Raw genomic sequence first — 70872 nt, 5'->3', positions numbered from 1 at the left:
GATTTCACACTCAATGTGTTATCCAGTTTTTTTTCCTCTGACAATATGACAGGTAAAACTTAAATCTTGTAGTTTTAATTTGTGTTTTGCATATTATGAGTGAAATTGGGCATATTTTATTTATAGCCAATTGTATGTATTTCTTTCTTGAAACTGTATATTTATTTGTTTGCCGTTTTCCATTTGGTTTATAACCTTGGCTCAACATCTTTCAATGCACTCAAGAACTTGTACATGTTAATAATGGGAGACTTGGATACCAATTCTAGGGAAGGTTCTTTTGAGTCTCTAAATTAAAAGTTTCCTTGATTATCCAGTTTTGGTCTTGCTGAGGGTAGCACATCCTCTTATCCCTTGGGAAGGGTCATTAATATGAGGAACTCTAAAGGAATACCTGGTCTCTAACAAGAGAGGACCTGAGTTTCTATATTTTTTTTCTCCAAATCTCACTGCCCCAAAGAGAGAAAAGCACAGGCGAATGTGGAGAATACTGAGCCCTAAGTCTGTAGTTGCTTCAGTTTCCTAAAATGGGCTAAAGAAGAGCTGATCATAGATAGCCTCCTGCATATGTATTGTAGTTGACTTCTTCAGTTTGAGGGCCCTGGTGTAAAGAGCTCTGCATTGAAGTAGAGTACCTGTGTTTGAGTCTAGTGACTTTGGACAAGTATATTCCCCTTCACTTCAGTTTATCCACCTGTAACCAAAGGTAATATTACCTGTTTTGAAGCTCAAATGTGAAAACAACTTGCAAGGTAAGTTGTACAAATATTTGGTGCTATGATGTTCACCTAAATGGACTGAATATCATGCAAGATCTAATACAGTATATAGAAACTCAGTGGTTCTAAACCATTATTGCCTGCAAGACACCATTATTTCTCTCAACCTGAGATACTAGATATTCTTGCTTAAGCTCTTGTAATGCTACCATGAGTAGTCAAACTTGAGGTTTAAGTGCACAGTCCTCCCGACTGCCATGTGTTTCCAAGTCTTCAGGCATCAGCTGCAATTCAGGGATCCTTTGGTCCACTCTCACTTCAGACTAGTTGGCTAAAAAATAGGGGGCTCCCATGACCACCTTCAGTTCAATAATTTGTTAGAATGAGTCATAGAACTCAGGACTTTTGATTATAGTTTTATTATAATGTAAGGATACAAAAAGAATCGGCCAAAAGAAGAGACACATATGGCAGAATCTAGAACCGAGAGGGTTCCAATTGCAAACATTTGTGTTCTCAAGAATGTGGGTCCCTCTTAGCATCAGTGTGTGGTAATATGCAGGGTTTTGCCAACCCAATAAGCTCATCCATATGCTGTATATATTCCAGAAAGAGCAAAAAGGCCATAGTGGCTGGAGCTGGGGTCAGCAGCAGGAGATGAGGTCAGACAGGCAGCTGGGTGGAAACAGGAAGACCCCTTAAGCAGTCCTTGAAATAATCTAGGCAAGAGAAAATGGTGCCCTGGAACAGCAATAGAAGTGGTAAAAAGTCAGATTTTGAATACATTTTGAAGATAGATCCAACAGGATTGACTGATAGCTTAGACATAGAGTGAGAAAGAGTCAATGACAATACAGTGGTTTTTGGCCTGAGTAACTGGAATGATGATGAAGAGCGGAAGGAACAGGCTCAGAGGGAAGACCAGGAGCTGCTCTGTCGGTAGAGACTGAGAGGTATATTAAGAAACAATGTGCAGCCCTGGCCGGTTGGCTCAGTGGTAGAGCGTCGGCCTGGCGTGCAGAAGTCCCGGGTTTGATTCCCGGCCAGGGCACACAGGAGAAGCGCCCATCTGCTTCTCCACCCCTCCCCTTCTCCTTCTTCTCTGTCTCTCTCTTCCCCTCCCGCAGCAGAGGCTCCATTAGAGCAAAGATGGCCTGGGCGCTGGGGATGGCTCCTTGGCCTCTGCCCCAGGCGCTAGAGTGGCTCTGGTCGCAACAGAGCGACGCCCCGGAGGGGCAGAGCATCGCCCCCTGGTGGGCAGAGCTTCGCCCCTGGTGGGCGTGCCGGGTAGATCCCGGTCGGGCGCATACGGGAGTCTGTCTGACTGTCTCTCCCCGTTTCCAGCTTCAAAAAAGTAAAAAAAAAAAAGAAAGAAAGAAAGAAAAAAGAAACAATGTGCAGATGTCACATAGGCAGTGTAACGTATGAGCGTGCAGTTTGGAAGAGACATCTGGTTTGGAGATACACATTTGAAATCCATCAGCATGTGGATGATTATTGAAAGCCATGAGAGTGGATGAGATCACCAAGGAAGTGAGTGGACTGATTCTGAGCCACCAGCAAAGGAGACTGGGAAGGAGAAGTAAATGTGGTTGGAGGAATACTGGGGACCAGGAGAGAGTAGTGTCCTGAAAGCAAAGTCTTGAAAGCATTTGATGGAGGAAGGTGAGATCAGCTGTGTCAAATACTGCTGCCAGGGCAAATAAGAAGAAAATTAGATTTTTGACTCTAGAATTTAGCAACCTGAAAGGCATTGGTGACCTTGACAATGTAAGTTTCATTGGGTTTGTGGGGGAACAAAACCTGATTGGAGTTGGTTCCAGAAAGAATTTGGCACAGGCTGGGAGGAAGGAGGACAGGAATTGAACATAAAATGCTGACGTTTTAAGAGGTTTTGCTGAAGAGGTAGAAGAAAGAATTACTTCTGGAATGGCAGTATGAGGAGATCTCAGACTCTCTCCAGTAAAACAGCCCTTACTGATGAAAATTATTTTTAAAAAAACCAACAACAGAACAACAACAAAAACAACGTTTAAGTTTCTGCCAATTGTTCTAAGGGCATACAGCAAATGAAGAATTATTTATTTAAGAAAAATCTATAAATCTCAGTTTGAACAGAAAGAATCTGTGGCACTTAAGCCACAGCCCACTCCCTTTCAGGCCCACTTCCCCAGCTCAACATGATAGAAGCTCTGCTCGGGGTAGCAGTGGTCCTCCCCCCACCTCTCAGTTGAGGACTGTTATCTCCCTATGCAGGGCAGACCACCAGCATTTTTTGTACCTCAAACTCTGTGTCACAGAGGCTAAATTCCAGGGAAGTACTGCCCAGAGATTGGGCGCTCTCTTTTTTTCACCAAGCCCTTATTTGTAGGTCAGGGGCTCCACCCAGGCATGACAGGTCTAGACTACTGAGCCTGTTTGCTCTCATCCCAGCTCACTCATTCAGCACAGGTTCCACATGGGGAGAAGCAAGCCAAGAAGACGAGAGGCTTACCACCTCCACCCAGTACCTTCTGAGACACAGGTTACTCTGAGACACGTTGTTCACTGTTCCCGACACCAGCTCTGACGCATTAGAGCAGAGATTTTGCAAAGGAGGAGGGTAGGCCAGAAGCATAGAGGCTTTCCTCAAGGGAACTGCCTTTGTTTGTAACAGAGTGTACGGAAGTTCAAGCCTATAGAGATGCTCTTGAAAATACTGGAGATTTTTGCGGTGAGCAATTAAAAGGAGGCTGGAAGCTCCATGAGGATAATAAGGGAAAGAGACAGCTGAAAACAGCCATCCTAGTGGAAGGATGAACTTCACAGACTGATCTCAAAAACTATCCTGCAAAGAGGACCAGGTTTAACTGTTTTTGACTCTGGAGTAATTTGTGCCCCTTGTCATTGTAGAAAACAACTAGTGGAGCCTAATAGGTGAGTGTGAATATAGATGCAAAAATCCTCAAAACAAAACAACACTAATACACTGAATCCAATAACATATGAAAGGGATTATATCATAAGAAAGTGCAATTCATCTCAAAAATGCAAAGTTGTTTAAATCCAAAAGTCAATATAATTCACTATATCAATAGGACAACAATCACATGATCATTTTAAAAGAGGCTGAAATATAAGGTGACCAATCATCCTCCTCTAGGGAGGACAGTCTTTCTTTTGTAAATTCCATCCTCCCTCAAAAAGTGTCCTCCTACATGTCCTCCTTTTTGATATTGGAAGTCTAATCTGTAAATGTCCATATTCGATCGATGCAGAGTCGATCCATTGCGTGTGATGTGACGTATTTGTATTTGACATGACAGTAAGTCAAGGATCAGTACAGTGCGGCAAGACGCGATTATGAGACGCATGCACTCCGCACAGGAGACCCTGAGTGAGCACGCAATATACCAAGCGTGCACATGGCTTTGTGTACTTCTTACTGAAACACAACACGGCACATACGACAGTGTAGACTCACGATTATTTCTTTCTCAGTGAATATTAAATCATAGACAGGTAAGCACAATTCACGCTTTATTAATTCATTATCTATTTAATAATTTCCAAATACGTATAATTTTATTTACAAGTATTTTCCCAATTTTTGAGTTTTAAAATGGAAATCTAACCTCAAACTATATCTTATTAATAATGCATTTTGATTAAATAGTTGCATAAAACATGTTTTTTAATTAGAAAATGATAAATACACTGAATATCACTCCAAATTAGTGGTTTTGTTTGATATTTAGTTTTACTACATGAGTACTTTTTTCTTACAATTATTATTTAAAATTAATAGGCATGTAAGCATAATTACAATATAAAATATTACAAAATTTTTATTATGCATTTATCATATTATAGTGTATTATTGTTGCAATTAATAAAATGTTTCTTTTATTTATGATATTGTTTTCTTCAATTTATTTTTGTCCTCCTTTTCATTGTAAAAAAAGTTAGTCACCTTATGAAATAGTATTTGACAAAATCCAAACAGTCCAATATCCCTTTAAGAAAAATTTCCTCAACAAACTTGAAATGGTAGAGAATTTCCTCAATCTAATAAAGGACATCTATGAAATACTCACAGCTAATATCATCCTTAATGTGCAAGACTGAATGCTTTACCCCTAAGATAAAGGGTAAAGGATCTGTGTTCTTACCACTTCTAATCAACATTGCATAGGAGGTTCTAGCCAGGGTGCCTAGGGAAGGTAATGAAGTGAAAGTCATCCAGGTTGGAAAGGAAGAAGTAAGAATATCTCTACTTCTAGATGGCATGCTCTTGTATACCAAAAACCATAAAGAATTGACTAAAAATTTTTCAGAACTAATAAAAGTGTTCAACAAGTTTGCATGTTACAAGGTCAGTTACACAATCAGTAGTATTTCTAGACACTAGCAATGAATGATCTCAAAATGAAATTAAGAAAACAATTTCATTTAGAGTAGCATCAAAAAGAATAAAATACCTAGAAATATATTTAAGAAAAGAAATGTAAAACTTATACTCTAAAAACTATAAACATTGTTGAAAGTAATTAAAGAAGATTTCAATAAATGGCAAGATAGTCTATGTTTATTGTTTGGAAGATTTAATATTGTTAAAATGGCAACTGTCCCCAAATTGATCTACAGATCTAATGTAATCCCTGTGAAAATTCTAGATGGATTTTTTTTTTACACAAATTAACAAGCTTATGCTAAAAATCACGTGGAAATACAAAGGACCCAGAATAGCCAAAACAATCTTGTATAAGAATAAACTTGAAGTGAGTCTTCACAATTTCAAAGCTACTATAATGGCACAGTAATGAAGACAGTGTGATAATGGTATAGTGGCAGACATACAGATCAATGGAATAAAATTGAGAGTCTAGAAATAAACCCTCACATTTACAGTCAATTGATATGTGATAATTCAATTGGGAAAGAATAGTCTTTTCTACAAAGAGTGCAGGAGCAACCAGATATCCAGATGTAAAAAGAAAGGGGAAAATTGGACCCCTTTTTCACAATGTAATTTGAGAGGCATATTAAACAAAGGCATAAAATAGTCATACAGGAGAGTAAAAGAGTAAATAAGAGAAATTATATGACTGCTGAACCATATCAAAGTCCCAGTTGAGGTCAGCGTTCACAATTTAATTGCAAGGCAGACCAGTCGGTCTGGTTTTGTGTTCTTTCTCCAACCACCAACAATTGCATGGTATGGATGTGCAGTAGGCAAGCAGTAGGATTTAAACAGGATTGTGAGAGAAAGGAAGTGAGTTGAGAGAAAACAGCCTTCATTAACAAGGGCTGAAGGGGGAACTTGGGGCAGTCAAGACTGAGTAAGAGCAAGGAAGTAGAGAATGGTCAGACAAGAGATTGAGGACATAGGGAGGTTTCCTGATCACCAATCACAAACACTGGAGGACACAGGAGTTTGGAAGGCTGGGTAATGGAATAAGAAAAGAGAATTTACAGAGGTCCATGGGCATTAAATTTCAAGACCTTTAGGATATCCTGGGATCCTGAACTTCTTGTGGTGAAAGGCATAAGCAGGTAAAGGACATGATGAGATTAGTCCTAACGGTCTTAAGTCAGATAGCTGTGGCAGGGTTGCCAAGGTTGGGTAGGGTTAGGGTTTGACAGTAGGAGACCTTTCTGGGCAGCAAGCAGATAGGAAGAAATAGCAACAGCTATCTTTTATTTACACTGTTCACAATCATTAAGGAATATTTTGTCACTTGATATTTATTTTGAAATATCCCCTAATTTTTGTGAGCAGAATACTGTCTAGTAGGTACCAGCCTCTATGCAAACTGTACTTTATCATTATCTTATTTATACTTCATACTCTCCTACAGGGTATGCTTTATGTTTGCATTTGGGAACAACTGACACAGTCTACCTTTAGTGTTACAGTGTTGCAGCAGTGGGAGAGAGGAAAGATTATTCATGATTTCTTTTAAAAAATAATGTTTTTTAATTATTTTAAATATCACAAAAACCATCATTTCTTTCTTCGTAAGAAAAGAAAGATAAACAATAAAAATTAAAAGCAGCCTGATCAGTGGTGGTGCAGTGGACTGAGTGTCGACATGGGACACTGAGGACCCAGGTTCTAAATGAAACCCTGAGGTCGCTGGCTTGAGCTCAGGCTCACCAGCTTGAGTGTGGGGCCACCAGCTTGAAGATGGGATCAGAAATATGATCCCATCGTTGCTGGCTTGAGCCCAAAGGTCGCTGGCTTGAAGCCCAAGGTCACTGGCAAGGGGTCATTGACTCAGCAGGAGCCCTTCAGTCAATGCACATATGAGAAGCAATCAATGAACAACTAAAGTGACACAACGACGAATTGATGCTTCTCATCTCTCTCCTTTCCTGTCTGTCTTTGTTTCTCACTAAAAAAAAAAAAAAAAAAAAAAAAAAAAAAATTAAAACCAACATCAGATATGACCAGTATTAAAATCTGTTGCATATTATTTCAACACTTTTAAAAATTAATAAATGTATGTCAGCCTATTTGTAAAAATTTATCAATAAACTTTTTTTCTTAAAACAGTTTTTGGTTTATAGAAAAATTGAATGGAAAATACAGAGTAGTCCACCCTACCTCCCAAACCCCCCCTGCCCCCCACACCTAGTTTCTTTCCCTATTATTAACATTTTGCTTTCCTGTAGAACTTTTGCTAGAAGTGATGAACTAATATTGATACATTGTTGTTAACTGAAGTCCATAGTTTACATCTATGTTAGCTCTTCCTGTTGTAGAGTTGTGTAGGTTTTGACAAGTGGATATCATGTATACATGTGTGTGTCAGTATCATACAGAATAGTTTCACTGCCTAAAAATCTTCTGTGCTCCACCTATCCGTCCCTTCCTTCCTTCCTGCTGAACCTCCAGCAATCACTATTCTTTTTTACTGTCTTTGTAGTTTTGCCTTTTCCAAAACATCACATAGTTGGAATCATACGTTATTTAGCCTTTTCAGACTGGCCTCTTCCACATAGCAATATGCATTCCCCTGTGTCTCTTTATGGCTTGATAGTTCATTTCCTTTCATTACTAAATAATATTCCATTGTACCACAGTTTGTTTTTCCATTCACCTGTTAAAGAACTTCTTGATTATATCCTGGTTTTTATTGTTTTGGTTTTTTTGTGTGTGTGTTTTTTAAAAACAATTATAAATAAAGCTATTGAAAGCCTTCATGTGCTGGATTTTGTAAAGACATAAGCATGATTCTGGGTAATACAGTAAGACTATGTTTAGGTTTGTAAGTGGCTATACCATTTTGCATTCCCACCAACAATAAATGAGAGCTCCAGTTGCTCCACATCTTCATCAGCATTTGGCATTGTTCATGTTTTGGATTTTAGACAATCTAATAGATGTATGGTGGTATTCATTGTTTCAATTTGCAATTCCCCAATGATACATTACTTTGAGCATCTTTTCATATGTATATTTTCATCTGTATATATTTTATTTAGGGTATATCTTCTTTCTCATCTGTATATTATCTGTTCAGATTTATGCACTGTTGTTAAAATATTTTATTTACTGATTTGAGAGAGAGAGAGAGAGATGGAGAGGAATAAGAAGTATCAACTCATAGTTTCTTCACTTTGGATGTTCATTGATTGCTTGTTGTATGTGCCTTGACCGGGCAAGCCCAGGGCTTGGAACTGGTGGCATCAGCATTCCAGTTTGCCTCTCTATCCACTGCACCACCACAGGCCAGGCTCTTTTGCCCATTTTAAAATTAGATTGCTTGTTTTTTATTGTTTTAAGAGTTCATTGTATATTTTAGATACAATTCCTTAATCAGATATGTGTTTTGCAAATATTTTCTCCCATCTGTGGACTGTCATTTCAATTCTCTTAACAAGCCCATTACTCTTGATTAATATTATAAACATATAAATTAATTCATTTACTGCATCACTTTTCCTGTCAGAATATTTCATGGAATAATATAGTTGTGTTCATTTAACCATTCTTACAACTGGATTTATAGGTCCATTCTAATTGTTGGTATTGTATGCAATGTAGAGGTGAACAATCTTGTAATTAAATCTTTGTGTACTATCTTGTTTTTTTTAAACATACATTTCTAGATGTGAAGTATCTGGATCAAAGGGTTTTTATGTTTTTGAAGCTCATGATATATATTTTTTAATTTAAAAAATTTATTGATTGATTTTTTAGAGAGAAGGAGATAGGGCAAGACAGAGGGTGAGAAGCATTCACTTGTAGTTGCTTCACTTTGATTGTTCATTGACTCTTTCTCACATGTGCCTTGACTGGGCAAGCCCAGGGCCTGGAACCCACCACCTCAGCGTTCCAGGTCAATGCTCTATCCACTGTGCCACCACAGGTCAGGCATTAAAATTTTTTTACAGGCCATGGCCATTTGGCTCAGTAGTAGAGTATCAGCCCTGTGTGTGGAAGTCCCACGTTTGATGCCCGGTCAGGGCACACAGGAGAGGCAACTATCTGTTTCTAACCCCCCCCCACACACACACACACACACTCTCTCTTCCCCTCTGGCAGCCATGGCTCAAATACTGTAAGCAAGTTGGCCCCCGGCACTGAGGATGGCTCTATGGCCTTGCCTCAGGCATTGGAATGGTTCGGTTGCCAAGCAATGGAATAGCAGCCCCAGGTGGGCAGAACATCAGTGCCAGATGAAGGTTGACAGGTGGATCCTGGTTGGGGCACATGCAGGAGTCTGTCTCTCCACCTCCCTGCCTCTTACTTGATTTTTTAAAATAATTTTTTTTACAGATTATTTCTTAGTTTACATTCTTATTTGCAGTGTAGGAGAGAGCACCTATTTCCCCAATCTCTTGTTAAGTACATATTATAAAATGCTTTAGAAATGGACATAGCTCTTTCTTTTTTCTGAATATAAAATAACTCATGCTTATGCTATCATTTAAAGCTACTTAGAAATTGAAAGGTTAGGCCCTGGCCGGTTGGCTCAGCGGTAGAGCGTCGGCCTGGCGTGCGGGGGACCCCGGTTCAATTCCCGGCCAGGGCACATAGGAGAAGCACCCATTTGCTTCTCCACACCCCCCTTCCTCTCTGTCTCTGTCTTCCCCTCCCGCAGCCAAGGCTCCATTGGAGCAAAGATGGCCTGGGCACTGGGGATGGCTCCTTGGCCTCTGCCCCAGGGGCTAGAGTGGCTCTGGTCGTGGCAGAGCGAAGCCCCGGAGGGGCAGAGCATCGCCCCCTGGTGGGAAGAGCTTCGTTCCTGGTGGGCGTGCGGGGTGGATCCCGGTGGGGCGCATGCGGGAGTCTGTCTGACTGTCTCTCCCTGTTTCCAGCTTCAGAAAAATACAAAAAAGAAAAAAAAAGAAAAAAAATTGAAAGGTTAAAAAGTTTTTCATTATTTCAATATGTATTTTTTTCAATTGCTATGAAGTTAAACATTTTGTCAGGGAAAATATGTTACCTCTAGTGTCACTTAAGAGACATTAATCTAATGGATATGTAATAAATGTTTTGTGATAATATTTATAAAATAGCATTTGAATACTTATTCTGACATAGTACATTTCTGGGGATTACATAAACATAAATAGAAAATCAATCCATAACCACCACGAAATTAAGTGTTTGTTTATTGAATACCTACTATTTGCCTGAAACTTTTTTTTAAGTGAGAGGATGGGAGATAATGACACAGACTCCCCATGTGCCCTGATGGGGATTCACCCAGCAACCCATCTGGGGCTGATGCTCTGACCTACCAAGCTATCCTCAGCACTAAGAAGGGCGGATGCTTGAACCAATCAAGCCACTGGTTGTAAGACAGGAAGGGGGGAGGGGAAGACGGATGGGGAGAGAAGCAGATGGTTGCTTCTGATGTGTGCCCTGACCAGGAATCAAACCCAGGACATCCATACACCAGGTCTATGCTCTATCCATTGAGCCAACCAGCCAGGGCTTGAAACTATTTTGATAATGCCTTTATGGAGTTATAATTAACATACAATGAACTGGACGTATTTAAAATGTACAATTTGATAATCTGTATCAGATGCGTGCACCTGTGAAACCCTTGTCACATTCACCTTGTTTTCCATCTCTCAGGGTTTACTGTCTTTCATTGTTTGATGTCCTATATCTTGAAAATCATTGTTTTATATATTTTGTTTGGTTTTTTAGTTATTTAATATAAGAGTATATCCAGTCCCTGTTACTTCATCTTGGTCAATGGTGAAAGCCTGGTCATCTCTATTTTAAGTGCTGGATCTATTAGAAGTGGACGTGGACAAAATCCTTTGCTTCAAATAGCTTACATTCTAAAAGGGTATTGTACATAATAAACACATGAAAAAATGAACATATATAGATAAATTATTTCAGAAAACGTGTGTCAACAAAACAGCAGTATAATAGAGAGGCAGTAAAGAATTCTCTAAAGGGAGGTGACATTTGAGATGAATTATGAGAAGGGGGGGCCACATGAAGAGCTAAGATAGCAGTGTTCTTAGATAAGGATCTACAACATGTCCAAAGGCCCCAATCAGAAATAATTTGACTTGTTTGATAGGACAGATACAAAGCCAGTGTGACTGGAGTGTGTTTAAGGTGGGAGTCGAGGTTGGTGTGGTAGGGACAAAAGGATTGTAGATCATTGTTTCATCCCATGTTATATACCCATCGCTGTATATAACAAAACACCTTAAAAGTTAGCATCATAGAACAATAATTAGTATCTGAGGATGCTCGGCATCAGCGAGGAGCTCTTGCTAAGGGTCTCTCATATGGTTGCAGTCAGATGGTGGCTGGGGCTGGAGTCATCTCAAAGCTTCTTCATTTTGGAGCATGGACTAGAGTGACAACTGGAGGCTAGAAAACATCTGGTTCCTTGGCTATCCTTCTCTCTCTCTGCGATCTCTCCACATGGACTTAGGGTAGCTCAATTTCTTACATGGTTTCTGCAAGTGTTCAGACCAAGTATCTCAAGAGAAACTTGCAGCAGCTTCAGGGTATTTCCAAACCTAGCCTTAAACACCATAGTGTCACTTCTACCACATTGCTTCATCAAGGTAGTCACAAAGATTTATTCAGATCCAAGGAGAGGGAACAGACTTCTTGCTGGTGTCATATCATGTTCAAGCCAACATCCCCAGTGGATGCCTGAAACCTCCTGTAGTACTAAATCCTGTACATACTACTTTTTTCTTATATATACATACGTATGATAAAGTTTAATTTAGAAGTTAGGCACAGTAAGATATTAATAATAACTAATAATAAAATAGATCAATTATAACAATACACTGTGATAAAAATCATGGGCATTTTTCTCTTCCTCTCTTAAAATGCATCATTGTAGACATCCCTTTACTTGTAGTAAACGCTTGGTGTCACTTGTTTCAGGGGATTTCTTGCTGAAGTCTTCTTATTGGCTCATGCTTTCTGGCACAACACATCACCATCAATCAAAAGATATTCTCTGTTTATGTCTTCCACCCACAAATTTAATACTTTTCCATCTTAACTAAGCAGTTACCATGCATTGTGGCCATAACTTTGGCAGTTTGAGGTGCTACAGGCAAAGTAGCAGAAATTCGGTTTTCCTTCTTCACAATATCATGGGTAGAAGGTTCATTTGTACTGTGGATAATAGCAAACTGAGTATACAATTTTTTCCCCTTAAGAATTTTCACTTTTTCTCTTAAAGGAAGTATTTTACGGCCTCTCTTTGGCATATCCAAATTTCCACCCTCACTACTATTAAACTTTGGGGCCATTACTAAGTAAAACAAGGGTGACTTGAACACAAGCATGTGTTCAAGTGATATTGTGACAGTTGATCTGGTAACCCAGAGGGCTCCTAAGTGACTAAGTGGTGGGGATCATCTATAGCATGGAAATGCTGGTTAAAGGGATGAGTCATGTCCCTGTCAGGAAACAGTGGGATGCCATGAAATTTCATCCCAGTACTCAGAACACTGAACAATTTAAAATTTATGCATTATTTATTTCTGAAGTTTTCCATTTAATATTTTCAGACTGCAGTTGACCACGGATAACTGAAACCATGGAGAGTGAAAATGCTGATGAGAGGGAACTACTGTACTAGCAAAAAAACAAATAGAAAGTAACTGTAAAAATGATATCATTTCCAAGTGTTAATAAAATGTCAACTACCTAGGAATAAATCCAACAAAAAAGTATGTAAGAACTTCACGCAGAAAACTATAAAACATTATTGAGAGATTGAGAGAAACAAACAAAAAAGCTAAATATTATAAATGAAGGGTTATATCGTTTTCAAGGATTATAAGACTTTCCTTGCAAGACATCCAATTACTATAGACATTATATTTCTATAGACACCCAATTACTATAGATATTCAATTACTAAAACATCCAATTACTATAAAGATATCAGTTTTTCTTAAATCGGTCCATAAATTCAATAAATAACAGTCTAAACACCACAGCCTTTTCTGTAGAATCTGACAAGCTAATTCTAAAATGTATATAGCAAGCCACTCTTGAAAAAGGAAAGAAGAAGGAGAAAAGGAAGAGGAGAAAGAAGAGGGACTTTCTCTACTTGACATATGACATGAAGCCAGTGTGACACATTATTAGGTCAGTGTGATATTGTCACAAGGAACACAAATAGAAAAGTGGATGGGCAAATAGACCAATGTAATAAAAGAGCCCAGGAACAGACCCATTGATTTATGCCAAAAATGCACTGCCAAAGAAGGAGGGGGGAAAATGGTCTCTTTAGTAAATGGAGTTGGGATAACTGGGTATCCACGTGGAAAGAAGGAAGAAGAAAGGGGAGGGATGAAGGGAGGGAAAAAGGAAAGTCTGCAGAAATACTTGCACATATGCATTGGGAGACACGTACAAGAATGTTTGTAGCAACATTACTCACAATATCCTAAATTAGAGACAATCCAAAAAGTCAACAGAAAAATGAGATATATTCATAAGAGTATTTTACAGCAACAAAAATGAATAAACCACAGCCTCATACAGAATAAATCTTAAAAACATAATATTGAAAGAGGTAAGCCAGACATAGAATACATATAATTTCATTTACAAAACATTCAAAATCAGATAAAACTTTGAGTGATGCATGAGAAAGTAATAAATTATAAAGAGAGGCAAGTCAAGATAGTGATTATCTGTATCAGGTTAACACTGGGAAGGGGTTGGGGGTAGAGCTTCTAGAGTGCTGGCTTTATTCTATTTCTTGACCTGGATAGTAGTTATGAGGTATTTGTTTTATAATAATTTGTGTAGTAGCTGTTCATGTATGTTTTATGTATTTCTCTCTATGCATGTCATTTTTACAAAAAAGTTTAAAAAAACAAAGCTAAGTTCCAGTTTGGTTAGTGTGTAATTAGACAAGTGTGCAAACAGGAAGTCCACTTGTCCAGTAAAGATATGGTAGAAGCTTGGACTAGGGTTGAAAGCAGTCAGATTTAGGAGATATTTTATAGGTAAAGATAACAGAACTTGATGTGAAGTTAAAAAAAAAAGGACAAAGCAACAAAACACAGTAAGAATGTATGCAATAGAATTAGCTAAGTTTTTAAAACAAAATATAAATGTGTAGTGCTAGGTTGTGTGAGTGGATATTAGATGGAGGGCTTCTATCCAACTGATTAGGAGAGGTTTTACAGCAAAGCTGGGAAAATAACACTTGACACAGATTGTGGAGGAAGTGGATGACTGGATAATTCCATTAAAGGAGTAGCTGAGTGTTTACAGGTAGATTAATATGTATTGTTCTGTACTATTTTGTACATTTTTGAGACATTTCACACATAAATTCTCACACATTTTTATCAACTTATGACTATCATTTAGATCCACACTTCTCCAAACACAGTACCATTCCTCAAATTCTGATTAAACTATAGTATGAAGTCTTGAACAAGCTAATTGCATAATCCTAGAATCCAGGATCAGACATGGTAGATCAACATGGAAAATGCATGATCCTGGTTGCCTATATCACAATGACTTTATACTGTGTAATATACATATATATATATATTAATAGCTTTTACATTACTGGCTTAAGTTTTCATTTTAGAATGTTACTGGAAAAATTTGTTTGATATAACTTTTTCTCATTGTGTAGACTGATGGGTCTTGGTAATAAAGGGCGGGTTATATAGGAATGTCTAGAAACAACAGAAGTTTGTGGGAAGTAAGCCTTCTCAGTCAACCCACTTTATCTAGGAAGGCTTCCCTCATGAGTCAGAGCTGATTTGAGAATCACCCAGAATTTACAATAGAAGGCAAGAGGATTTTTTTTTTTTTCAGGCTTATGGGAAAACTGGAACAGGCTAAGTAGTGATTTTAAAACTTTTTGCTGTCTCTGATTTAGTATGATCTAGGCATGACTCTCCCTTTCATACACATGAAATATAACATTAAAAAACTTACTGTTGGACTTAATGAGAATGAATTTGCTTTAATAGATGTCTTGAAATTCCACAAGAGCCCTTAAGAGAACTGAAAATGAGAACACTGAAACCAGTGGTGGAGAGAAAGTGACAAAGGGAAGCTTCTATTAACTAGAGAATAAGCAAAGTGACCATACAATGTTAATGGCTGTGAACAGGCACCATTCTAAGGACTTTACCTGTATTAACACATCTAATTCTCACAAGAATGCTGAGGTCACCTTCATCTTTTTTTTTCTTCTTTTTTTATTTTTCAGAGACAGAGAGAGAGTCAAGAGAGAGGGATAGAGAGACAGGAACGCAGAGATGAGAAGCATCAATCATTAGTTTTTCGTTGCGTGTTGTGATCTTTTTTTTATATATATATAAATTTTTATTTATTTTTTACAGAGACAGTGAGTCAGAGAGAGGGATAGTCAGGGACAGAGAGAGATGAGAAGCATCAATTATTAGTTTTTCATTGCGTGTTGCAACATCTTAGTTGTTCATTGATTGCTTTCTCATATGTGCCTTGACCGCGGGCCTTCAGCAGACCGAGTAACCCCTTGCTTGAGCCAGCGACCTTGGGTCCAAGCTGGTGGGATTTTGCTCAAACCAGATGAGCCCGCGCTCAAGCTGGCGACCTTGGGGTCTCGAACCTGGGTCCTCTGCATCCCAGTCTGACACTCTATCCATTGTGCCACTGCCTGGTCAGGCTGTTGCAATATCTTAGTTGTTCATTAATTGCTTTCTCACATGTGCCTTTGACTGCGGGCCTTCAGCAGACCGAGTACCCCTTGCTTAAGCCAGCAACCTTGGGTCCAAGCTGGTGAGCTTTTACTCAAACCAGATGAGCCCACGCTCAAGCTGGCAACCTCGGGGTCTCGAACCTGGGTCTTTTGCATCCCAGTCCGATGCTCTATCCAAAGCGCCACGGCCTGGTCAGGCTGGGAGTCACCCTCATCTTATAGATGAAGACACCAAGGCACTCAGAGGTTGGCTGACTGAGATTGCAGAACTAGAATTTGAAGCTAGGCATTCTGACTGTAGAATCCATAATCTTTACAAACATATTACACTATACTTTTTCTCAGAAAGACAGTATACTCATGGACACAACAGTGTGGTGATGGCGGGAGGCAGGTGTGATAAATGGTGGTGTACAAAGACTGACTTTGGGGGGAGTGAACACGCAGTGTACAGAGATGTACTGTAGAATTGAGCACCTGAAACCTGTATGTCATCCAATGTCACCCCAATAAAGTTTTTTTTAAAAAGAAAAAGGTGCAGAGATAGCATAAATTCTGAAACTTCTTTATGCTTCTTCATATTGGTAGCTTAGAAACTCTGGTGGCATTTTAATATATTTGAATACAAGGATCTTTATCCCTATTGTTTATTTGTTTGGCTTTCCAATGACAACCTTATCATTCTCTTGGGTGACTGTTAACAATGTAGCTGACCTCAGCTATTTTTTTAACCTAACATGTTGTTATTCTAAAACTGTTGCATAGCTTATTCAAATTTGAAAAAAAAAAAATCCGCCGAGGTTTTTAAGTTAAAGATCCAAGATAAACAATTAGATTTTTGGCTTTCAAGAATATTGAAAAACCTTACAGCTACATAATGGATTTGTGCCAATGTTCCTTAAATTGCAGCGCTTTAAGGAACCTTCTGCAGCGATTAATACACTAATTACCAGAGGTCACTGAGCCGTCATAACTGAAGTCTTCTTTTTAATTTCCTTAAAACAGTGAGGAAAACAGTTCAACTTTTAAATCAGGGAGAATGGAGAATGGTATTGGGAAGTAACTTTTCTGCTGGGCTCCGGTGTTCGAACATAAATGTACGCTATAAATAAACTGTACAAACGCAGTAAGAGGTCTAATTCTGCGGCAAACGGTCCCACCCACCCACCTACACTGACTGGAAAATCTATCATAATTGCTTTCCTTTAAATAATGCACTTGGGTTTCAAGAAAAACTACAGGACTCCTGCTTTTTAAAACCTTCCCAAGAGATGATCGACCTCCAGCTCTGTCACCTCCCTGGACACACGTCCCGAGCTCTCGGCCTCCACTCGGGTGTCGGCCCTGTGACCCGGCCCGGCAGGGGGGAGGGACGGCCGAGCCGAGTCGGAGAGGAGCGCGACGGTCCATTCCCCCTTAACCGCGGCCCCGCGCGGCGCCCTCCCTCGCGGGGGCTGAGGGTGGAGAGGAAGTGGGGAGGCTCCGCTCCGTCCGCACAGTGCGCCCTCATGCCCCCTCCCTTCTCCTCCGCGCGGAGCTCCGGCGCGCCCTCTCCGCAGCCCTCGCCCCAGGAAGGGAGAAACCGGCGCGGGCGGGCGCGCGGAGAGAGACCGCGGCGAGCCGACGGTTTGCACCGGGAAGCCGCGACGCCAAGCCGCGCAACCCCGGCCAAGTCAGGCCCTAGGGCGGCCCGGGAGACCGCGGCGGCCGGAAACGCGGGTGCGTCACTTCCGAGCGCTGCAGTGGCGGCCGCTAGGAAAATGGCTGCGCCCTGTGGTTCCGAGCGGCCCGCCAACTCGCCGCTTAAAATCCCGAAGATGGAGGTGCTCTCCCCTGCCTCTCCTGGTGGCCTGAGCGACGGGAATCCTTCGCTGTCCGACCCCTCTACGCCTCGGGGCGCCTCCCCCCTCGGGCCGGGCAGTGCGGCGGGCTCGGGGACAACGGCGTCTGGGGGTCTCGGGCTGGGGTTGGGGGGCCGCAGTGCCGCCTCGTCTTGGGGAGCCCCCGCCGCCGCGTGTCGCGGCATGTCGTGGACGCCGGCCGAGACCAACGCGCTCATCGCAGTGTGGGGCAACGAGCGGCTGGTGGAGGCGCGGTACCAGCAGCTGGAGGGAGCCGGCACGGTATTCGGCAGCAAGGCGCCCGGGCCGGCCATGTACGAGCGCGTGTCCCGGGCCCTGGCCGAGCTGGGCTACGAGCGGACGCCGTCCCAGTGCCGAGAGCGCATCAAGGTAACCGGCCGGCCGGCCCGGGGCAGCGAACCCGAGGCAAAGAGGAGGCGGGGAGCGGACCTCGGGGGCGGGGCCGGTCCGAGCTCGGGGCTCCCACCGGAGCCCTGTGGGCGACTTGCATCTCTTCGCCTTTTTCTTCTCTCCCTGGGAAGGGGTTTTTCTCCAGATGGCCGCCAGCCCGTAGGTTTCCCGAGTTTGAAGTTGGGCGTGCCTGCCGCCGCCCCTCTTTCTTGCCAATGGAAGACGTTCCTGTGCTCTGAAGTTGGTTGTTTCTGGTTGTGCGCGGCGGGCGTCCCTGGGCCCGGGCGCTCTCAACCCCACCGCCGGGGTCTCGCTTTGTTCCAGGCAGAGGGGGGCCGGTGGACCCCCAGCTTAGGAATCTTCAAATGAGTGCAGAGGCAGAGCCGTACAAACAGCGCCTTCGGATGACTGGCCTTTGTGTCAGTCGCCTTGCTTCTAACTTGAGCTATGAAGGACGAGTAAGACTGGAGATGCTTTGGAGAATTGGAAAGGCTTGATTGGAGCCAGATAGTGCATTGTTATTGTGAAGTTAGGCTGGCAGAGAGTTGGTCTGGAATTTGGAGTGTTGATGCCTCCAGAGTTATTTTGGCTTGAGGTATCTTACTAAATTCCTTCATGAAAACCAGTTTTTCCCTGATTTAGTTATCGTGCCGGATGTGGTGACAAGTAAAGCTCTCAGTGTGCATCTGGCCATCCTTGTATACGTGGATGTTTAAATACAGAGGCTTAATTTGGGCTAGAAATTATACCACCAGCCGGGTTATCGTTTTGATGTTTTTACCGACTTTTAATCTAGGCGTTCAGATTTGTAGCATAAGCTGATGTGGAGTTGTTTTTTAGGTGAGCTAGTTCCCTCATCACTGTCTGCTGAAAGATTCTGGTAGGATTCTTTCTCCCATTTTTCACTGACCTACTTCTCGTTCATAGTCATAGTGTCTGTGAACTTCTTTTCTGAAAGGGATGGCACTTTTTCCGGAACTCCTGGGTAGTGGGGTGGGGATAAAAACCCAGTGAAGACAGTGATTACCACGCTGAAGGAGGAGAGTGCTCCAAAGTTCTAGAGATCTTGGCTCAAGAAGTGTTCGTCTGGGAACACTGTTCCTTCAGAAATTTAGTTCAGAAACTAAGACATTTCAGACTTATTAACTGTTGTTCAAGGAATTTGACGCCCATTTCTCAATTACAAAATTAAGTTGGTTTACTTGATAACATGTCTTATGACTCACCCAACCCCCCTTTTTTTTAAACAGCAAACCCGAGGGATGTCATTCATAGTTTACAGACAGGATTTTGAACTGTGTGGGTCCACTTAGTTTTTATTTTTTAACTAGTTTTAATCTTTATTAATTTGAGAGAGAGAGAAACATCCCTGTATGTGCCCTGACCTGGGATCCAACTTGCATCCTCTGAGGTTCAGGAGGAAGCTCTAACCTATCAAACCACGCGGCTAAGGGTACCCATATTTTTTTTATATGGTGTTTAGCATTCGCGGATTCAACCAACCCTGATCGAAAACGGTATTTTCGCTTTCCCAACCGTGCTTGATTGAATCCTCAGGTGCGAAAGGCCCACTGTAGTTGAGGTTTTGGGGAGTCAAACGTTATGTCCCGGTTTTCCACTGTGTGGAGGTGAGGGGTGGAGTTGGTGCTCCTAATCTCTGCGTTATTCAGAGGTCAACTGTAGTAGCTAATAGTAACCACTGTTCACTAGATCTCATTCTTTCTTCCATTCAAGGTCATTAAGGTTCATGGAGGGGGGCGGGTTGTTTTTGCAATGTGCTGATTAGCTTCTGTCTGTTACTTTTCTTGAGTTTAGAAGTGCACCTTAGGCATTTGTGACTGTTTTAGCTTGATTTTTGTCCATAGAAATTCCCCAATCAAAGGGAAAAAGTGCTTTGCTATCAAAACCTCATTGAATATAAATGTATCTATAAAATTGTTTCTCACTTGACCAGGGAATCTCTAGTTGGGTCTCATCTTTGTCCAGTTATGAGAAATATAACCTAAAGCAAGGAAAGGAGATTGAGCTTCTCTGAAGAATATTTTTAAAAGCATCAAGTTTACCTGTCTCCAAAGAGATAAGACCAAATTGACCTCAAGATCTTAGTATATTTTGAGAATATGTTGAAAATAATGATGAGTTCTCTGATCCCCAGTAGCAATTGATAAGGCGGGCACATATCTTTTTAAGGGCTGTGCTCCTTTAGTGTGATTTAAACCAAGGAACAGATTTCTTTGGTTAATAATGTTGATCTTTCCTGTCAGAATTATAAACTCTGTAAAGACAAGTTCTGGTCTCTTGTTCACTACTGTAGGTCCAGTGCCTAGCACATAGTAGGCTCTGGATCCATATTTATTAAATTCACCAAATAAAGTCTAGAAAATAAATTTTGGAAAGTATAAAAAATCTAGAGCAATGTTATTTAAACTTTAACCCAAAGACATAGACTTTGAAACCCAGTTTGAAAAATACTGCATTGGAAAAAAAGAAGAATACTGCATTGAAAACTAAGCTCTGCCCCTCTAGGAGACTTAGTATGAATGTCATTTTAAGCATACAAGCAAATATGGTGAGTAAAATCATAGCCTTACATAGTTATGAGGTAGATGTCCCAAGTAATTCAGATTATATTTATGAAAATAAAAGTCTTAAAAAAATTCTCAGAGAATCTCAAACCCCTGAAAACAAACCTTTAGATTCCCAGATCCCAAAATGCCAATTAGAACAAGTAATTTAGAAATCTCTTTTGCTGAATTGTTTTGATGAGAACTGCAAAAAGAAATTCAATAACTTTTTTTGCTTTGCATTTTACAAAATAGAAACAAAGTAGATCAGTAAGATGGACCATGGGGAATTCTTGTACAGACTAATATAATGTGCTCACTTAAAAAATGTGAATTCATGTTAGAGGCTCATGGAGAAGATACACTGTCTATCAGTTACATTTCTGGTCTAATGTGTGTTAAATATCTGTCAAACTTCAATTATGAAAACTCTAAATAATTTCTTCTAAGTTTGAAAGGCGGGAAGAGATATATAGTAACTTAAAGTTTTTTTTTCCAGGAAACTTTTCTTAATCATAGTTTCAGCATACTGATCTAGGAGCTTTCATCTCATCATATGAAGGCATCAGAAAGCTGAGTCCTATCCCAGCCTCTTCTCTGACTACCTTCCTGAATAACCTTAAAGCTCATCATTTCTCTTCTCTGGACTGTGCCTCAGTGCTCTTATCTATACAATGGAAGTATTGAAATTGTAAATATTGAAGTTGAATTAATAGCTTTTGGATTTTGCTACCAAAGTACAATTTTTAAATATTACCCAAGTGATTATATTTCTAAGCACACAGAATTTTAACTTAAAGTCAAATAAACATGTGTATTGCTACAAAGAGTTTCATTTTGAAGTCTGATATGCCTGTTATTAATACTTGTTCAGTCATTTGGATAAAATGAGTATGTTTGAGACTGTGTTGCTGCCTAGACTATTGTTTGGCTCTGATGTTTTGTTACTTTTTGTTTGTTTGCCAGAAGAAAATTTGTCTGCTAACAATTCCTGCCTAATTTTGGAGCCAGGTAAACAAATAGGTGATTTTCTGTCTAATCACTACATGATTTTTATCCTTTTGTATAGGGGTTTTCTTCATATCTCTATTTATCAACTACTCGAGTGCTTGCTATGTATAAGGTTGTCTACTAGATGTTAGGGTGAATAAAAGAACTGTAATACGCAGTCTGAGAGCTTATAGTGCAGTTGAAGTCTGTATACATATATCAGAGAGTTAAATGCTCTTCAAGACAACATAAGGGATGGTATACATCATACTAAAACAGATAATAAGTGTGATGACTTCAAAAAAGGGAGAGAGCACATCATAGTTCATATTGTAGTAGTTGAAAAATCTTTCTAGAATTGGAATTCATGAAAACAATCACCTCAAGCCACATACTGTATTCACACTTCTGTCAGTTAATCTGATGTAAACTCATTCTTAAATTCCATATTTTTGGGTTTTCTCCAAAAATTTGCCTCTTCAGAGTTGGCTTTATGTCTTTGAAACAGATGTGTTCTTTCAGCTCTGCCTGAAGATGAAATGCAAGGTGACTGCATGACCTAAAACATTGGTCGTTGCTGGATCAGTGCTGATGCTATCAGATGTATTTCTAAGTGGTAGGCTGTTTTCCCACCAGCATTATTTTTAGGGATATTGCTTAGATTTATTCATCAATAATTGTCATAATCTTTGGAACAAATTTTGTACTTTAGCAGACAAATCACAATATAGTATATTTGGTATGTATTTATTTATTTATTTAAATTAATTGAGAGGAGAGGAGGCAGAAACAGACTCCTACATGCGCCCTGCCCAGGATCTACCTGTCAAGCCCACTAGAGCAGGGGTCCCCAAACTACGGCCCGCGGGCCACATGCAGCCCCCTGAGGCCATTTATCTGGCCCCCGCCGCACTTCTGGAAGGGGCACCTCTTTCATAGGTGGTCAGTGGAGGAGCATAGTTCCCATTGAAATACTGGTCAGGTTGTTGATTTAAATTTACTTGTTTGTTATTTTAAATATTGTATTTGTTCCCGTTTTGTTTTTTTACTTTAAAATAAGATATGTGCAGTGTGCATAGGGATTTGTTCATACTTTTTTTTGTAGTCCAGCCCTCCAACGGTCTGAGGGACGGTGAACTGGCCCCCTGTGTAAAAAGTTTGGGGACCCCTGCACTAGAGCATGATGCTGTGCCCATCTGGAGCATTGCTCTGTTGCTCCAACCAAGCCTTTTTTAGTGCCTGAGGGAGGTGGAGGCCATAGAGCCATCCTCGGCGCCTGGCCCAACTTGTTCCAATCAAGCCATGGCTGCAGGAGAGGAGGAGAGAGAGAGAGAGGGAAAGGGAGGGGGAGAAGTAAGAGGGGGAGGGTTGGAGAAGCAGATGGGCGCTTTTCCTGTGTGCCCTAATGGGGAATTGAATGCAGGACATCTACACGCCAGGCGGATACTCTACCACTGAGCCAACAAGCCAGGGCCTAGTCTTTTCTTTTTGCTGTAAAGCCTAGTCATTGTTTGTAAAGAGCCAATAGGGCAAAGATAACTTGGAGCCAAATGCTTGCCCCTGTGTAAGCATTTTATCAGATTCTGCCCACCTCTGAGGACTTTTCTCTAGTGTTTGCAAACAAGACTTTTCTTTTGTATTATCATTGAAAGATTTCCAAGTAATACAGTACTGTATACTATACTATTCAAATAGTTAATAAGATTGAGTCAGATTTGTTCCCTTCTATTTTTTAGATATTCAGTTTCTGTTGTTTCGATGCCACTGTCACCCAAAAGCTTGTGCATTCTGGTTTGTTTTTCTTCCTGTGAATCTGACAGGGGCTTGATGTGTATCTTAAAAGGATATAGTTATGTACTGTATTAACAACATTTTGGTCAACAATGGACCGTATATGATAGTGTATACCACATAGCCTATATATATGATTAGTAGTAGTAACCTGCAAATGACTATAGATTTAGACTACCAACTATACACTTATATTTAGGCTTTCAGTTTTGGAAGTAAGGATCTAACAAGCACATGTTGAAACTGAATGAATAGGTTACTGAATTTCATTTTAATCAATTTTAAATTATAACCACATGTCATTAGTAGCTACCATACTGAATAGTGTGGGTAAAAAATTGTTATTCAGAGTGTTAAAGAAGTCTTTATATTATGAAAGGATTCTCTTGGCTATGCACTCAGACCTCTGTGGGGAGTTCAAGGTTCCTTCTTCTTAAACTCCTGTTACCTTATCCCTGAGTAGGAGGAACTTTGGTAGAAGTCAAGAAAAACGGAACCTGGCCAGATAACTTGGTTGGTTAGAGCATCATCCCGAAGTACTATAGAGATTGCCAGCTTAATCTTCAGTCAGGGCACATACAGGGACAGATTGATGTTCCTCTCTCTCTTTCCGTTCCTCTCTCTCAAATAAACATTTTAAAAAGAAAACGCCTAACTTGTGGCCCAGTGGATAGAGCATCAACCTGGGATGCTGAGGACTCAGTTTTGAAACCCCAAAATCGCTGGCTTGCGGGTAGGCTCATCAGCTTGAGTGCAGGGTCACTGGCTTGAATGTGGGATCATAGACATGATCCCATGATCACTGGCTTAAGCCCAAAGGTCATTGGCTTGAAGCCCACGGTTGCTGGCTTGAGCAGAGTCCCTGGCTCCGCTGGAGGCCCCCCCCCCCATCAAGGCATATATAAGAAGCAATCAGTGAACAACTAAAGTGACACAACTACGAGTTGATATTACTCATCTGTCTCCCTGTCTGTCTGTCTCTCACTCACCCCCCTAACCCCGAAAAAAAGGCCCACCATTCTAGGGGGACCTCAGTTGGCTGGGGCAAACAGTGGCATACTCTTAGTTGTCTAGAACAGTGCTGTCTAATGGAGCTTTCTGTGGTGATATGAATGTTCAATATCTGCACTGTCCAACACCTGCTGTGTAGTAACCACTAGCCAAAGGTGGCTGTTTAACATTTGAAATGTAGTTAGTATGACTGTGAAACTGAATTTTTAGTTAATTTAAATTTAAATATTTATATGTGGCTAGTAGTTATTATATTAGCCAGAACAACTCTTTTGCTTATATATTCCCAAAAGAGTTTTGAAATCCATGTACTCTCTCGAACATTTTAAAACTGATATAGGAAATATTAAATCTAGTGTGAGATGAGTAAGATGAGGATTGGCTGTAAAATTTATTGAATAATAATATACTCTGAATCTGAAAAAAATTCACGCAAAGTTTTTATCTGTAGGTTCTATCAAATGTATCTTGAAAATGATGATCAGACAATATTCCACTTGCATTTAAATGAAACAATATTAATAACCTATATTGCTTTGGTTGTTCATTAAGAAACCAACCTTCACGCCTAAAATGTACTGGGAATGACAGGAATCCCTAAGGTTTTAAGGTTCCTTGATGAGTCAATCAATAAAGTAAGCATATGACTACCCAGTTGAAGACCACTACTTTAGAACTAGGAGCATTTTTTCAATATCTTTCTTGACTGATTTGATTAGTGGGCTCTTGAATTCCATTGCACTTAGGAAATGGGAAAGGTGTGGAGCTTAACTCTTGGCAAAAATCTAAGCTCCTGGGGGAGGATTTGGAGATCTTGCTCATTCCCTTTTATCACTCAATTGACAGATTAATCTCTGGGTTTCTATAAATACTAAGGACTTTGATTTTTTTATTATTATTATTATTATTATTTAACAATAAACATTTGAGTGCCTCCTGCATTAGGTCCTAGAAATATAGCAGTGTACCATTTAACTGTCATGGTGTCCACCTTCCAGTGGTGGAGTCACAGTATTTGTGAGCAGGTATTGTGTTGACAAGCTCATGGTGCTACAGGTATACACAGGAAGGGCATGGCTTAGGTTTTTTAGGAGGTAGATCCTGAAGATGAAGTGAGACTGAATTGGGCAGAAGGGATTAGAGACAGATGAGCAGTTGGGGTAAAAGCCGGGGAACAGTTCAACTTAAAATGGTGCAAACTATAGACACAGTAAGATATATTTTGTTCGAGAATCCAAAACTGGAAGCATCTAAATAATGTAGTTATTCTAAGTAATTTATAAATAATCAGCTGTTTAAAAAGATACCTTTACTAGAGACAGATTCACACACGTAGAGAGCAGGCTGAAGCTAGCAGGGAGGGGGGGTTGCTGAGTGAGGGAGGTGGAGGGATAAAGCAAAAAAGGACCAAAATAAAACAGACACGGACAACAGTGGGATGATCTGCCAGGAAAGGGGAGGCAGAGGAGGGTATAGGGGCATAAATGGTGATGGATGAAGACTTGATTTGGGAGGTGAATGCACAATATGGTATAGGGAGATGTGTTGTGGAACTGGGCACCTGAAACCTGTATAATTATGTTAACTAGTGTTGCCCTAATAAATCCAATTTCTAAAAAGTCATGCCTTTTCAATTGAAGAAAAATTTGCCATAGTATGCCATTTGGTAAAGGTATAACTTAAAAGCTACAGATGAATGGCTGGTGGTGTCATAAAGAAACATGCAAAAGATTAGGGAAGGTAGTTTTAGCTTAACAGTATAGTATACATACCAATTCCAGATAATTTATGTTTTGATGAATAACTTTTATAGTGTTTAATTGAAGTTATAGCAAATATCCATGATAAAGCACCTTTTTGAGCATAAAATAAGAATATATTTTACTCTTTGGCCTAGCACTCAATATAATATATATGAGTAGCTGAAACAAATATCACAAAATAATAATGAACATAGCTCACACTTGTGTAGAATTTACTGTGTGCACTCTTCTAAGTGCTTTACAAATATTAGCTTATTTAATGACACTATACTTAACTATGTGTGACACATTTTTGTATGTTCTGTTCTATTTGAGCATAGGTAATCTAGCTTCTGAACCACTAGGCTATAGGTCCCCTTATACAGCATGTAAAAGCACCCAACACAGCTTTCTCCACACACCCCCACCTCCTCCCCAGTACTTCTCAGCTCTGCCTCCCCTTTCACCCCAGTCCCTCTGGTACCTCTCACCTCCCCCCTACCCCAGCCACAGTCCCAGCTGTCTCCCGACATCCCTCACCTAAGACTGGTGCAAAGAAAACCTGAGAAGATGGGGGTGGTCGCTCCCACTGGTACTGAGCAGCTGGTTTACTCCTCGGGGACCGGCAGCTCAGGGTCATGTTGGTCCCCACACAGGGCACACTCAGGAGATGGCAAGATGGAGGAGCTGGAGGAACTGAGGGAGGGAAGACAGGTTAACAGCTTACACCCAAGAGACCAGCAGACATACACACACACATACCCTGTGTCACTCTATTGACCCCTCCTCCAATGTTTACACTCAGCCATTTGGGAGAGAGACCTGCCTGACCTTTCATGGTGATGGTGGAGGTATTGGAAAGTGTGTGGTTCTCACTTACCCAACACATCGAGTTCTAAAGTTTTGCTGCTATGGCCCATGTTTACACCATGACGGTCTTGCACATTCACAGAACAGTGGTAGGACCCGGAGTCTTTCTCCTGGAGGCTCTGCAGCCGCAGGGACACATTCCGGGAGGGCATGGAGTAGACCAGGGATACTCCAGGTAGGCTGGATGTGGCCTCATTGATGTATGCCAACACCTGGTGTGGGCGTAACACCTCCCCATTATAACGTGCCTGCACTGTGCCCACAGGTTCAGCCAGTCTCCCTCCCCCAAGCTGTCAAACCTCAAATGCCCTCACCTGCACCATCCCCTCTAACCTGCACCAGCTCCCCATTCACCGTCTCCCTAGCCACCCTCTCACCACCCCAGGTCCTCTTCACCAGAACGCTTCTTGAGCCCCTATATATTGTCTCTTCACCTCCCAGGGTGTTTAGAAAAGTGGTCACAGCCCACTAAAATTGATTTCCTAACCCACTAATGCAGTAGTTCTCAAACTTTTTGAATTCAGGGCGCATTTAAAATCCTACAAATAATTGTAGGAGCACTATATACAAATTTCTGAGAAATATGTTATAATAATTAAGTCAAATATTAAAGCAAAAAAATATAAAGTCCAAGTGTGCTTTTATGGTAATTAAACGAAATAAATACGACAAAACTAAATTTATTCTGACATTAAAAAACGTTTTTATGTTACATTTTTTGAGTTATAATTCTTAGAATTTATAAAAAGGGTTAAAAAAACGACAAAAAAGTTATCTTTTTATATAGTTACATTCTTAGTAAGATTTAGTAAATTCGGTGGGTCCCGGTTTTTTCGTTCTTGTGTTTATGAGAAACATGAGCCTGATGTGTCCTAGTGATTTCTTCAATGTTTGGGCATGTATTTGAAAGGCAACCTCTCATTTCCTTGTCAATATATTGAAGAATTCCTCTCTTTTTACTCTTTTAATTGTGTTGAGGGTAGAAAATAATAATTCACATAAATAGGATGTTGAAAATTATAGTAAAATGTTCAAACCTTTTTTAGATATTGCCACATATTTTTCTTTTATAGAAATCCAAAAGGCTTCAAGAGACAATTTCTTATATTTAATCATCAATCCAAAACCCCCACCATACATATCATCTTAACTTTACACCAAACAAAGGATAGAAGAAACTTGCCTCCAGTCTTTCCGGGGAACATGAAGGGTAGTGTAAACAATTCAGCACAACAGCTTAACAGCCTTTTGCAACCTAAGGTGGGGGGTTGGGCAGACTGTCAGCTTACAGCCAATTCCCCAAACCTCTGTCCCCCAAAAATCTAAACTCCAAAAACCCTGTTGGTTTTTTTGGTCCCCAACAGGCACATATTTCTCTGGAATACCATAGGGCACCCTGGCACACACTTTGAGAACCACTGCACTAATGGGTCATAAACATCAAATAAAAGAGGATTAGAAGATAATGAAATGAGATGAAATCTTAGTGAATCTGGGCCTTTTAGACTTAAGATATCAAAATCCTAGAAACATCATTAATTTGGAACTGGTCATGTCCCAAATATTCTGGTGAAATGAAATGTGTTATATTATAATATGTACTTCTAAACAGCTGAAGTCAGGGTTTGAGGGAGGAGGGTGCAAGGAGGTGCGAAGTTGTAAGAAATGAGACGGGACATAAACAGGAGGTCAGGTGATGTGCCGAGAAGTTTGGACTTTATCCTAATCATCAAAGAATTTTAAGCTGGAGAGTGATGTGGTTAGTCATAGATTCTAGAACTGGCTATAATGTGGAAAATGAATTGGAAAAGGTAAGACTGGAAGCACAAAGACATGTAGGCTTCTTGCAATAAGTTAGACAAGCAGTCAAATAGAACAAACAGTGATAATATAAAGGAGAACTGATTTCAAATATATCATCACTGAATCTGAATATTCTAATTTATAGGATTTATTAGATCTTAACCTGTCACAAAACTCACTCTTTACTGCAGTACCAACTTACACAGAGGATTCTTTGTGGTATCATCAAAGGTTATCACAGTACTTCATAACTTAAGTTTTTACAGTTGATCCTAGAACCCAACGAGATCCAACTAAAACCCCATTTTAGGTTAGGACAGTCCTATTACCTCGGGCATTTACTCTATACACAGTCTTTTGGATTCCAATTTATTACTCAGTCTTCAGAAGTGATCCTTTTGCCTTTTTTTTTTCTTTTTCTTTTTTAACATAACTGAGGATAAGCACTAACATTCAGATCTAAAATTTCAAAAGTTAATTGTCATAGGGCACTATGAAATATATGCTCATGTCTAGCTTAAGATAGAAGTCATCTCCCCCCTTCCTCTGCTCCTTTGGAAGGTTAAAATGTGTAATTGTTTAAAAGTGTTTTTAAAAATGAGAGGAAAAAACTTGAGTTTCAAACACAAAGACACTGGAAGCACATGCTGTATAAGACCATACAGAGCTTTGATTTTAAACAATTGATTGTTAGGTACTCTAAATTTATTTCTGTTGTGTAGTTCGTGCAATGTGTTCTGCTTGCTGTTTGCCAAAAACTTCATTCATTGTTCAAAATGAAGTCTTAGTGAACCTGGGCCTCTATGCACATGTTAAAATTATCTGGAGTTTTGAATCAGTGTGGGGTCTTTCCCCTACGGTTCTAAATAATCAAAGAATGTCTTCATATTGGGAAAAGGCACTTATTTAAGTCTTTATAATACTTACCTATTTGTAGTTGAGAGAGTCCTTGAGAGCCAGTGAAATTCTTTTTTCTTGGCACTAATCAAGTGAGTGTTATCTTGTCACTTAGTAGGATGTGTTGTCATGCCTTAGGAAAATACAAACTGGTGTTTATTCTCAAACATTTTAGGAATAACAGCCATCATTTTTTTATAATGCATTTGTTTTTGGCTGTAGTCATAAATTACATATTTTGAACTACCAAATAATACTTTATTCAGTATAAATTGATATAATACAATGGAAGTTTATTTATTTAGATGTTTTCTAGTTGCATTTTCTCAGCCTATGTAAGACTACTTTGTTATAATAGCTAGAATTTTTGAAGCTCACAATATTGTTTCTCTACTATTTTCACCTTCATTTATCCAAATAACTCAATTATGTTTGTAATTGATATTAATAAAACCAGAATAAAGTTTGTCTATCTCAAACTGTTTTTATTATTATTATTATTATCATAAAGTTGCAAATAGTTTTCTCTAAGTGGAAAGAGCTGGTTTATGATTTAGAGAGAAGAGTATGATAGTTCAAAAAGTACCTACCTCAATCTTATGTTTGATCTCTCAACTGCCACATACAATCGTAAAGAATTTATATTCATTACATTTATTCATTTAGCAAAATCTAGTGGGTCACTTCTGCATGCCAGGCATTGATTTAGGTGCAGGGAATACATCAGTGAATAAAACTGATGGGGCGCGGTGGGGACCCTGCCTTCAAAGAACTTGCATTCTGATAGAAAACAATATGATATTTAAAATACAGTATACAATTCCTAACAATTAACAGACTGAGAAAAACCCTTCAAATATTATATTCCTTGATATCAGCCTTATTGATTTTAGAAAGTTTGCGATTTCTATCTCTCATTATGCACAAGAAAGAAATACATTTGCCTCTGCTTATTAAGAGTATTTTACATGATTTTATTTTATTTTATTTATATTTTTATAGAGAGAGATGAAGGAGAAAGATGAAAATTATCAATTCATAGTTGGTTCGCTTTCGTTGTTCATTGATTGCTTTTCATACATACATGCCTTGATGGCGTGGAGGAGGAGAATCAAGCCAAGCCAGTGACCCCTTGCTCAAGCCAGGAACCTCTGGGATTTGAACTGAGGCCCTCAGTGTCCTAGGCTGACACTCAATCCACTGCACTGCCACTGGTCAGGCCACATGATTTTATATTTTGCCTTTTTATTATGATATGTCCACTTGTCCCTGAAGTTTGCCCCGCCAAGCAGCAAAGTACAGCATTGTTAGTATTCATTCACTTGTTAGGTAATGAGCCACCCTGTGCTGGGTTCCTAGGTTCAGTCTTCAGCAAAACTAGGTAATATTCCTTCTCTCTCCTGCAATTTAGGAAACATGGTTAATAGTTGGACTTTGATAGGTCAGAGTTGTGCCAATTTTAGAACATTTAGTATAAAGTAATATTTTTCTTATATAAGTAATATAAATCACATTTAAAAATTAAGAGGAGCCTGACCAGGCGGTGACGCAGTGGATGGAGCGTCGGACTGGGACGTGGAGGACCCAGGTTCAAGACCCCAAGGTTGCCAGCTTGAGCGCAGGTTTGTCGGGTTTGGGCAAGGCTCACCAACTTGAGCCCAGTGTTGCTGGCTCAAGCAAGGGGTCACTCAGTCTGCTGTAGCCCCCTAGTCAGGGCACATGTGGGGAATCAATCAATGAACAACTAAGGAACCACAATGAGGAGTTGATGTTTCTTGTCTCTCTCCCTTCCTGTCTTGTCTGTCCCTATCTTCCCTCTCTCTGACTCTCTCTGCCTCTGCCACTGAAAAAAAGAAAAAAAATTAAGAGGAAAAATCAATGGAAAAATTTAACTTCTGCATTAGCCACATATTCATGAAATATTTTTTAAAAAGTGATGGTAAATCTGATTTTAATTCCAGTAAATTTCCATTCACCCAAAAATGAATGAGAGGTCTACATGCTTTTTGTTCTGTTGAACTCCAAGAAAATACATGGGTCATTCGAACTTTTTATTTGATTTGTGCTGAGTGTTGCCTAGCGAAGGCTGAATCCTCACTCCAGATTCCTTTTTCTCCCTTGGTTTTTTTTTGTTGTTGTTTGTTTTTTTAACTTATTCATTGATTTGGGAGAGAAACATTGATTTATTGTTCCACTTATCTTTGCATTAATTGGTTGATTCTTGTATGTGCCCTAAGAATTGAACCTGCAACCCAAGTGTATCAGGATGCTATTCTAACCAAGTGAGCTACCTGGCCAAGGCTCGTTTTGTTTTAAGTCAGTGTTTTAGTCACCATGTTTCTGCCAACACTGTAAACCTTTAGAAATGGTTAAATGATTGTTTTTATCTATAAAAAAAGAAATAAGACCAAAAAGTTGAAGAAGCTATGATGATATAGCCAGGTGTTTCTGAAACTTGAATAATAATGGATGGGCAAAAATGTATATGTAACAATGTTATGTAATAGGTAACAAACCTAAATCTATGTATAAAACCCTTTTATACATACATCATACATGTTATCAAACAAAAAGAACATTATAAAATACCTTTAAATACTAATAAAATAAAAATAAAGTCAAGCTAGTATTTCTTTAATATTGGAGGACATGGATTAGCTGAAACTTACCTGCTTTTCCAAACAAGATTTTGATAGTGCTACAGTTAGGTTGTCTGAGTTTGTTAATCCTGCCATTAGCTTTATAATAAAATTGTGTTGCTAATTTTTTTCTACTTGAACTAACCTTTATTCATAAGGCACTTTGGTCTCCATATTGTGTGACTCTATAATTTTTGTAATGATAACAATAATGGCTAGCATTTATTGAATGTAAGCTATTGGGCAGACACTGTTTTAAATGCATTACTTATATTTTTTATTTAACACCCACAAGTCTATGAATGAAATGTTGTTATTAGCCCCACCTTACAGATAGAGAAGGTGGGGCACAGAGATTAATTTGTCTAATGTCACAAAACTAGTAGGTGGGGAAGCTAAACTAAGCCATCTGACTTCATGCTCTTAACCACTTGGTTACATTGCTCCCTTATTAATCATCAGTCCACCTTTATTAAATTTTGACAATTGAAGTAATATTTTGACAACAGTGTGATCATAAGCAGTCATAATGCAACACCAAAATCACATAGCAACACCCAAGTGGGTATTATGCTCATATGTGTTCCATATCATAGACCTAAAAACACAAAATGTAAAGATTCTTGTAGAGAATTTATGGTGTCCTAAATAATAAATACAATGAGAAACATTGATTTGGAAGAATTTAAGAGAGGTGTTGAAACAAAACTTACTGTGGAAGACATTCACATGTCTTAATATAAATGATGATATTTATTGGACTACCAACTCTTCTTAAAGGAAGTAAGTTTGAATTATAGAAGGAAAAACATTTACAAAGTAGAATTACCTTTTGACAATAAAAACAGTTAAGGATGTGGCTGACAAAGAAGGCCATAGAGTATCTGACATTGTACATCTAATGTGTAAATGGTTTCGGTACTCTTCTCCTGAGAGATGACATGGGGATGAGATAGATGGACTGCTTTGTTATATATAATATTAACGTACCAACGAAAAGGATATGCAGGTGAAGAAAGCTAAATATAGACAAATTAAAAAATCAGTGGAGGGAGTATAGTTGTAATCCAGGTAAATAAGGTTGTTTCAACTAAATATTAAAATGAGCTATAAACTCCCCAGCAGCTATAGCAGAAAAGTAAGTGTGGTGACTTTTTATACTTTTCAATGTCTGATGAAAAGAAGCATACCAATTCTAGTTTTGAAATCAAAGGTTAATTTACATTAAATGTATTCTGATAGTGACCTTGAATAAGTTGCTGCTTTTCTCTTAGTTTTCTTTTCTGTTAAGTAAGGTTCATCACATATCTTCAGTACATATGTGATAACAGTGCCAGACCCTTCCACCAGTAATGAGGCACCAGTCAGTCCCCTTAGGTGCCTGGAGTGCTGATTGATGATGGCTTCTGGTTGGATTCCTCCTGGAAATTTATCTTTGCCCAAGGAAGCTGTCTCCTCCAAGGAGTGGTGGGATTCAAATAATTTTACAACCCATTCTCTTCTCTAATGACTGTTTTAAATATAAAAAGAAATACCGAAAGATAGTTTATTATTTCATGCATTTAATACTTAAATAAGAACAATAAAAGATGTACACAAAACTAGATTATGTTATAAGAGTTTTAAAATATTAATGAAACAATATTAAATAATACCTGACAAAAAACAATAAAACTGTTATGATAATTCCATATTGCTTTTTTGAAATTTATTCATTTTAGAGAGGAGAGAGAGAGAGAGAAGGGGGGAGAGGAGCAGGAAGCATCAACTCCCATATGTGCCTTGACCGGGCAAGCCCAGGATTTTGAATGTTCCGGGTCAACACTATCCACTGTGCCTCCACAGGTCAGGCTCCATATTGCTTCCTGATTGGCATCCTCACTTGCACTTTTTTTCACCTATGGATGGAATGAAATTTACTATAGGCACTTAGAATATGCTGTTGTGCAGATGAACGTTAAATAAGAGTAAGAAATGTAAATTTGTGATTTCCACATTGGGCAGCTGCCCAGGTGCCCACCTTAGAGTGAACTCTGATTAGAAGGGCCGTTTTAACAACCAGTTCACCGAACTCAACAAAAAATTAGGTATTGGTTCTGCCGAACTGGTGTGAACTGGCTGAATCCCACCATTGCCTCCAAGGTTAGGCTCCCTGTCCTATGGCAGCCTGAGTCCACTCACTGGTCAGTGCCTAAATAAAAAAGTAAAGCCTCCTTGCTTCAATTCAGGACAACTCTGAAGAGCCATCCAAGTTCCATACCTCTCACTGGGATTAGCCCAGGCCTCTGTTCCAGCTGTCTTCAGTTCCTTTGCCCAGCCCTGCACCTTTTAGTCTCTCACAAGTAACTTCCTCCAAGTCTGTTATCTAGGACCCTCTCTTTTAGCTTTATTATAAAAACTAGGAATATCGGTTCTGGGCAGTTGGCTCAGTGGTAGAGAGTCAGCCTGGCATGTGGAAGTCCCAGGTTCAATTCTTGATCAAAGCACACAGGATAAGCACCCATCTGCTTCTCTACCCCTCCTCTCTCTCACCTCTCTCTCCTCTTCCTGCAGCCATGGCTCTTTTGGAGCGAGTTGCCCCAGATGCTGAGGATGACTACATAGCCTTACTTCAGGTGCTAAGAAGAGCTGGGTTGCTGAGCAATGGAGCAATGCCCCAGATGGGCAGAGCATCACCCCCTAGTGGGCTTGCCAGGTGGATCCCGGTTGGGGTGCATGAGGGATTCTGTCTCTGCCTCCCTTCCTCTCACTGAATTAAAAAAAGTAAAAATAATAATTAGGAATAATAAATGTAAACTGCCTAGCCCAAATCTCAGCACACTGTGAACACTAGGAAAATAGTACTTATGGTTTACCTTCATTACATGGGACATTGAGACACATAGGGAAAAGTTTGATTTTTGTAGAAGGTACAGACATTTTCATATGGCTGTTGCTGTTACCCATCCATGTTATAAAGGTAAGAATAAAGTATAAAAATCCTACCAAATCATTATAAAAAATATAATGATTGCCTAAATTTCTTTCTAACAACTTTCTAAATAAGTTCAGGATAGATGCATAACTTAAAACATGCTTATTTTCAGATTTTTCATAGGAACTGTGTCAGAGGTGTTCTTTTCATGCACTTATGACCTGTAGTTTACACCATGTAAATGCAAACAAACAAAAAATTGACTGAATCTTGACTTAATGCTTATACCCAGATATCTTTTTCTTTCTTTTTTTTTTTTTTTTAAATGAGAGGCCGGGAGACAGACTCCCTCATGTGCCCTGACCAGGATCCACCCAGTGACCCTGGTCTGGGGCCAATGCTGCAATCAATATGAATCAGCCAGCTACCCTCAGTGCCTGAGGCTGACCCTATGACTAACTGAGCCACTGGCTGCCAGAGGGAAATAAAGAGAAGGGAGAGGGGGAGGGGAAGAGAAGCAGATAGTTACTTCTCATGTGTGCCTTGACTGGGAATGGAACCGGGACATCTGACACAGAGCCTACGCTCTATCCACTGAGCCAACTGGCCAGGGCCATACCCAGATATCTTGATAGAGGATTTCTTTTTCTTTTTTTTTTTTTTTTTTTTTTTTTTTTTTTAAGATTTTACTGTTTATTGATTTTAAATGGGAGAGAGAGACAAAGGCAGGGGAGGAGCAGGAAGTATCAACTTGTCGTTGCTTCTTATATGTGTCTTGACCAGACAAGCCCAGGGCTTTGAACTGGTGACCTCAGCATGCTTTATCCACTGTGCCTCCACAGGTCAAGTGGTAGAGGATTTCCAATAACCTTAATTTTTAGATGATTTTACCTGAGTGTCAAGATTATTTCTTTTTCCCGCAATCAAATACATAAAATTTACTAATGGGAAACTATTATAGATTATCTTTGCATTATAGATGGTAGTTTTTAGTGTCAACTGAAGGTCAGGTGTTGGTGTCATTTCAACACCAACAGGAATTCCCAGTTTGTGGTGCAGTGAAGAAGTAAACGTTTTAGTGCAAAGAGCTCAATTGTGACACAGCAGGCTATGAAAACAGTATTGCTGTTAGGAGGCCCCAGGGCAAGGTCCCTCTCCAGCTAGGCAGCTCTGCTCTGTTCCTTGCTGGTCTGCCCTGATCTGTGCCAGTCTGCTCTAACATGTGCTGGTTTTCTCTGGAGAGAGAGCTTTGGGGTTTCAGCTCTAGCTAGGGAAAGGCAGTCTTCACTGGAAAGGGAAAATGTACTTTCAGAATCAGGGCTGAGTTTGACTTATACAGACAGAAGCCCTCACCCCTGGTCCCTGACTGGTCTGTCCTCATGCAAAGGAAGACGCCAAATCCTCACAGTTTGATCGGTCCATAGAACACTGTCCTGATTGGTCATAATGGAGCCTGCTCTGATTTGTCATTGAAGCAGCTGATGGGGATATGGCTCCTTATCTCCAATTAGATGTGGAAAGTCTCGGTATTCTTGGTAGAAACAGGATTCAAGAAACGCATTTATAAGGGCTGGCTTAGATGACAGGAACACAGTGCAAGCAGACAGCTTAGTGCAGGCTTCTCCCTGAAGTGCAGTTTGCAAGAGAGGCCCCTGTATAGACATGGTTGCTAGGCTGTTTTTTAAAATTTGAGCCCTGTTAGCCACCTGGAGCCCTTTTAGTAGGTATCTTCTTTCTCAAGATCCACTTTAATAAGAAAATAACTACAAAACTGAGAATAATGTGAGCATATGAAAGGAATATAGCCTGGAGGGAGGGGAGGACAGCTTCCTATTTATTTGTTTATTTATTTATTGGTGAGAGGAGGGGAGATAGGCAGACTTTTGCCTGTGCCCTGACCAAGATCCCCCTGTCAACTTCTGTCTGGGGCCAATGCTCAAGTACTGAGCTATTTTTAGCACCTGAGGATGATTCTTGGACCAACTGAGCTATTCACAAGCTATCCTCAACACTGGGCCCATGCTCAAACAAATTGAGCCACTGGCTGAGGGAGGAGAAGTGATAAAGAAGGAGGAGAGGGAGGAGGAAAGAAGCAGATGGTCACTTCTCCTGTGTGCCCTGACCGGAAATAACACCTGGGACATTCGTACACCGTGCCGATGCTCTATCCACTGAGCCACCAGCCAGGGCCTGTTTAAAAGTTTCCCTTTTAAACATTGGTCTCATGAATAGAGGAATGTACCATTGTATTTAGGAAGCAGTACAATACAAATATAGTTGTGTGAGGTATTTTTGTAAGTTGTATGTGTACATATGTGCATGTGTAAATCTTAATTTTTAGACATGGTTGATTATGGAACAACTAGTATGTAATGCAGGATGTTTGTATGGGAGGACTTTAAAGATGATTCTCTTGAATCATCATATACTAGTTATCACACAGAAGTAAAAGATAACATTTTAAATATTATCTAAGAACCACTTTGAGATTGTGCCCCAGGGTGTAAGGTCAATCTTTTCCTGAGGAAAAGATTTGACAGATATTCTAATGTAGCAAGTTCAGAGGTGATAGAGTACGTCAGAGGAAAACAACCTCTAATGCAAGTCACTTCTTTACTAAACGGCTGATTTTTTCCCTTTTATGGGGAAGAAGTTTTAGACAAATAGTGTTATGACTATCTTTTATGACTGTAACTACCTGTTGCCACATCTGTATGAAATAGTTAAGTAGTTCCGTATACTCTAAATTTTTTACCTGTTTTGTTTTAAGTAGAAAAGTGCTTGATTCCATGTTTTGAAGAATTCTTGTATCCCAAAGAAGTCCTTAAACGTGACCATACATATTAGGTATGGCTTTTATAGTGTTGCTGCCAGTATGAGCAATTGTATGAGTACTGTATAATTTACCCACAGTAAAAGCTTTATGACCACATGAATATAATTCCTTGAGCAGTGGAAGGTGTTTATTTTTCACAATTAGTATGTCCTCCTTGCGCAAAACCCTCAGCTGCTAGCATGGAAGAACCCAGAAAACTTAAGGCTTGATACTACTCACTGAAAATCAAAATTTCCTAAATTATTTGTTCTATGCAAGAATCTCTCCCTCGTGAAGACAGTACTGACCAGTTATAGACATAAAAATGAGTCGTTGATAGCCAGTTTCGGGAGGAAGGACAAGCTGGTAGAATTCTGTCCTGAACAGTTCCCCGCAGAGCGGGGCTCCAGAGAGGTAAGATCTCGGTCGGTTTCTGGTGGTCGTTCTTTTGTTTGACTCTATTACAATCCAGGAAACAATTCCAGTCTTTTTTTCCCCTTTGCTATCTTTAAAGGAACTACTCCATATTTTTAAAAAATATTTAATTTTTAAGGCTTAAGAAATAATAAAGTTTGAACAAGGCTGCAGAGCTTCATTTGGCAGATGGCCCCTCTCTTCCCCAAACAAGAATTTACATTAATTCATTTACTATATATATTTTTTTCCTCCCCTCCCTCCAAGTTAGAAGCAGGGAGGCAGTCAGACAGACTCCCACATGCACCCGACAGGGATCCACCCGGCACGCCCACCAGGGGGTGTTGCTCTGTTGTGGCCAGAGCCACTCTAGTGTCTGAGGTGGAGGCCACAGAGCCATCCTCAGTGCCCGGGCCAACTTTGCTTCAGAGGAGCCTCAGCTGCAGGAGGGGAAGAGAGAGATAGAAAGGAAGGCAAGAGGGAAGGGTGGAGAAGCAGATGGGCACTTCTCCTGTGTTCCCTGACCGGGAATCGAACCTGGGATTTCCACACACTGGGTGGACATTGTACCACTGAGCCAACTGGCCAGGGCCTACCTACTTAATGAATATGTTTAATGGTCCTTATGTGATGGGCCCTTTTCTGGGCTCAGAGAAACAGTGTACAGGGCAGACATAATCCCTACCTTATTGAGCTCTCTAGCAGCATAGTTTTCTTAAGAAACATTAACATTTTGTGGGCGGCATTTGGTAATTTTTATATGCCAGAACCCTTTTGAGGGAATACTCGTTTATCTTAGGGCCTTGGCTCCTCATTTGTTAAATGAGGAACTTGGACTAGATGATCTCTAAAGTTCTTTTCCATTCATAACTTCCATAATATTTTGCAAGTTGGAACCTGGTTTGTCATTAGAGCCTTAGGCAACTCCGCCCACATCCCTGTCAATCAATATATTACAGAAAGTTTTATAGGAGATATTGGCAAGGATAATGACATAGATAGGTAATAAATAATATCAAATGCTGCAGGAAACTCAGATGACTTAAGGACAGTTTGAGGACCATTTCTCTTAGTAATTAAGAAGACATTGCTGACCATAGTATGAACAGTTCCGTTGGAATAATAGATTAGACTTTGATCCCTTTGGGTTAAGAACTGAATAAATATAGGTACTGCCTATTCCTTTGAGACCTTTTAGTGTTAAAATGGGAAAATGTTAAAACTTAGCATTATGACTACTAAGGAAAATAGTCAAAACTTACTTTCCTATACATACTTGTTTCTAGATATGTGAATTTCCCTGTTTTAAGTTGTTACCTTGGGAAATTTATCTAGCATTTATATTGATATTAATCAGATAATGAATGGTCAAGTACTATGTGATAGAGTTGGAAGATAATCAGCATAACTGCTGAATCATTTAATATTGCTTATTTGCCACTTCAGAAAAATATTTCTTTCCCAGGAAATAGAAGAAAGTGCTATATTTTTGTAAAGAGTAAGTTGATATCCTTGTATGATTCTTTCAAGAAATGGGAATTTTGCTAACTTACCTTTTAAAGGAAATATTAATGGTGTTCTACCTAAATGAGCAGAATAGTGAGTAATATGGATAAATTGTACCTACACTGGATGTCCCAATCCTTAGAATCTCTTGTAAAACCTAAGACTTGAATGAAGTTTCCCTTATTCTGGGTTTCTGACCACTACCTGTTATATTCTTTTATAGAAGAAACAACTACATGGTACAGAGCAGATGTTTTAACCTGAGGTTATTGTCTGGGCTCTTCAGAGAGTCTATGTTCCCCATGAAATTGTTTTGTATGTACATTTTTCTGGGGAGGAGATCTATGACCCAAATAAGTTAAGGATCTCTGCTCTGGAGAGGAAAAGGAAAAGGGAAATTTAAGAATATTCTTTCACTTGCCAAACTTTCCTGTGTAGCATTAAGAACTATGGGAGTGTGAAACAAGTGCTGTATTTTTATGTTTTGTTTTGGCGGGGGAGGGGGGTGTTTGGTTGATTTTAAAGGACTTAGGTGACTGGCAAGTCAGTTTGCCAGATTTAATGTATAGAAAACCTAAGAAAATAGGTAAAAGTTCTGCTGGCCCCAGAGTCTTTCTTAAAGATAATAAATGAATGTGGTGTGTTATGTTGCCACAATTAACTAAGAGCAGCTAGTAACTGTCAAAGTAAAGTAGTAATTAAGTTTAAAGGAAGAAGATAAATTTATTTCACAGAGTTTTTGGGTTTTTTGCTTCAAACTATATATCTGCTTAGGCTGAGGTATTGTTTTCAACCCTTCTATAATCAGTCACTGGAGATTTGCTCCCAGTGTAATTTCCCCTCTCTCTTGTGGAATATAATATGTGATTTTTAAGACTTTGTTTGCAAACAGGTGTATTCTTTAATCATTTGGGTTGAAAGAATATCAAATTTGTCGTAGTTAGTTGACAGAATGTTAAGATAACTATGTAATCCATTTCTAGTATGGCCAGTTTGGCAACTACATTTGAGAATCTGTTTCACGGCTTGTTTTTTCTTACAACATTGTTTCCTGCTATTATAACCAAGCTGTCCTCCCTGCAGTTGGACTTTATTTTTTCATCTGACATCTTAAACTGATTGTGCCAGTCAATGTTTTCTACACAATATGTTTATATAACTATTACGCCTTATTTCTATTTCTCCTTGTTGTATACCCTGTCCCACCTGTAGTCAGTTCTGTTAGAACAGTGGTTTTGTCATGGTGCTCATTTTATGATTGAATGAAATGGGGTAAATTTTGAGAAAATGATTGAGCCAGTAGCAGAATTAGTTGGCATATGCCCATATGATTTGCTTAGCTTGCTTTCTATCTTGGCATACCATGGAAGAATTCAGTTCTTCCTATTTCCTGACGGCCAAAGGAGGAATTGGAGGACACTGAAGCAAAAGAAACATTATTTTTACTTCAAAGGTAGTTTAATTAATGTCAGAAAGGGCTTTGATGAAACCACTGGCCCTACTTACAGATCTTATTTTCCAAGCCTTTCATTATATTATTTGCCCTTTTCTGAACTCTACAATTTCCCTCTTTTGTAGCTGGTTCGATGCCCAGAACTGAATGCTGTGCTCCAGCTGTGGCCTCACCGGTGCTGAATAGAGAGGAAGAGCCACCTTCATAGCTTACATGTGATTCCTCTGCTTATACAACCCAATACTGGATTTACTTACTTTGGCAAGATAGCTGCATTGTGCACTGTATTTAATGTTACGTGTACTGTAATCCTGGGTCTTTCTCTGCATTGCTGCCCTTAAACCCCCAGTCCTGCCCATCTAAAATTCCTGCTTTGTTTACCTCCCCCTCACCCCCCACCCCTGTAGATTCCCCTTACATTCATCCACAATGAATGTCATCTTTATTCTCCCATTTCTTTTTGCTCTAGTCTTGAACTTTGGCAAAACTTTCCTTCTATCTATAAATTGTCAGTTGTCAGCCATCTTATTTTTCTCCCTGCTTTGGTAATGGGACATCTTTCGAATCTTTTCTCTGGTTCTTTTCCTGGTGTAGTCATTAAACATTTGGCACAGTGGATTTAGTAAGCATTTCCTGGCATTTTTTCCAAATCAAATACCTATGAACACCTCTGATTTGGCCCCCTAATAGGTAGTTAGCCTACACTTTAGTTCCTCTATCCAGGTTTCCTTGACTCCTCCTGACCTCTGTCCCTATGACCTCATTCAAGATGCAGTGTGTCTCACAGCCCTTCCCACAAGGAGGAGACAGTAACCTCATTTTACCCTGGAAATTTCTAGCAATAAGGAAAGTGTTCTTTTAATTGTAAATAAAATAGTCTTTAATAACGTTGAGCAAATTTCTTCTCTTGTGAGATCTTAGTTTTTAAAAAAAGTATTAGAGGTTCAATTACTAAATTTCTAAGATGAGTGAAGAAAAGGAAGAAGGAAGGGAAGCAAGGTTTTTGTACTGAGGAGGAAATAGGAAATGGTTCTCGGAGAAAAGCTCAACTGAGGATCCTGTTGGGTTTGGTTCAGTCTGAAATGGGAGGTGAGACTTCATTTTTCATAGATTCTGGAGCATTATCTTAGTTTTTGATTCAGAGCAGGCTTTTAAGTTGGTTTATTTAGACACATGCAATCATTTAAGTGTATGCTTCAGTTAGTCATTTAGTATGTGGAAGCTGTAGCCTGTCTGATTTTTTGAGTGATAAGAATTTGAAGGTCTCTGTATGTCCCTTTTGTCCATTTCTAAAATCCCTCTAGTTTAACTAAATCCTAGTGTTTTTTATAGTAGCAGTCAAGGTGATGTTTGAGTTCTTACTTTTTTTTCTTTTTTAGTTAATGTGTTCTATCAAAACAGCCTCTCCTTGGAGCTGTAGTCTTGACTGAACCCAGAGGTGTCTCCTGTGTATTTATGCTTTCAGAGAGTTCAATCAATTTGGAAATCTTTTCAACATTATTTCATTATATCAAATTTTATCATAATGATTTAGGATTACCAAACATTTTTTCCTTTACCCCGATTAGACATTTTACCTATCAGCATATTAACTATTAAAGTGTGTCACACAAGTATACTACCAAGTAAGGAATATAAAATATATCACCTTACTGTTCTTCCATATCTAAAATCATTAGCTATTGCTAGTTTTCTTATTCACAATTATATAAGCCAAGTCAAAATTTTAGCTCAATTTGTTGGTTTCAAAGAAAGTACATCTTTCCTGTGGTTTCCCACTGTATTGTCAGAGATTGGTGGCTTTGATTATGCCTACGTCATGTCCTGATAAGGAACATTAGTTGTATTTCCTGACTTCTGAAGTAACCCTCAGTGACAGAGTTGACCAGTCTCTTCTGTGTGCTGAATGCTTTTCTCCAGGAAGCCAGGCAGTGGTAGTGTGGTTTACATCTCCATTTATGGCTCTGGAAGGGTGAAGGGGACATGGCTGGGACTCTCCCTGTATGGTCCTTGGAGGAGTCAGAAAGAATGGTTGGGGTGTTCTTGGAGGCAGCAACTAGACATTGTGAGATAAAAATAAATTAGCAAGAGATGTTTGCAATTCCAATTCCAGTCTCTGCTAGGAGGGCAGAGGACACTGGGAAAAGGGAGTGTATAGAAAGTCTGCTGAGATCTGCCGCAGGCATCTGTCTCCTTTTCTTGGAAGGGCTGCCCCTGACACATTTCCCAAGTTCATTTATTCTAGAAAGTGTTGCTATGTACTTGTTACTATCCTTGACAAAGAGAAGGAAGGAACACTTTTAAAGAGTGTATTAGCAGAAACCTTAGTTCTTTAAGTCATCATTTGAGGCACCAGAAGAGATCTGAGAGGAAGAATGAGGAAGGTGCTATCCAGAGATTAGGCCGGCTGGTATTAGGACAGGGTGATGCTAATCACCACTCCATTTATGTCTGAGAAATATCATTATATGTGTCATGCTTTTATTATTCCTTTTGCCCATCTGGACTTCTGGCATCAAGGGACAGATTTACAACATATTTGACAGAGTGTTTTCTTTTGATTTGTGAGCTGTGATTTGAAAGTACTGAACTTTCATGGAGGCTCTATAAAGATTTTTGAGTTGTTTTAGTTTGGTAAGAACAGGTAATGTATTGGGGTGTGGAAAGTAATCTCATATTTAGGAGAAATTTACAGTCTGGCTAATGCATATACATTAAGTCTGAGGTGAACTGGGTTTGCACAGGTGTGTTAGGAAGTATTTGGGAGCCACCAGAGCCAACGGGTCTTGTCTCAAGAAAACTCTCGGCGTGAAATCCAGTAAAGTGGAAGGAACAATGGGAGGCAGAGGTGGGGTAGAGAGTGAATGCAACTAAATTAAATTTTGAAGCTGGACCTAAGTCCTTGATTTATATTTTGCAATATCATATAAGATAGCATAAGTTGTGCCATTAAACTAAGGAAACTGGCTAATAATAATAAGTATACCTTAGAAGACCATAAAGAAAATTGAAGGGTTAGACAAGATAATAAAAGTATTCAGGTTTTGTATGTGGACTTGCATAATGATATTTATTTGCTGTGAGCTACAAGGCAGGAAAAGAAGTGAAATAACACCTCTCCACCCCACTTCCTCCCCCAAAAAGATATTATTGGTCTCATTGGTTGGTTTTGTTTGGCTGGCATTTTGAGTTGATAGAATAGACTGGTTTTATTGGCTGATTTTTAGACATAGGTATTAGTGTATTGTTTCTTGAGACTGGACTCTGTAGCATATTGATTTGACCTCTTTTAAATTTTAGCAACATCCCCAAAGATAGATAGAGTTAGTAAGGAATATGGACTGTGTAAGGAATATGTTTAGGCAATTGTTTTGACCCTGTATTTCTTCTTAATCAAAAGTAAGGAAAGTTATATTCTTTGCTTTGGGAAATTCTTCTTTCTGTCCTCCTTCCCTCACTTTTTCCAAATTCTGGCACAATAGCAGCTCTGTCTCTTCTGTGGCAGGTGTGCATCCTATTGGCTGGCTGGTATTTCTTGTTTTCTTTTTCTTTTTTTTTAATTCTTTTTAAGTGGGGGAGGGTATAAAATATGTGTATGGGATACATGCAATAATGTTGTAATGGTTTCTTGTTTAATGGATAATTAATTGCAAAATTATTGTTTGAATTATAACATGTTTGAGTAAATGCTAAATTAGTATTTTTTTCTAATATAATAATGAATTTGAAATCTAGCATTCCTGTAACAATGTGTCTGTGTTTGTCTGTTTATGTCTGTCTAATAGTAATTAATATCTGTGGTCCATAACTGGAAGAGGAAGTACAGCTTTAAAGGAATAACAAAAGACTTTGTGTCTTAGACCCTTCGCAGGTGTTACAGTCGGGTGAAAGAACATGGTGTTGGGAAAAGAAAGAGCAGTTACACATTTGAACAGTTGGAACAGGTGTTTGGTCAGGGAGGATGGGATGCTCAGCCCTGCCAGCCTGTACTTATTAACAGTAGTGGCTTGTACCAGGAGCTGGAGTCAGATGGCAGCACTATGGAGGAGTATTCACAGGAGGACTGGGGAAACCACAGTCAGGATCTCCATGGCTACCCAACAGATCAGGAATTGGGTAAGAAAGCCAATATATATGCTACTCGTGTGTGTCTATATATATATATATATATCTATGTGCACCGGGACTGGTACTGTTCCCACTGTCAGCACAAAGCATATAGCCAGTGTATTGGGGGCACTTTGGGTGCCCTTGGTTTAGCCTTAAACTGCCAGCAAGTGCTTGCTGTTGGGTCATTTGGTGATTTGAGTACCAGCTAACTTCCTAAACACACAAAAGAATTCCTCTTTCTGAGCTAAAAGGAAGCTTGGTGACAGAACCGCTGCAATTTTAAATAGCCCGCACCTCGTTCTGTGAGGCTGCCACGAGCATTGGCTCTGGCTCGCATTGGCTCTGGCTCGGTGGCTGTAGATGGAACTTTTTCTGCCTTTCTCCCAAGTCCTTTTGTTTTTCTGTATGTAATTTGGAAAAGTGCCCCTCCGAGACTTCAGTCAGAACAAAATATGAAGGGAAGCCTCGGTTTATCTTAAAAAGGGCTCATATTTGAGTTTTATCAGCAGTCATATTCCTTCAGACTTCATTAAGGATCCCATCCCAACAATAGCTGTAATGATTTAGCCACAGTCTTAACATTAAAAATGGAAATAAAACTCCTGGTCATTGACCATAGCTCGGTTGGTGTTAGAGCATCGTCCCAAAGCACAGAGACTGCCGGTTCGATCTCCAGTCAGGGAACATTAGGAAAAGCTCAATGTTCCTATCTCTCTCTCTCTCTCTCTCTCTCTCTCTCTCTCTCTCTCTCTCTTTCTTCCCCTTACTTTCTTGCTAAAGTCAATTAAAGTTTAAAAAAACAACAACAACCTCCTGGCCATCAAATCTGAACTTGTGTGGCCTAATTAAGAGAGTATGTGTAAGTTGGTTTTTGTAGTTAATGCTCCAGAATTGATTTTCATGATTTGGAAGTACTGATCAAGTTTCTGCTGCAGCTATTGTACCTTAATAGCAAGTTGTATAAAGAGTACTCACCTTTAAGTAAATGTTGTTACTCCTGTGAGGTTCTCAGGCAACCCCCAGGAAAAGGTAGTAGGAACCACACTTTCAGTGTAGTTCCTCAGCTCAAGATAGAAGTCCAAGGGACACTGTTTTACAGAATTCCTGATGACAGAGAAATGCTAATTTAAAAGAAACAGGGTTAAATGCTAGTATTTCTTATGAATGATGTTTTTTGTTTAATTTCTCAAATATTAGAAGAGAGAGGGAGAGAAAAAATTGTTTAAGGCTAACACAATTTGAGAGAGATGTAAAAAATAAAAAGGGCAGATGCTAAGTGATTACTACCTCTTAATTTCAAAACAATAACAAGGCTAAATTACTTTGGCATCCCATAACTCTGGTTTTGCCATAGAAAGTAAAGTCACCAAATTCTTTGGGAAATAATAACATGCAGAATATGTTAATCCTTATATTGGAAAAATAATTGCCCTGTAAAATCTACATAGTAAATCTAAACATTGCAGAATTATTTTCATTTTTTGAATTAATTTTAATGGGGTGACATTGATCAATCAGGGTACATAGGTTTAGAGAAAACATCTTCAGGTTATTTTGACATTTGATTATGTTGCATACCCCCACCCAAAGTCAAATTGTCTTTGGTCACCTTCTATCTGGTTTTCTTTGTGCCCCGCCCCTCCCTCAACCCCCCCCCCCCATAACCACCACACTCTTGTCCATGTCCCTGAGTCTCATTTTTATGTCCCGCCTATGTATGGAATTATTTTCATTCTTGTTCCTTTAAAAATCATGTTTGCAGCAAAATTAAGCTTTAAGCTCCTACTTACAAACCTACTGGTGACCTTGAAAAATTTTATACTTGTAGAGCTGGTTTCTGATCCTGCATATAAATGTATGCATCTCATTATATGAGTTATATTTTTAAATCTGGCATTGGGCAGTGTTTGAAAGTAGAGTTAGGTCTGTGAATTGGAAAGTGTGGAATGAGCAGTAAACATATATCTACTTATCTACATAAATGTATGACACCACTTAGGAAAATATAATTTGTTTCAAAAACTTTGCTTTTCAGATGAAATGCCTGTCACAAAGAGAACATTAAAAATAAAACAAGAGTCTTCTGAAGAAGCACAGTAAGTAGATACTTCCATTTCTACAAAGTGTATTTAAGTTTAATGGGAAGATGCTCCCTCAGCCATTTCACTGAGGAGCATGTCTAGTCATTCTTCCTTATTTTCTTAGCTTAAGGTTTCCAGTGGTTAATCTAAAATGTTGAGACTTTTGTGTATAACAAGAAGAAATGAATGTTACATGAAAATAAGCACGTTATTGTGTTAACCTGTGTATGGATGTGGATACCTGGATGTTTAAATGAGGTAGAAAGGTGAGTCACCGGATCCTGAGTTTATCTGGTTTTCGGTGAAATAACAGGAGGCCTAGAGAAACACTTAAATTTCTTATCATATTACATATTGGGAATCAAGAGCCAGTTCTTAGATGACCTCGTTATGCATTTGGAAAAGAAAGCAGTGACAGGTTGAAAGACTAAAGAAGTCCAAGGGCCAGGGTCCTTCACTGGCGGGCCATCTGATCTTTCCCCTGAGAGTTTAGCATTATCTCTTCTTTAAGGACCTCACCGTACTCTGAGTTTCCAGTGATACTATGTTTGCAGTTCTTTTAAATAAATTTAAGTAAGTCTCTGGTGAAATTTAATTATTGAGGGGACTAGATTTAAAGACTAAGGAGGAAAGTGAGGAACATCACTGTTTGCACCTGGCAGCTTTGGAGCAGCCCCCGCCCACTTGTTCTGATGCGCTTTCCTCACACACCTGGTCCTGAGGTTTGAGAGATGGTGGAGAAAAAGTAAAAAAGGAAGACGTAAAGTGGAGAGGACTATGATAGATAACAAGCAACACAACAAAGAAATACTGTTAGTTATTTTTATTCAGTGAACCACCACCACCACCTCTTTAAAATGTTTGTTCCTTTTTCAGAATATCTCTTTGGAACCAAAGAATTCCCAGTGTCAGCTGATTCCGTGTCTGGGGCAAGGGTGAAAGTTTAGGGATCAAGAATTAATTGTTCCCCAAAATTGTAACCATTTCCTACTCATTAAAGTGTATGACTTAAATCAGTGTGTTTAAGGCCATCTCTTGTTGAAAGGTAGGTCTCTTTTAAAATTATGACATCAAAGTGTCCCAAAGGAAGGGTAACTTTGCTGAGTATTTTAAAAAAATGAATCTTTTAAAAATCCATTCCTTCAGATCCCTATCCTCCAAAGAGGCCATCATTTCTTTCACTAAATTGTCCCATGTCCCTTTAACCACGTGGAGTCTGCAGAGGAGACTCAGTTGCCATAACTAGGGGTGAACCCAAACTTCACAGAATTGGTGCCACCAACCCTAAACTACCCAGACTTTTCCCATGGTTGGGATTTCAGAATTCAGGAAATGTGACCATTATCAGGGACAGTTTCAACTCTAGTTCTCCTTGTGCCCCACCACTTTGAGTCTCAAGCCCATGGAGCTGCAGGCTGATCAAGGGGACAGGAAACTGAACAGGCTCCGCAGAAATATTTAGCCTGTGCTGCCTCTTCTCCAGGTGTAAGCTCACATTTTATTCTCCAGTGCTGGTTTCCTCAGTGCTATTCCTTACTGATGATTTAGGGCTCTGATAGTGCTGAGTAAAATAATTCATTTGGGCATTGGATTTATTTCTCTGTAGGTGTGGTGTAAGTGGGATCACCCTCAACTACCTGATGTAACCTATAGTAAAATACCATCCTTCATCCATGAAGAAGAGTCACGTATTCTCCTTTATTCAACATTTATATATCAAGTACTAACTGTATGTAAGGCATTGGGATACATCAGTAAGCAAAAATCTCTGCCTTCCATCTCAACTCCGTAGCCTCATCCTCCTTGAGATCAGTAAAATATTTCAAAAGAGACAAGGAAGGATGGTGGCTATAAAAGACAGTTGTTTTTCTTAAAGCATTGACCCATGCAGAAACATAGTCCTATATCTTAACCTCACAAGCAGCACAGTATAAATATTACAAAACTGATTAAGTGCTGCTCTAGCTGGTTGGCTCAGTGGTAGAGCATCAGCCCAGTGTGTGGATGTTCCAGGTTCAATTCCCAGTCAGGGCACACAGGAGAAGCGACCATCTGCTTCTCCACCCCTCCCCCTCTCACTTCTCTCTTTCTCTCTCTTCCCCTCCTGCAGCCATGGCTTGATTGGAGTGAGTTGGCCCTGGGTGCTGAGGATGGCTCCATGGCCTTGCCTCAGGCACTAAGAAGAGCTCAGTTGCTGAGCAACAGAGAAATAATAATTAAGATGTTCATTATTTTAAGTGATACTAGATGCCTTTCTGAGTACACATTCTTCACTTGCTTTTGGTAGTTAGGTTTGAAGGCCATCATGTGTGTTATAGTAGCTACTTAAAACAATTATGGTCCTTGGATTTCTGAAGTTGTAGGGTCTTATATATATATCAATAGTTGCTAAGATTAATACAGCCAGCCTGTATAAATCATGGAAAGCAGTTTATCATTAATTTGTAGGAACTTCCTAGGGGAGAGTGTTTTTCAGATTTTAATACTGTGTTTATCTAGACCTGCCCTATTTTGGAAGCTACTAATCATGTGTGTTTAATTGTGATTTCAAATTATAATTAGAACTTTAATACCTTACACTAGCCACATTTTAAGTGCTAATGGTTACCATATTGGACAGCACAGATTAGAATATTTTCATCATTGCGGAAAGTTCTGTTGGACAGTGCTGATCCAGATACCTGAGGAATTTGATTTTTATTTCTCATTCTAGGAAGAGAGACATCATGCAAAATATTGTGCAGATTTTGGAATCAGTACAGTTGAAATGGGAACTGTTTCAGAGCTGGACGGACTTTTCAAGGCTTCATCTTTCTAATAAACTGGCCATTTTTGGGATTGGTTATAACACCCGTTGGAAAGAGGATATCCGCTACCATTATGCTGAGATCAGCTCCCAGGTGCCCCTTGGCAAACGACTCCGGGAGTACTTCAACTCCGAGAAGCCTGAGGGACGGATCATTATGACCCGCATGCAGAAAATGAACTGGAAAAATGTTTACTACAAGTTTTTAGAGATCACTATTAGTGAAGCTAGGTGCCTAGAGCTGCACATGGAAATTGACTGGATACCCATTGCCCACTCCAAACCAACTGGTGGGAACGTTGTTCAGTATTTATTGCCAGGAGGCATTCCGAAAAGCCCAGGCCTTTATGCCATTGGCTATGAAGAATGTATTGAGAGGCCCTCTTCGCCCCACATGGAGCAGAGTTCCCTGGACCCAGGAAAGGAAGGCAGAGTTGACTTGGAAACCCTTTCAGCACAAGCCTCATTACAGGTGGAAGTAGAACCCACCCGAATTATCTATTGCTACCTCGGGATTGCTGAGGTGAGGACTCTGCAGCAGTGCTTATTTTTACATTTCCAAGCAAATACCAAAACCTTCAGCAAAGATTGGGTTGGTATTAATGGATTTTTGTCTCAGAACTGCATTGTGGATCCTGGAGTCTCCCCCAAATCCATCTACATCAAGTTTGTGGAAGTAGAGAGGGATTTTCTCTCCGCTGGCTCTTTAGTTGAGTGCCTGGAAAAAGCCATCGGATACCCCTTAAAGTTTAACAACTGAATGTCATCCTTCATAAGGATTGGGTTTTTACCCCCCTCTTCTCACTTCCCATCACCCAGACTGTCCCTTATCCAGATGCTGCCATCAGACTCTTCATGGAAATGTTTTCCACGATTGGGCCAGTACAACTTCTAAAGAATCACAGTAGACTTTGAGCAAACAAAATAGACCTCACCTGACAATGCTCATTTTGAGCAAACAAGATTTACAGCGAAGCTGCATGGTGGGTCAGCTGTTTTTTAAAAACAAAAAATTTTTAAATGGATATTAGAGCCCTAATATAAACAAATGTAGGTACATTCCATATTGGACAAAACTTATACTTTGAGTTTCATATGAAATTGAAAAATTGTATTTTTTCACAATGTTTCATTTTTACACATCTCTATGTCTCTATATAAGCATTATTTACAACCCTGAATAAATAAGCAATAGATAATGACAAGTTAAATCTTGAGTCACAGTAAATAAGACTGTTTTTCAATATCACCTTTAGCTACTATTGTATATAATTTAGTTTCATTTTTTTCACCAACCAAGTGTTTTGCTACTCCCAATCAGTGTTGCCTGCAAAGACCTTTGTTTCTGTGATGTATCAACTTCATGGTTGTATTGACGTTTAAACTTAAAAAAAAAAAATTAAAATAATTCTTGGCCTCTTGGTGTACTGGTTGAGCTTTTTATAGCAGAGTGTGGCCACGTGGGCAGTGAGCACTGTGCTCTGACTTACTGCTAAGAATGAAAAGAAGTCACACAGCAGGATATCTTTCTCTCACCCTCTGCACCCTCTGATCAATGTCATTATTTCTTGGCCATTTTGTATTTCCTTTTTAAAAATGACTGGGATATTCCTTCTGACCCTAAATACATTAATGCATAAAAAACCTTTCATTCCTCAGCTTTATACTCAGTAACCAAGGGCAACTCTCTCAAGGTGACAAGTGGAGAATTGATGTCATTGTATTGCCAATAAAAAAGGAGAGAAGATCCAAAAGAAACATCCAAAAAGGTTTTTAAGTGATCCATAGGATAGGAAACTGTGAGGTATCAGTCCATAAAGAAGGGAAGTGTCACATTTAGACCTTTCAGAGATTTCCATGGGTCAACTAGCATTCCACTTAGAAGTTAGAGCTAAGAGCCAGCTTACTAGTAGGGTAGTCAGGGACTTGTTAGTTTTGTTATTTATCTTTAATGATTCCCTAACATCTCTCAGGTGCTCTACTTTAAATGGACTGCAAATCCAGGAAAGAGCTATAATTCTCCCTGGCTTTCTATACTATTGAAGATAAAATTGCATATTGATGAAAAGTATTCTTTTCTTTCCCAACACCAGTGATTTTCTCATCTTTATACCTCTGGTTGACTGATGCTTATTTATCTTTTTTTTTTTTCTTTTCTTTTAGCAAGAGCAAGAGAGAGAGACAGACAGACAGGAAAGGAGAAAGATAAGCATCAGCTTAGTTGGGGCACCTTAGTTGTTCATTGATTATTTTCTCATACCTTCCTTGACTGGGGTAGGGGTCTCCAGCCGAGCCAGTGACCCCTTGCTCAAGCCAGCAACCACGGGGTCATGTCTATGATCCCACGCTCAAGCTGGATGAGCCTGTGCTCAAGCTTGGGGTTTTGAGCTTGGTTCCTCAGTGTTCCAGGTCAATGCTCTATCCACTGCACCACCTCCTGGTCAGGCTTATTTTTCTAATGGCTAGAGAACTTGTAATCAAAAGGATGATTTTTATTAACATCATTTGAATGTACGTTTATGGAGTTGGCTAATGTCTAATGTGAGCTGATAAAAATGAGTGCTAGTTCAGATTATAAATAGTCTAGAATGTTTGATTTTAGCACCTCTTCTCCCTGGGCACAGTCTGCAGGTACAAGCCTTAGGAAACTCTCATGAGTTTATTTTTCTTTGGAACTTGAAATTACAGTCAAGCCTGAGGCTCCATTGACCATCTCATAACAATAATCTCACAGTATTCAGTGATAAGTGCTGAAAAAAAAAAAAAAAGGCAAAGCAAAGCATTATTACCAGTACTGCAGGGCATCCCCAAAACTTTGCCACAGACCAACCCCAAAACTCAAGTTATGCTTCATGCACTTTTTTTCAATCCCACTTTCCATTGGTATTAAATACATAGCTTGAGCAGAGCATTTTGTGAACATTGCTTGAGGTGTTTTAGATCTACTTCACACCTCACATTACTGAGAATGGGGCACTGCCAGGCCACTGTGAGCAGCATGGGGACAATGGCAAGACTGGTTCAGTCGATGATTTCAGCACTGGCCTTCAGATGGGTGAGCAATAGGGGCCAGAGGACAGCTAAGCATTGAGAAATAAAGACTTGGGAATAAAGTAGCTGGTTAATACTGAATATCCGGTCACTTTGGTCAGAATGTTCTAGAAAAGAGGACAACCGAATGTCAGATAACTACATAAGCATTGCCAAAAACAAAAAGTGGGCTATTTAGACCTTAATGAAGTTTTATAATTGATTGAAATGGGATGGAAACACCATATTCAAACATAAGAATCGGCACTAGAAAATTCTTTAGCGATATGAGATATGACTAGGAGAAATGCTAGTGACCTGTAAGTCTCTTAACATGGAACTTAGTTCTTGCACACACCATGGTTATACTGGCAGTTCCCAGGTCCCTCACAGGTCATCTGTCCCAGTGTTCTCATTTTACACAAAGGAGCAGTGTTCACCCTAAAATACTTCTTGGCAAAATGTTAAGTAATGGAGCTGCTCTACTAACTTTTACCATTTGACTGCCTCAGGGTCAGAAGGGTTTGGAATAGGAGATAGTGTGGAAATTCTTTTTTTCCCCTTTTTTTAAGATTTTACTTACTGATTTTAGAGAGAGAAAGGGGAGAGGTGGGAAGTATCAACTTGTATTTGCTTCTCTTATGTGTCTGTCTTGCCTGTAGCCTTGAACCAGTGACTGCAGATTGCCAGGTCAGCGCCTCATCCACTACGCCACCACAGGTCTTTGGAATAAGGGCAGTGAAAGAGTCCTGAAGTGATGGCTCTGTGTCACATGGAAACATTAATTGCCTACAGATCTTTAGTTGCAGCTTTACTTGCAGCATTGCAAATTATTTGGGATCCAAATTCTGAAGAAAAAGCTACAGAGAATAAGTGTTGAGACTATACCTTAGGGAGCACTTAACAGGGATGAGTGTAGTCTACGTAATTAGGTGCTGTGGTATTCCTGGGATAGACAACCAAGAGACTGCTGCATTTCTGTAGTTACTTTTTGGGGGTGACAGCCTTGGCATGGAAACAAAGGAGAGATGTTTTTTGTTTTATTTTTAAAGAGACAGAGAGAATCAGAGAGAGGGATAGACAGGAATGGAGATGAGAAGCATCAATCATTAGTTTTGAGAGAATCAGAGAGGGATAGACAGGAATGGAGATGAGAAGCATCAGTCATTAGTTTTTCGTTGTACATTGCGACACCTTAGTTGTTCATTGATTGCTTTCTCATATGTGCCTTGACCGTGGGCCTTCAGCAGACCAAGCAACCCCTTGCTTGAGCCAGCGACTTTAGGCCCAAGCTGGTGAGCTTTTTCCTCAAACCAGATTATCCTGCGCTCAAGCTGGCGACCTCGGGGTCTCAAGCCTGGTTGTTCGGCATCCCAGTCCGATGCTCTATCCACTGCGCCACTGCCTGGTCAGGCTAAAGGAGAGATGTTTACAAGAGGTGGTTCACAATGTTGACTAAAGTCAAGAAAAATCTGAGTGTGATCGAATAGAAAAACCAAACTATCCCACCCCACCCCCCCATACACACAATCTACTTGACAATTTTAAGGCTGTAGGTCACTGCATATAGGTATTAGACTAGCACCTATTTCTTTTGCCTTTGCTGCCATTGAGCTGCCAAGTTTAGATTTCAGAGTTTGCACTGGCAGTGGAGTGTTTGCGTAGGTATTTCTCAAAGCCACCGCCTGGCAGTTATTTAAAGAGCAGCCAGGCAAGCTTGTCACACTAGGAAGAAGCAGCTGGGAGGGTCTGTGTGCAGTGCAGGCACAAGGTACACACTCAAATGTTAGAGCAGAACTGTTTGGAGTAAGTGGAATCCAGGAGGCCTGGCTACTTTTCTTCCCATTCAACTGTCACCCAGAGCATGCAGCGCCAGAAATTCGTGGTTATGCTTTGTGTCCTCAGTGGCCTTTGCGCAGAGGTTGGGCTGTGCTAGGGTATTTGAAGCATCTTTGTTTTGGCTGTTGGAGAAGCAGGAACAGGTGCGTGCACTTCATTGAGGGGCCGAGGCCGCCAGGGGGCGCAGGTGGCAGGGGTGGTGCGGTTAAATTTAATTTACCAGAACAAGATCTAGTCCAGGGAATTACAGCATTAGAGTGGGCCTGAGGAGGGGTACAGGGCCGTGAAGACACAGGGAATAAAACGATGAAGGGATCCTGTCCAGTCTCCCCGCAGCCTCCTCCTCCCCAGACAGCATAAGGGCCAGGGGCTGATGTTTGCAGAGGTGAGTAGCTGGGACCCCGGCTCGTGCTAGCCTTAGTTCCCCACTCAACTCCTGGGGCATCCTCCCACCACTGATCTTCCTTGGCTCGTGGGACCAGCACAAGACCTGGTGACTCTCGGGCCAGGGTGTAGGGCATCGCTGAGAACACGGTGCAAGCCCTCCCCTCGCCGCCCACAGGCGAAGACGGCCCCTGCGCCCCCACGCTGGCGTGTCCCTTGCCGGCTGGGCCCCCTGCCCGGCGGCCTCGGACTTAACGGTTGGTGCAGAGGTGGCCGTAACCCATCTCCTGACCTGCTCCTCCCGAGGTCCAGCCCTTCTTGCCACCCCGAGCCCCCATCCCCCACCCAAGGAAAGCGATTATTCCGGCCACTGAGCGGCCCCGAGCCGGGCCCTCTGGCGCCTTCTTTGCTGATCCCGACACCGAGGAGCCCAAATGGCCCGGGAAAATGCCGTTCCCCTCTTCCTACTTCAGCAAGGCCGCCCAGGTTAGGTTCTCAGCTGGTTAGTCGGGCCAGAGCCCAGCCGTTTACAGTGTGGGGGTGCAGGTGGCCCCTGTACACCGGGGAATTCCCAAACTTCCCTCCCTTCCATTCTCCTCCCACCCAGCCCGCGGAAGGAGAAGCTGTGTGTGCACTGTGACTGGCAGGACCCGTCTCTTTTCCTGCCCCAGGAGGCTGTGAGCGCACCCGGCTCACCCGACCCCACCCTACGTGCTGACCAGGTCAAGGCCACAGGATCCGCGAGCTCGAGGAGGGTCACCCGTGCGCCACGCCCGGGAGGACAGCGACCTCTCCGCCCCTTCGAATGCCCCGCCCCCTGTCCCTGACGGTCCCCACCCCATCACCGGCGCGTATACACACTTGGGCTAGAGCTGCCCTCGGTGTCAGTGGACCGGCTCCTGGGCCCTCTTGGCTCTCGTGCGGCCTCGGTACCTGACTGTCACTGTGTCCCAGAGCCAGCGCCCCTGACCATCGGGGCCAGGGACGGCCATGGTGTCCCTCCCAGGGTCTCCTGCGACCAACCTGCTGCAGGTTTTGTTCCTGGGGCTGAGTATCTTTGGTGAGTTAAACCTGGAACCAGGAGGGGAATTGAGATGGGAGATGGGGTGACTTCTCAGCCTGGTGAGGAACTTGGTGGGACCGGCCTCCGGCCTCTGACTCTTATTCTGCCCACTCAGGGCATCACTGTTGGTGCTGACTATCCCCACTGTTTGGGGACAGCTCCCACTTCAGGTTCAGGGTATGTGTGGTGGGGAAGAGGGTTAGGGCATCTTCAGGATAGACCTCTGGATTGACTTCGTGGAACCGTTCCTCACCCCCACTCCCTCCCACCACCCAGCAGAGCCGGATGAGCTGAGCTGCTAGATGAGACACTGGCTAAAGAGCTTAAGGACTTAACTCCAGCTCCTCTCCTGCCCCCACCCCACACACAAGCTGACGCACCAGAGCCCCCCCCCCCCGGGAATTCCCTTGTCCCAGGCTAGACCCTGGCACTTCATTTCAATTCCCTAGATCAGATACTCCCTCTGGCCCCCTCCTCCTGCTTCCTGCCCTGGGAATCAAGGGAGGTGCCCGAAAGCATGACCGTGGGGTCATTTGGGATACAGGAAATGGGGGAGGGGCTTAAATGCCTAAAGGAACAAAATTGTGCCCCCCCCCATAAGTCCACCACCCTCCTTGGTTCCCAGAGGAAAAGACATAGAAAATAGAGAGGAGAGCCTCAGAGTCAAGAGTCCTTGGTTCGAGTGCTTGAGGAGTGTTGGACGCTTCCAGGAGTGCCCAGGAGCTCAGGATTGGCCTCACTGGGGAGAGAAGAACCCAGTAGAAATGAAGCCTGTTCCACTGCTGCCTCCCAGACTTTCTTGCCATTCCTCTTCAGGGATCCCCAGTGGGGGTGAAGGGTGGGTTAACGGAAGTCAGTCTGAACTCGATTTCTTTCAGCTGCCAGTGCAAGTAAGGCTAGGAAAGATGTAGAGTGAGATTCAGCAGTGATGGGGACTGAGGTGGGGACCACCAAACTCTCACCTTTGTCCCTTTTAGCTTGGTCTGTGCTGTAAGAATTTCAGGGCATGAAGTATTAAGGGCTCGCAGACAAAGTGGGGCTCAAGAGCAGCTCACCAGACACCAAAGCCTGGACAGCTTCCTGCCCGTTTAGGCTTGGTGGCCTGTTCCAGGGTATCTCAACTTCTCAGCCACTCCCCAACTTCAACCTCAGCACCCCTTTTTCTTCTGCATTCTGCCTCCAAATCCCTCAACCCCCTTCCTGCTGGGAGTCTCCGAAGCAAGGTATAAAAATGCAACTTGGCTGCCTGGGCATCTCTGCAACTCTCCTGCAACTCCCCCCACACACCCCTTTTAAAATTCTGGGCCTCGGTTATCTTTTTTTTTTCTTTTAATTTAAGTGAGAGAAGGGGAGATAGACTCCCACAGGTGCCCCGATTGGGATCCACCCTGCAACCTTCCTCTAGGGCTGATGCTCAGAATCCCAACCTAGATATTTTTAATGCCTGAGGCAGTGGCTCCACAAAGCCAACCTTAGTGCCCAGGGCCAGTGCGCTGGAATCAACCAAACCATGGTTCCTGGAGGGGAAGAGAGAGAGAAAGAAGGAGGAGAGGTGGAGAAGTAGATGGTCACTTCTCCTGTATGTCCTGACCAGGAATCAAACCTGGGACTTTCTTACACGGGCCGATGCTCTACCACTGACCCAACCTACCAGGGCTGAGCCTGTTTTCATAGTGACAGCCTGTTTTCATAGGCTCAACGTCTAGCTGGTGGCTAGTGGCTGGGTGATTGCCGAGCTCCTGGTTATGCAAGGGTTAAATGGAGCTGAGGACCAAGGCTCTGGGGCTGACACTGGCTCTGCCCACTAGGGCTCTCTACAAGGCTCTTGTATTCTTGGAGGCTCTTGTATTCTTCATTTCTCCGTGGCCCAGCTCTGCTGCCCCTGGGGCGTGAGAAGCCCGCAGGGGGAATTTCTCAGAGAAAGAGGGAGACTAAAAATAGTAGCCCTGTGGAACAGGCCCATTTTCACTCTCCTCTGATCCTTGCTCCCTTGCTCTGGGGTAGGTCAGAGGGTCCCTTTCTTGGGCTGTTCTTGTCTCCTTCCCCCAAACCCAACCACCCCCTTCTCTTCTGATGGCGTTGTGGACCCTGAGAGTAAAAAGGGACCAAGAGCTGGGGACTTCTGCTCCAGAAGACACCAAGGACTTAAGGGGAAAGCCTCATGTCTCTTCAGCTCCTGGTTTCTGATGGGGGGGGGGGGGGGTAAGACAGGGAGCATTTTCCCAGAAGTGTGACCATTACTGTTCTCTTAACCCCCCTCTACCTTTACCTCTTTCAAAGTGAAATTACCCATGGGGATCTGGGGGATGCCACTGAGGGTTCTACTGAGGGTTTCCCATGCCTGGCCTCCGGGAGCCTTGCTGAAAGGCCGGGGAAGAGGCCCCGCCCGAGATGGGGAGAGGTGAAAGGATGTTGTTCCTAGGGGTTTCGGGCTCCTTGAGGCAGTGGTTGTTTCCGCTTAAAGGGCCTCGGGTTTAACGCCCCACCCACCACATTCCCTGTCATTGTCTTCTAGCTTATCGCTAGGCACAAGTTTCCTGCCTGGCCCGCCGGAACCCGCCAGGAAATGGGAAGGGGGTGCTGAGAAGGCTAAGGAATAGGTGTGGGGTTCAGTAAAGACGCACAGCAGGAAGCAGTGGGGGTGGCGCGCGTCCTGGCCTGTGGGCTTCTGACCTGAGAGGCCTTCAACTCGATGCCCGAAGAGCACAGAACCGGCCAGTCTACAGCCTCTGGGCTTCTGTCTGCGCCTTGGCTTCCTGGTCACCACGCGGAGGTGGCAGTGCAGAATGTGGAAGCCTAAGGCGGCCAGCATCCTCAGGCCGGGCGGGGTAGGAGCCCGAGGATATCTCCCTCATTGGCTAGGACTTGGCTAACTCATTGCCTTTCCGAAGGGCAGAAAGTTAGTGTCTTGGACGCCAAGGTACAACATCTATTAGATAGTCCCCTCCTTGAAATCACCACCCCATTCCACCTCCTGGATGCCGAACTCATGCAGTCGCAACTTTGTACTTGAGTTTTGGGGACCTTCTTTCTTGCTCCTGCTCTACCGTGTTTACCCAAGATCTCAGAGGATCCGCCCAGATCCCCTGGACCCCAAAACGACCCATGGGAGTCTTCTGGGTCCTAACTCTCCTCTTTCCTAGGGAGAGCACAGCAGTCACTGGGCCACTCCAGTCTCTGCTCTGGGGTGTTCAGCAGGAGCCTCGGGTTACTCCGTAACCGGAGGCCCTCCCAACCCTGCCACCCCTCTGGTCAAGAACGCTGGGGCGAGGAACGCTCTGATCCTGACCAGCCTCATCACTTCGCTCCCGCCTGGGGGAATTAGGGGAACAAGTGGGCTAAGCAGAATGTAGATAAAAGTATTAAACCCGCCCTTGCTCTTGGATGTCTTCCCCTCGTCGCTGGAAATCTGTACCTCTGGATACAAATAAATGGCACATAATTGTGTCCCCTCTCTGCGCTACAAACCGAAAGGCTGAGTTTTCAGTGAATAAGCGCGGATGACGTTGAAGACAGGCACTAGGTTAGGGTCTCACGGTGGTCTTCCAGCCTCCATGGGCGGACCTGTGAGGTCGTCCTTCCTGCTGGCGGAACTTCCTGGCCCTCTCCTCTACCGAGAGGGTCTGCACTCACGCCTCCTCTTTTCTCTTCCTCAGCGCCGGGTACGTGCGCCCAGCTCCAGCTGCACGTGCCTGCCGGCCTCACTAGGCTGCAAGCGGTGGAGGGAGCGGAAGTGGTTCTCCCGGCGTGGTACACCTTTCACGGGGAGGTGGCTTCGGCCCCACCACAGGAGGTGCTCACCTTGATGTGGTTCTTGGAACAGAAAGGGAAGGATTTGAAACAGGTGAGGGAGGGGCGCTTCTTAGCTTTGCCCAGTCGGGGGCAGGGGAGGGGGGCAGAGGAGGAGGAAAGAGATGGTCCCTAGGAAGGAGGTGTGGAGGTGATGGGCCAGAGAATGGGGGCACAGGAAAAAGTTCCTGGAATAAAAGGTTCTCCTCCCGAGTTTAATTTTGTTCCAGTCTTGGAGGCATCGGAAAAGAATTCTTTTTTTCCCAATTTCCACCAGAAACCTAGCACTCAAAACCCTGCTAAGTGAAGAGGCACTTATCTTACGTTGCTATGGGGGTGGGGAAGGGGAAGCAAGGATTGGTGGGGTTAATGGCAAGAGTTAGGGCAAATATTATGTAAGTGTTTTGGGGTTTTCTTGGTGTGTTTTTTTTTAAGTGAGAAGAAGGGAGATAGTGAGACAGACTCCCGCATTCATCCCGACCAGGATCCACCTGGCAACCCCCATCTGGGGCCAATGCTCAATTATCCAAGCCATTTTTAGCACTTGAGGCTGATCCAGTGGGACCAACAGAGTTATCCTCAGCGCCTGGGTCTACGCTGGAACCAATTGAGCCACTGGCTGCAAGAGGGGAAGAGAGAGAGTAGAGGGAGAGGGACAGGGAGAGAAGCATATGGTCACTTCTCATGTGTGCCCTAACTGGGAATCAAACCCAGGACGTCCATACACCTGGCAGACACTCTATCCACTGAGCCAACCAGCCAGGGCTGCAAATTTTTAAAATTGAGTATCAACCTGTTTTCATATTCTCTGTGCTTTGGACAGTCACAGGCCACTGCCTGTTATACCCACCTTGAGAAGCAGGGGGCAGTCTCACAATCTCCCTTCTAGCCTCTTTTCCGACATCACACCTAAAGTTAGCAGAGGCAGATTCACTCAAAGGCCAAGGACACTCAATTTTCAAAGGCCCTTATTTGCATGGGTCCTTCCAAAGCCCTAGAAAGCACCTTCAAGAGGTCATTTGATAAATAAGAGTATGGAAGAAACTTAGATTGCAGGGGTAGATCTAGATTTCATAGGGCCTTAACTTATACATTTGGTGTGGGCAGGGGTCATCTCAAGACAAAATATCTCCTTAAATCTTGAATTTACTGCCATCTATGTTTCTTTCATACATAACCCATATTAACATGATCTCTCTCCCATTTGGCCACCTTTCCAAATACCCCAAGTGGAAAGTGAAGAGACAATATATAGGGGTTCAAGAAGCATTCCGGTGAAGAGGACCTGGGGTGGTGAGAGGGTGGCTAGGGAGACGGTGAATGGGGAGCTGGTGCAGGTTAGAGGGGATGGTGCAGGTGAGGGCATTTGAGGTTTGACAGCTTGGGGGAGGGAGACTGGCTGAACCTGTGGGCACAGTGCAGGCACGTTATAATGGGGAGGTGTTATGCCCACACCAGGTGTTGGCATACATCAATGAGGCCACATCCAGCCTACCTGGAGTATCCCTGGTCTACTCCATGCCCTCCCGGAATGTGTCCCTGCGGCTGCAGAGCCTCCAGGAGAAAGACTCCGGGTCCTACCGCTGTTCTGTGAATGTGCAAGACCGTCATGGTGTAAACATGGGCCACAGCAGCAAAACTTTAGAACTCGATGTGTTGGGTAAGTGAGAACCACACACTTTCCAATACCTCCACCATCACCATGAAAGGTCAGGCAGGTCTCTCTCCCAAATGGCTGAGTGTAAACATTGGAGGAGGGGTCAATAGAGTGACACAGGGTATGTGTGTGTGTATGTCTGCTGGTCTCTTGGGTGTAAGCTATTAACTTGTCTCCCCTCCCCCAGTTCCTCCAGCTCCTCCATCTTGCCATCTCCTGGGTGTGCCCCGTGTGGGGACCAACGTGACTCTGAGCTGCCGGTCCCCGAGGAGTAAACCGGCTGCTCAGTACCAGTGGGAGCGACCACCCCCATCTTCCCAGGTTTTCTTTGCACCAGTCTTAGGTGAGGGACGTCGACTGTGGCTGAGGTAGGGGGGAGGTGAGAGGTACCAGAGGGACTGGGGTGAAAGGGGAGGCAGAGCTGAGAAGTACTGGGGAGGAGGTGGGGGTGGGGGGTGGAGAAAGAGGGCCTACCAGGTGCAAGCTGTGTTGGGTGCTTTCATGTGTTTTTAACCATGATACTAAAGAGACTCTAGAGCTAGACATCTGCCTACATTGAAATTCTAGCTCTGCTGCTCACTAGCTGTGTGACTTGGTGCTTCCATTTCCTCATTTTTAAAAAGTGTATTAGTAGCTCTGATTCGAACACACCAGCCTGAAAGTCATTTTGGGGCAATTAGGATTTTTTTTTCATTTTTAGTATGATATAATTGATGAAACATTTTACAGAATTATTAATTATCAGGTATGGCAATGGTATTGTGGTTATGTGGGAGTGTCCTTAATTTTTGGAGATTTATGCGGAAATATTTATTTTAAAATGTCTTAGGAAATAAGTATAGCAAAATGTTAGCAGTTGTTGAATCTAGGTGGTAGGACTTTCCTTGGGATCTTGTTGATAAGCTCATGCTCAAGCCAGATCAGCCAGGGCTCAAGCCGGTGACCTTAGGGTTTTGAACCTGGGACCTCAGTGTTCCAGGTCAATGCTCTATCCACTGCACCACCACCAGTTTTTGACCATTTTATAATAAATTTACTATTTTTTTTACATAGTTTTTACCTCATAAGTTTGTTTTGAAACTTTTATGAGTTAGTATATGTAAAGAGCTTAGTCTTTGGTATACAAGAAGCCAGTAAACTATAACTGTTATAATTATTATGTCATATAATTTTTTCAACACTATCCAGAAGGTGGTATTACCTCATTTTACAGATGATGAAATTAGGACACAAGGATATCAAGTAACTTGCTTAAAGTTACATGGTCTATTCTGGCACCTAAGTTTTCTCATTTCTAGCCTAATGTTCTTTCTCTCACACTACTCTGCCATTTAGGAATAAAAGTGAAAACGATGTTTTGGTTTTGAGGACATCATTTCTCCTTTAGCCTCCTTTCAGAATCAGTTGGGGACCCTGGCTGTGGAAGTGGAGAGGAATATTGAGCTAGCAGTTCTGCAACAGGGAGCAGAACCCAGTGCTCCCCATCACACCTCTCCCTCCGTCAGGAAACAGAAAGCAAGCTTCCCAGTGTCAGAGAGGACATTCCACAGGAGGGGCAGGCTTTTGTGTTTTTAATGGGAAATAGAGTCCCTGGCCTGATGGCTAAATTGTGTCCACAGATGCCATCCGTGGGTCTTTAAGCCTCAAAAACCTTTCCACGTCTATGTCTGGAGTCTATATCTGCAAGGCCCACAATGAAGTGGGCAGTGCCCACTGCAATGTGACCCTGGAAGTGAGCACAGGTCAGTGAGGGGTAAGTGGGGTTAAGGAGATGATTGGTCAGTGATTGGGGTGAGGTTGCAAGAGAGGGGAGGAGGCCTGTCTACAGAGGCATTTCATTGTAACAAGCCAAGGAATTTGTCCTGGTCAAATGTTTGAACAAGTGTTGGTCAGTGACCATTTTCTTCTTGACAGCCACCTCTTAAAAGAGAAAAAGAGAAAATGTGCATGGTGGCAGTGGGGTACCTGGGTCGAAGAGGGGTGGGGAACAGCTGGATGTCACCCTCTGACACCAAGGTTTTCCAGGGCCTGTGGCTGCAGTGGTCGCTGGAGCTGTTGTGGGTACCCTGGTTGGATTGGGACTGATAGCTGGACTGGTCCTCTTGTACCGACGCCAGGGCAAGGCCCCAGAGGAGCTGGCCAATGATATCAAGTAAGTGCCCTCTGGTCCCTGGCCAGATGGGGCTCTCCTAGCTCTCCTTAGAAAGGCTGAAATTCAGACAGTTCTCATCTGATGGGTAGACAGTCTCTGAAATATTATTCCTATAGGTAGATTTTACGGGAGAGTTGAAGTGAGGGAAGGGGAGAGTAAAACAAAGCATGTAGGAACTTTCATCCTTTCAGTTTTTGACCTTATTACTTCTTTGGTAAATAGGGAAGATGCCATCGCTCCTCGGACCCAGATGCCCTGGCCCAAGGGCTCAGACACAATCTCCAAGAATGGGACCCTTTCCTCTGTCACCTTGGCACCAGCCTTTGGTTCCCCCCAAAGCCATCCCAGGCCTGGTGCACTGACGCCCACACCCAGCCCTGGGGGGGTCTCTTCCTCCGCTCTGAACCGCAAGGGTGCTGTCCCCGTGATGGTGCCCGCCCAGAGTCAGGCTGGGTCTCTGGTGTGATGGTCCAGCCATTTGGTGGCAGAGCCATCTGGTTTCTCTCTTTCCTATAGTAATCACTATGGGGTCATCCTGACACAGAGGCCTGAGTCTGGGAGGGTGGCTACCTTCTAGATCTCCAGTCCTCTGCCCCCACCTTTCTTTACTATGGAAAAACTGGGTCTTAGTTAAGACTCAAGCTTCCAGGAGGTAGGAGGAGAAAAGAAAATGGACCTAAGATTATTAAGAGCCTCCTCCCCCTCCTGAGGCCTCCCTGAAACTGCAAGAGAAATACTGTTGAGATTGTCTACCCCCCCCCCAGACCTTGGTGTGGACTGCCAGTCAATGAGTTCTTCTGGCCCCCTTGATCTCTCTATCCGTCCCACTCATACCTAACACCGTCCTTCACTTCCATTCCAGCTCCCTGTGTTAATGTCACCCATCCTGCTGGCTTGGTTGGGTTTTGTTGGGGCAGGGAATAGAGAAGATATTTGTTAAACTAACTTGAAATGTGTGTTTTGAAATGTGTTTTTGTTTTTATTTTACAAATTTCAATAAAGATACATTCTGTTTGTATGGAAAGTGAGTCAAATTACCTTTTCAAAATTAGAATTCCCAGAAGTTGAGGATGATGCAGAGGACCCCTATCCAGGCTGTGTACCCAGGATGGCTTCTCCAGACAGTGGCTGCCCTACTGGCTCAGGATAGCTCTTCTAGAATCTTTAATAGGGTCATTTGCTGCCAGGTGGCATGGGAGAGGCACAAAGAGCTCGAGGATGAGAGGACCCTAACCCGCTCTGAGCAGCAAGAGAATGAAATTGGTGCACTTTCTGCCAGAGCCCAAGTGCTCAGAGCTTGGGTGTATGTGCACTTAATTTCTTGCTTTTTCTTCAAGGATAGGGAAGAGGAATGTGACTGGGTCGCCCCTCATCCAGACCACCAAACCCTTAACAAACACTTTCTCCAAGTCTCAGCCTCTCTGTTCATAAAAAGGAGTGGCTCTGAGAGAAGGGAGGCAGCTGTAGTTTCCATGGAGACTCCTATCTTAGCCAGTGGTGATAAAAGTGTCAGAGAAGGGATCTCAGGGAGAAGATGAGGGGCTTGGAAGGAACAAGTCTCTGAAGAGGTCAGAAAGGGTCTTTGGTGTTGAGCACCAAAGCGGTGATGTCATTTGTCAGCTCACAGGTTGTCAGACCACCTACCTCTGCCTCCAGGACACTCTTTCCTACAGAGTTGCAGTTCTGACCCCTTCCCTTCAAGTGCCCACCCCCATTCTGGTCCTTTCCCCAGAGCCTGACAGCTTCAGACATTGGGGGGAGCAGAACAGAAGAATAGAGTAAAGCTAAAAAGCCTCCAAAACTGGGCATGGAGAGAGGCATTTCCTTACTTGAGGGTGCTGGCCTCTCCCTTTATTTGCTCTGAGATAGTCAGTCTCGTCCCTACCCAGCACCGGGAGACTGCCCTATAGGCACCGCCTTCCTTTCCTGGACCTGGACGGGGACACAAGACCAAAGACAGCAGGACATGGCCATGGCCCGGCTCCTGGGTTCTTTGTTCTGCAGGTCGCTGCTGGGCTTGGTCTACTGGACTGGTGAGGAGGGGACTGGGGCAGCGATGGGGGCTGCGTGAGGCCAGGGAGGGGGTGTCCAGGGCTGGTAGGGCTAGGACTAGGCAAGCAAACCGGCCAGTGAGTTAGGCCTTCCCTGGAGGGTTGAAACACCACAGAACCATTGTTTTCCTCTTCCTGACAAACACACCCTCATACCTGGCCAGTCTCCTCCTTTTACCTACAGAACAGGGCTGTGATGTGTGCCCCTCCCTCCTGGAACTTCAGGTTTTGAGAAAGGAGGAGTTGGGGGGGTAGGGAACGCCCAGCCTCTTAGTGGAAGACAGGTGGGCCCGGCCCCAGACCACCAAGATTTGGAGCCCGGCCCCTGACCCCTCCCCCTCTCAGCCCCTGGCTGTTGGTCTGAGCGCTCCTCCCTGTGCGACCCCAGCCCCTGGGCCGGCAGTGGAGGTGCATGTGCCTGCGGAACCCCTGAGCACGCCGGTGGGGAAGACTGCCGAGCTAGCCTGCAGCTACAGCACGTCGGTGACAGACAACTTCGTCCTGGAATGGAGCTTTGTGCAGCCTGGGAAGCCCATCTCTGCGTCCCTGCCTGTGAGCCGAGGAGGTGGGGGTGCGGGGGAGGGAAGGGCCTTTGTGCTGTAGCCAGCTGGGTAGGCCCCGAGAGGCGGGAACAAGGGGGCCCACCCGGTGAGGGAAAGGAGGTGCCTTGGGAGATCAGCATGGTTGGATGAAAAAATAAGTGGACCTTTTCTAGATCCTAGGACAGTAATCTGCAGTCACAGATCACAGAGATGGTTTTGAATACCCATATGCCACTCCCCTGTGTTAGTGCAGTCCCAGCTTCAGTTAATAAACGCTATTAATTGACACTCAGATGTTGTGATTGAAAGTAGGATAAAATGCTGTCCCTTCCAGGAATATTTGTATCCCTCCCCCCAAATTGAGGGCCATACTTAGCTGAAAGCAATGAATATAGTACATTTAGCACCTGGGAAGGACTGGTAACTGGGGAGATAGGGTTCTGCCTGCAGAGTGACAGCTTCATTGGCTGATATAAGGGAGGGACCTTTCAAGAAAAAACTGTAGAGAGTTGATGCCAAGCAAGAAAAGGAGCATAAGTATGTGTTCTGCTTCTCCTCAGATCCTGTATTTCACTAATGGACATTTGTATCCAACTGGTTCTAAGGCAAAGCGGGCCAGTCTGTTTCAGAACCCTCCCACAGGAGGAGTGGCCACCCTGAAACTAACTGATGTCCACCCCTCAGATACTGGAACCTACATCTGTCATGTTAATAACCCGCCAGATTTCTACACCAACGGGTTGGGGCTAATCAACCTTACAGTGTTGGGTAAGACAGACTGGGGACCCACAAACTCTGAAAGATTACGCTGGCCCTGCTAAATGTTCCCCCCACCATATCCTGATTTCCAGCCAAGCACACAACTACACTGAGGACCCCAAAGGAAGGTACCTCCTTCCTAAAGCCTTCTAATCCAGCCTATCATATTCCTGCCCCACCCTCCACAAAGAGTACTCCTCCCTCAGTCCCTAGTAACAAAGGTCCCACATACAGGGTCTGAGTCATGCCCCCAACAGCTCCATTTTTTTATAACCTCCCATTCATAGCTCAGACTCAGTCCCTCCCCAGGTCAGTGGCAGAGAAGGGGGATGATCATTGAAGGCACAAGGGCCCCTATCACCAAGAACCAACTTTGTGTCCAGAGCTTCTGCTTGGAGATGAGCAAACAGAAGAAATTACTAAAGGGGCTGGGGATGTTTAGATGGAAAAGAGAAGACTTAGGAGGTAGTGAATGGCAGCTACTTTTAGAAATCTGAAGAGCTATCCTGTGGAGGAGAGAGTTTTCATTTCTTTGTGGGTCCAGAGGGCAGGAATTGGTACTGATGGGTGGATATTATATTAACACCAATTTGGGCTCAACATGAGATTTTTCTAACAATCAGAATTTCCAATAGTACAAATCATTTCCTGGGGATGCAGTGGTATGTGAACAAAAGTGGACCAGTTTGGTTGGAGTACTGAAGCAGGGAATCTAGCACTTAATGAGAGTAGGGTTAGATCACTAAGATTCTTTCTGTGATTTTTGCAGTACCTCCCAGTAGTCCCTTGTGCAGTCAGACTGGTCAAATCTCTCTGGGGGGCTCTGCTACACTGAGGTGCAGCTCTTCCAGCGGAGCCCCTAGGCCAGTATACAACTGGGTTCACCTTGGATCTTCTCCTACACCTTCTCCTGGTAGTATGGTGCAAGGTAAGGACCAAGACATCAAGAAAGAGGGGACTTGGGAAAATCTGGTGTCTAAACTACACACACACACAATACCAGCTCCATGCCTTTGGGTATGAGACAAATGCTATACCTTTTCCCTGCATCTTTCTTGGTTCATGAATTTATCCCTACTGTCTGTCTTCCTGAACAGTCTGTGACTGCATGATCCCAGAAGCATTTCTCAAGCTAAATATACTCCTGATATCCTGGAAAGAGTGGGGAGCAGGGACATTCTGTGATTCCCTCATCTGTTTTGGAGGGATTTCTTAAAGGTCATGGCTCATTTTCAGACTTCATAGAAGAGAAACTGAGGCAGAGTAGCATGACTGTCTTGAATCATTTAGCTAGTTTCTCTGGAGGAACCATATAGCTGGCTAGGAGCCTTGGCTTGGCCTCTTCATGCTAGCTCCAGGACCTGTCTCTCCTCCCAGAGCCTCCATATCACCTCCTAGTGTGTGCTTTGCCTTCTCAAGGAAAGGCAAGTAATTTAGAAAAGCCCTTGGTCAGCTTAAAGCCATTCCAGAGAATATAGTTTCTAGTGATGAAGTTTTTTTTCCCCCCACCTGGAGCCTGATATTTAATGAGCACCCCAACCCAATTCCATCGCCAGTTTTTGAACCCTTCATGTACATGCAGTCTCCCTCCTCCCCGGAAAGATCAGCTGTCTAGGGTGGAAAGAGCACAGAAGTTGCAGTGGCTTTGGCACTTCCTCTCTGGGTCACTTCAGACAATTATTTACCTTCTTTGAGCAAGTTTCCCACTAGTAAAATGAGGTTAATCCCTTTCTGAAAGGATGATTATAAGGATAAAAAGAAAAATGCTTTTGTCATAGTGGGTGCTCACTGTGAGTCAAATGAGTGATGGAACATTTCCTCTTTACCCTCTAGATGACGTGTCTGGTCAGCTCATTCTCAATAATCTCTCCTTGGCCTCCTCCGGCACCTACCGCTGTGTGGCCACCAACCAGATGGGCAGTGCATCCTGTGAGCTGACCTTCTCTGTGACTGGTAGGGACGCTGGGCAGAGGTCAGGCTGCTCAGCCCTGAAATTTGGTGGTGGGGGTGGCAGTATAGCTCATGTATTTGAGTGTATGAGCAAGGTGTATAGGTGAAGGGGTTGGCCCATAAGCTACCCTCACCCTCCTCATAATTAAAAGAATTTTCAGGTTTTAAGGCCTTTTCATATACATCAACAGGATGTGGCTGCCAGGAATTAGATGTGCCCTGAGCACTCAGCTGGGTGTGGGGCTGTATGAAATTGTCTGAGGAGGGGTTAAGGAGGGTCTGCAGCTCTGAGGATCCTGTGTATCCTTAGACCCTTCCAAAGGCCGAGTGGCCGGGGCTGTGATCGGGGTGCTCCTGGGTGTGCTGTTCCTGTCCATTGCTGTGTTCTGCTTAATAAGATTCCAGAAAGAGAGAAGGAAGAGGCCTAAGGAGACATACAAGGGTAGTGACCTTAGGTAAGCGAAGGGTTGGGGGAAGTGCAGAGAGGGAGGAAAGGGCTTGGATTAAAGGTAGATGATGTCAAACCTCAAATTGTGGCATCTTTAGGGTGTTTGGGGGTAAGAAGTGCTGCTCAGCCCTGGGATTTGGTGGTGAGAGTGGCAGTATAGCTCATGTATTTGAGTGTATGAGCAAGGTGTATAGGTGAAGGGGTTGGCCCATAAGCTACCCTCACCCTCCTCATAATTAAAAAAATTTTCAGGTTTTAAGGCCTTTTCATATACATCAACAGGATGTGGCTGCCAGGAATTAGATGTGCCCTGAGCACACAGCTGGGTGTGGGGCACCATGGAGAGGAGAGATAAAAGCTACCTGTCATCTGCTGTCAATTGTGGAGTCCAAAATATGGACCAAAGCAGTATTTCTCCAAGTTTGTTCCTTCCATTTACCTGATCGGAAATTACAGGAAGCTTGTTAACATTCAGATTCAGGCCACTTCCTACCCCTTTGAAGTAGAGAGAAAGGGGGGGGGGGGGGTGTGTGTGTGTGTGTGTGTGTGTGTGTGTGTGTGTGTGTGTGTGTGTTGGGGAGTGGTGGGGCCTGGAATCTTCCTTTCAACCAAAGTTCCACAGATTCTTCCCTGGGTTGGGGGTGGGAGAGAAGGGGTGTCCTCT

General features: G+C 42.4%; 3 protein-coding genes across 17 annotated transcripts in view; all 3 read left to right on the top strand.

Moving 5' to 3' along the window:
* Positions 1 to 17154: 17154 nt before the first annotated feature.
* MSANTD2 (Myb/SANT DNA binding domain containing 2) lies at positions 17155 to 51955 on the top strand. Of its 13 annotated transcripts, XM_066259614.1 has the most exons (5): positions 21671 to 21713; positions 41673 to 41762; positions 45564 to 45663; positions 47693 to 47753; positions 50452 to 51955. In XM_066259614.1, the coding sequence occupies exons 3-5, from the start codon at positions 45588 to 45590 to the stop codon at positions 51302 to 51304; spliced, it is 990 nt and encodes a 329-aa protein (XP_066115711.1). In that variant the 5' UTR covers positions 21671 to 21713; positions 41673 to 41762; positions 45564 to 45587; the 3' UTR covers positions 51305 to 51955. The 13 variants fall into 13 exon arrangements, 11 of the variants coding, with proteins under 11 accessions (XP_066115705.1, XP_066115709.1, XP_066115706.1 ...); XR_010729245.1 differs by lacking the exons at positions 47693 to 47753; positions 50452 to 51955 and adding an exon at positions 17155 to 18117 and having other exon boundaries at positions 21669 to 21713; positions 45564 to 45606; XM_066259605.1 differs by lacking the exons at positions 21671 to 21713; positions 41673 to 41762 and adding an exon at positions 17164 to 18117 and having other exon boundaries at positions 45408 to 45663.
* A 3401-nt stretch (positions 51956 to 55356) lies between these two features.
* Positions 55357 to 65482, top strand: ESAM (endothelial cell adhesion molecule). The gene is made up of 8 exons (XM_066259601.1): positions 55357 to 55556; positions 56405 to 56857; positions 60517 to 60704; positions 62108 to 62309; positions 62494 to 62649; positions 63926 to 64048; positions 64332 to 64458; positions 64681 to 65482. The coding sequence occupies exons 2-8, from the start codon at positions 56788 to 56790 to the stop codon at positions 64922 to 64924; spliced, it is 1110 nt and encodes a 369-aa protein (XP_066115698.1). The 5' UTR covers positions 55357 to 55556; positions 56405 to 56787; the 3' UTR covers positions 64925 to 65482.
* Positions 65483 to 65570: 88 nt separating this feature from the next.
* VSIG2 (V-set and immunoglobulin domain containing 2) overlaps positions 65571 to 70872 on the top strand; it is a 5534-nt gene continuing 232 nt past the window's right edge. For 2 of the 3 annotated variants that reach the window (XM_066259602.1, XM_066259603.1), the window contains exons 1-6: positions 65571 to 66491; positions 66898 to 67061; positions 67612 to 67819; positions 68580 to 68738; positions 69644 to 69763; positions 70071 to 70215. In XM_066259602.1, coding sequence (XP_066115699.1) covers positions 66425 to 66491; positions 66898 to 67061; positions 67612 to 67819; positions 68580 to 68738; positions 69644 to 69763; positions 70071 to 70215 — 863 coding nt within the window. In that variant the 5' untranslated portion in view covers positions 65571 to 66424. The remainder of the gene's footprint in view (positions 66492 to 66897; positions 67062 to 67611; positions 67820 to 68579; positions 68739 to 69643; positions 69764 to 70070; positions 70216 to 70872) is intronic. The other variant, XM_066259604.1, reaches the window with a different exon arrangement.

Source organism: Saccopteryx bilineata, chromosome 2, assembly GCF_036850765.1.
Source record: "Saccopteryx bilineata isolate mSacBil1 chromosome 2, mSacBil1_pri_phased_curated, whole genome shotgun sequence".
Taxonomy (NCBI): domain Eukaryota; kingdom Metazoa; phylum Chordata; class Mammalia; order Chiroptera; family Emballonuridae; genus Saccopteryx; species Saccopteryx bilineata.
This window is presented reverse-complemented; position numbering and strand designations above follow the sequence as displayed.

Bases quoted from the DNA above. Each gene is read 5' to 3' on its own strand.
- MSANTD2 (XM_066259605.1), top strand. From the start codon at position 17,395: ATGCCCCCTCCCTTCTCCTCCGCGCGGAGCTCCGGCGCGCCCTCTCCG. The intron at 45,664-47,692 runs GTAAGAAAGCCA...TTTGCTTTTCAG, and splicing joins CCCAACAGATCAGGAATTGG to ATGAAATGCCTGTCACAAAG. The intron at 47,754-50,451 runs GTAAGTAGATAC...TTCTCATTCTAG, and splicing joins GAGTCTTCTGAAGAAGCACA to GAAGAGAGACATCATGCAAA.
- ESAM (XM_066259601.1), top strand. From the start codon at position 56,788: ATGGTGTCCCTCCCAGGGTCTCCTGCGACCAACCTGCTGCAGGTTTTG. The intron at 62,310-62,493 runs GTAAGTGAGAAC...CCCCTCCCCCAG, and splicing joins TTTAGAACTCGATGTGTTGG to TTCCTCCAGCTCCTCCATCT. The intron at 62,650-63,925 runs GTGAGGGACGTC...TTGTGTCCACAG, and splicing joins TTTCTTTGCACCAGTCTTAG to ATGCCATCCGTGGGTCTTTA.